The following is a 72,089-nucleotide window of genomic DNA, read 5'->3' as shown; positions in this document are numbered from 1 at the left end:
CTGGTGTTACAACTAAGAGAAATCGTGGCATTGATTTGTGCACCAGCAATTTCTGCTGATCAGATAGGCTATTTAAGGGTCCTTACTGAAGAATACTTGCATTCCAGAAAACAAGCCTTTCCCCATCATCTGCTTAAACTTAAGCATCATTACATGAGCCACGATCCTGAGCTCATCATTCAGTTTTGTCCACTTAGTTGTTTGTGGACTATGAGGTTCGAAAGCAAGCACACATACTTTAAACAGTGCACAAGAAAACTGCGTAACTTCAAGAATGTCTGATCAAGCCTGAGGGATATCATCCTCAGAACTTTGCCAATAATTTCCAAGACGTTCTACAGGCATTGATAGCTATTAAACTCCGGTCTGGAATCTACACAAGACCTGAAATATGTGACTCAAGATGATATTGCTGACCTACTGCCAGCCATTCAAATACGGAAGCTTCTGGAAGCATTTAAGAAAGGTAATAAGAATTTAAATCGTACTGTTCTGCAGTATAGAGTTTCTTCTTAAACAGTAGCTCTGACTGGCCTTTTTAAAGCGTCTTATAAGTACATTAAACATATTTCTAACTTACACTGTTTTACAAGTATATTTGATTATTTCCAGGACTTCATGCGTATTTACCAGTTGTCTTTGTACTAATGGATACTGATAGTTGTAAACAGTTATAGCATGTGACCTGCAAGTTACATATAATTCCAATCACTTAATGTTTTATTTACAGGGCTTTGAGGTCACCAATGTTTTATTTTATTTTATTTTTTATTATAATTAAAAACTTGGCTAATATCATATAGTGCAACTCATATTATTTACAGCCCTTTACAGGTTACAGATATTTCTAGTCACTTAATGTATTATTTACAGGCCTTGGATGTGACCAATTTTTTCTTTTTTTTCTTTATTATTATTTAAAACTTCTCATATGTTAGTTACCTCTGCTTTTCCTATTTCAGAGACAGAGACGGTCACTTTAGACCTGCAAATTCTTCCTTCCCCTACACCAGCAGTCAGCTTGCCTTGCAAGTGGACTCTCAAATCAAGAATCTAGCAGCTCCGAAAACTGTGGTCCATCCTCCCATATAAAAAAACATGGCCAGAGACATTTCAGATTCCTTGGACTGCAATGCCTATGGACATTCGTTCAGCAGTGGCTGATGGCAAGAGATCTTCACCAGTAGCACGGCAACAAATGGTCAGAGTTTTGGCAGATAAGATGAGGAAATATGAGCTAAACCCAACACGCTCACAATGTGTCACAGTCTGCTGAAACATCATCATGTCAGTATCCTCAAAGTTTTGCTGATCTCCGTGACAATAGTCAGGTACTAGGAAATGGTTGTACCTCACTGTTAATTCAAATAAAAAATTTTTTTAATTCAAATTGAAAATCTGAACCACACCACCATCATTCACCAACACCGTTCATCTGGTGATGGACTAAACAGAGGGCCTATTGATACATTTGGCTGCACCATATTTCAGCCTCCCAACAGAGGGACAGATGAAACCATAGAGCAGAAATGTCAGTGGCTGGAGGAGATATACTGTCAAGATGGAATAAATGGGGTTGAAAAAGCAGAAGTTAAGCAACTTATGGAAACAACCTTTTGCCTCCAGCGGCAGCAAATAAACATATTACCAGCACCCACCATCGCTGATTTAAGAAAGCAGTGGCCATAACTTTACACTTGAGCTTGCCATGGAAGAGTGTGGAAGGGCCATTGTGGAGTTCTTCAGCAATAAACCCACCAATACCGATGTCAGGGCAGTCATTTCTCTGCAGTCAGACCTTGAGCTTTCCTTCTGAGTCATCCAACTTCTCATGGCTCACTTCTCTGAGACTCAGGAAGGGCTGATCATTTCTGCAAATGTAAGTTTTTTTTTTTATTATTATTATTATTATTTATTTTCTATTATTGTATTATTGTCCTAACAACTGAAATAGACATGCTCTTTCCTAATTTAAAAATGCATACAAGGCTTTACTGTTAGTAAATTTTGTCTCTATGTCCTCATCATTGTAACTGTGTCTTAGGCATCTTCCACTGCAGTGGACATAGAAAGGACACTTGAACTACCTGCAACTCCTTGACCGATACTCCTTGGTAGGTATAGAACTGTCTGTTTTATTACATAAGCTGTAGTGAATATGTTACATGACTACTAACATTGCTTTTTCTTTGGAATGTTTTAGGTGAAAAACCAGGAAGCTGCATTGATAAATGGATGATCAGTTTTTTGAAATAATCTGTGAGGGCATCCAGCCAAGTTTTCAGTCTGGGCTTGCTGCTGTGTTTTCGACTTACTACAATTTCAATGTGGAGTACCAAGCTGAGGCTGCATGCATGTTGGAATTCATTCAGAGGATAGATGCTTAGATTCAAATATTCACTTCTCTTCACATTCTCGTTATGCAAACTTTTGCCCACACTAATTCTGAATGTACGCATTGGTTTTTCGGCGGTTCATTGGTATAAATCCCGAAAAAGGCACCAAGGCTGGACAAGTCCTGTCAAAGCGGACAGGGAAGGTCGCCCACAAAAAGAAATCAGTCAACTCTCAGGTTAACTAATGGACTTTGAGTGGCACTTTATATAAGTGAACCCACTCATTCACTGACATACCACACACATACCTTACACATACTCTTCACACACGACATAAACATGCTTTTATTTAAATTTTGATTTCAGTAACTTTAGTAAGTAAGTTTACTGTTAATGTAGAAAATAACAGCTTTATGCTGTATTTCCAAAAATAGTAACAAACTGTAAATTTCAACAACAGCAAGACACTGTTAATTTAACAGTAACTTGCTGGCAACTGTGCTGCCATTAATTTACTGTTTTTAACGGGACAATTTTTAACAGTAAACTCTTTCCAAAACAACACACTATAACAAAATTAAATAAAACTAAAATAAATACATAAACCATAAAGACTTCATGGTGTATTACAACAGTGTACTTGTAATATTGTAATATTAATATTACAAAGGGCAGTTTTTAGTCAAAGTCAAAGTTTATGCTTTTGTTACAAGATTTAATTTTTCTTGTAAACTAAAATGTAGTTTTACTGACTAATATTAGATGCCATTTTAGAGTAAATTTGAATATATGAATGACATAAATGAATATATTTGACATGATCAAATACTGAATAAATTAAAGGATATTTTGTTAAAAGATTATGGCTAAAGCACTGCATATCTTAATAATTATCTTCATAATTAGTTATCTTAATAATTCATTATATTAAGTTCTTTATTCTATCTATAGGCCTGCCATAATAATTAAATTCTCAATATATATGGACATGACTGTGACAAATTTTTACTGACCTTAATATTGCCAGTTGTGTTTACATTTTTTTTGCAGAGATTTCCTGTAGAAGAGGAGGGTCAGCTGCTTATTCATTCACATCATCCAGGATGTAGTATCGCGAGAGAATATTAGACTCCTGAGGAGATCTCACAGTGATCATGCACCGAGCATGCGAGCTTTCAGCCAATCAGAACGCAGCATTGATCTCGCGACCGCGCTGAAGAACTGTTTAGTTTCGTTTTCACTCCGTTACAGAGAGATGGTTCACGCTTCGCTTTCCGCCTAATTTCTGTTAGATTTGTGTGCGTCAGTGACGAAAAGAAAGTTTTTAGTCACATTGTATGTTGCTGTTATTGCCTTCTAAGATTGACCAAGGTATTGTTTCATGTGTAAGTTAAGAGATAGGTGGAGGTTTCTGGAAATTTAACATTATAATTAGTTCAGAAGTGTGATTAATCTGTCAGTTGTACAGTTAATGTGTATTTACCCATGGTTATGTAAGTTTATTCAGATTATTAATCTCAAGTTTATTATGTTGTAATATTTATTAATGTATTATTAATGTAATATTATGTTTAGATGCTTAGATTTGTCCATGTTATTATATTTATTCTAGACTCACTTAGTTTATGTATATTTCTCCTTTCTTTGTTCAGACCACACACTTACCAACATGTACACTCTCAGAAAGAAAGGTACAAATCTGTACCTTTTAAGGTACAAGTGGCCATCACTGGGGTGCTACCCTGACGGGTACAATTTTGTACCTCTAGTCATACCTTTATAACATGTTTTGGAAACATAATTTTACCCTAAGGAACTAATGTGTACTTTTAAAGGTACCATTATATTTGACCCTTTTTTCTGACAGTGTATATTAAAGTCATTTAATTGGAGTTCCTGTCTCCATGTCCTCACTGACACTCCATGGCAATGGCCAAGTCTACCTAGCAACCAGTCCACCTTTAATACATTTACCTTTACTGCGGCCAAACTTAAATTGTCAATGTGAGTTTAATGCATAAACCCCAGATGTAATTATTTGTATTAATAAGTCAAGCTTTTGAAAGTATTAGTTTATCCACAGAATAAATAAACAACACTGCCCAAGAAGATGGGATAAATGATTTTTCATCCGAATAATCAAATGTTTGTGCTTGTGAAAGAGGATAAATGCACTTCGGAGATTAAAGAATAAATAATATATAAATAATTGTTCAACTGAATATTAATAAAGCAACCCAATATTATTGTTGAGCTGTTCATATGCATTTCTACTTTGATCCAAGAAAGGTTTAAACTTAGAACAATAAACGTTTCATATTTTTGCTTTAGTCTTGTGCAAACAGTTCACTCTGTTCTCAACTCTTCATGTTTTATGGCAAATATGATCATAAACTATACCCTTTGTACAGCCTTCTCTGGAAGGGATTGTTTTTGCCATTTTAGGTGGAATAATCTGCTGAAGAACCAGTGCTTAGTAACATTTATTTATTTATTTATTTATTTATTTATTTATTTATTTATTTATTTATTCATTCATTCATTCATTCATTCATTCATTCATTCATTCATTCATTCATGCATTTGTTTATTTTTTTCAGTCTCTGGATCAGTGCAAAATGTTCTTTTGGCTGCTCCCTTGGGGTCACCAAAACCGAGGTGAAGTTAGTTTTTGTTTGGATTCTGAACAGATATTCAGCAGCGTGTCACTTAGGGACCATAAACAAACTGAATGACACAAAACTCAGCAGTTTTTTATTAGTAAAAAACAAAAAACAAAATAGTATTTATTTAATTGCTTCCACACCATGTGACCCAGTGACTCCAGAATTGTTTTAGTACAAGAGGTAAATAAAGACCCCCCTATTTTATTGCATTTGAGGGCTTTTGAGGGCTATATTTTATATTATATTGTTATGAAAAAATGTGTTTTTATCAATTTTTAATGGAAAATTTATATTTTTTTGAACAGCCTCCACAACACTAAACCTAGCCAGCATTGGACCTCATAGCCCTTATAAACTGTATATGAATTTCAACCTCCCACTTGGAGGTTAAAAAAGTGTGTAGTTGTGGTGCAGGCACTCCTGCAGTGGGTTAACTAAGGTAATGATGAATCATTTAACTAACCAGCTACCAATCCACTACTAATCAGGCTGTTAATTTTTATTACCCGGGCCACCCAGTCCACAATCATAACAGCGGTTAGCATATCACTAGACTCTAGAAAAAATAAGCATATAAGACAAAAGATATAAAATTGTGAAGGTGTTAATAAAATATAAATGAGATTAAAAAGTTGTTTGTGTTATTTATCTAGTGTTGTAATATAATTGTCATTGGGCTTGGAGTCACTATGTAGCCAGTCGTTTGGAAAATGTAAGTTTAGTGGCTTGTATTTTGACTATAAATTATAATAATTAGTAACAGATGAATAAATAACTTTGTGAGTGGGTTAACTTCATTAAGACTTATTTTTTTGTTTAATTAATGTTTAGAGTTGAGTTAATATTGAGTTAAAGAATGAGTTAATATTCACTGAGTAATGATTCGTGTCAGAAGTTCATACTAATTGTTGTAGGTTGGGAGATCTGCTTCAACTAGGTCATGTGGTATGGAAGCTATTGAAAAAAAAAGTGATTTTGTAACTTATTTACGGTCGCTAAGTGACACACCATTCTTCACCTCAGTGGTGTCGTCCAATCGTGGATCATCCAATCCACGTTTTTGATTTTGACGCAATTTTTACATCGGATGCGACCCTCCCATTTATCTTGGATTGGCACTGAGAGTTAACTCTTTAGTGGCTGTGTTATTTTTTCTGCCTGGGAATCGAGTCCAGACTGTAACACAGTGAGAACACAGGATTCTTGGTTTTAAAGCAAGTATTTTTCAAAAACTTGTCTATTCTCAAGTTCAGTTGTTCTATCTGTTTGATAGAACATTTGGAAGAATGTTAAGATTAGTGCATTGTTAATTGTTAACTGTTAATTATAAATGTTTTTTTTTAAAATAAAAACACTGACAGGCAATTTACTGCTGTTTGCTCTTTAAAAATGTTTTAAAACCTCTACAAGAATAGGCCTATGTTGTTATTATTAATTACTTAATGACCTGTAATTAAAAAAAACACTTATATAAATAATATTTACATAAATATTATATAAATACAGTATTAAAATCAGTTATTAAAGTATTATCCTGTAAAAATACAATGGATTGCTGTAGACAATACCATTCACCACTGTAAAATGATGTGACAAAATAGGACATTGTATTTAGTAATAACCAACTATACTGTAAATGTTGAGTGTGGTAGTAAAATAGAGTAGATACTGTAAACAGTGTGGAAATCTTACACTGTAACTGTCCGGAAAGCCTAGGTGTAATGTCACAACTTGCATTGCCTCCTCAGAACCACCAGAGTGAGTCCTCTCCTGAGTTTTGGCTCACTTCCTGGGTCAAAGTTACTTCCGGTATTACGAACATTTAAACAACGTGCACGCTGGCTTCAGCGCGCAGCATTGCACGGAGGTGCCGCCTCTGGGGCTACCTTACTAAATACTTTGCTGCAGGTGGATCCAGCAGATACACCATTATCTTGTTGAGGAACTGTGGCTGCCCACCCTGCCATGCACCATCCTACTCCGTATTACTGCTGTGGACAATCACCCCATTGGGGAGGGTTACATTATCCACCAGTTCACCCCATTCAATCTCCAGTTTGGATTGTTTCACACTGAGGAAATATTCTTATACGTCATTTCTTCTGCTAACCCTATCATTTTGGGTTTCCCCTGGCTATGGTTACACAACCCACAACTGTCATGATGTAACAAGGAGCTTACTCAATGGTCCCCCTACTGTCTACACCACTGCCTGCAAAACCATCTGTCACGTCCATGTCTTACTACCTCTGTGGAAAGCCACCAGATTACTGCCACATCGTCCGTGGGACTGTTCCATGCCCAATGTCTAACACCATGCCTCCAAAGTGCCAGGTATACCCATATTTTCAGGGATATATTTATCCCTGAAAGCAAGGCAATTGAGGATTACATTTAAAAAGCCCTGGCAGCTAGTTATATCTGACCAACCACCTCCCCTGCCACTGCTGGACTCTTCTTTATCAAAAAAAAGATGGTGGACTTTGCATCAAAAATCGAGGAGTGGACTCAATCATGGTACGCTACCTGTTCCCACTTCCTCTAGTCCCAGCTACCTTGTAACAGCTTCAGGAGGCATAAGTCTTCACCAAGCTTGGCACAATGGTACAATCTCATTCTGTTCATTGCTTGATTCCATTTCATGGTAACCATTCTACCAGGAACTAAAAACAGCAAAGCAGATGCCCTCTCATGGTGCCATGACCCGGTGCACCAACCGTTATCCCCAAAACCTATACTACCTGCTGTTGGGACATTATGGAAGAGTTACAACAGGCCCAACAGTCTGATCCACCACTGCCAGAATGCCCTTCCTACGAGCAATATGTTCATACTAGCCTGCAATCTCAGGTGATTCAGTGGGTCCATACAGCACCCAGTTCAGACCACCCGGGTATTCAGATAACCATATCCCTTCTCCCAAATGCCTTCTGCTGGCCTGCTCTGTCCAAGGAAGTGGAAGCATATGTCAAAGCCTGCCTAGTCTGCACCCAATTCAAAGCTTGCCATCAGCTCCCAGCAGGGCTTCTAGAACCCCTATTCCTCAACTACCCTGGTCACATCTCTCCGTGGACTTTATCACTGAAATCCCCAACTCCTGCAGATATACCACCATTCATGTCTTATACCCTTAAAAAAAAAGCATTACCTACCACCATGGAGACTGTCTGAGCATAGTTCCACCATGTATTCAGTGTTAATGATAGATAGATAGATAGATAGATAGATAGATAGATAGATAGATAGATAGATAGATAGATAGATAGATAGACAGACAGTTAGGCAGATAGATAGATAGATAGATAGATAGATAGATAGATAGATAGATAGATAGACAGACAGTTAGGCAGATAGATAGATAGATAGATAGATAGATAGATAGATAGATAGATAGATAGATAGATAGATAGATAGATAGATAGATACACTATATTGCCAAAAGTATTCGCTCACCTGCCTTGACTCGCATATGAACTTAAGTGACATCCCATTCCTAATCCATAGGGTTCAATATGACGTCGGTCCACCCTTTGCAGCTATAACAGCTTCAACTCTTCTGGGAAGGCTGTCCACAAGGTTTAGGAGTGTGTTTATGGGAATTTTTGACCATTCTTCCAGAAGCACATTTGTGAGGCCACACACTGATGTTGGACGAGAAGGCCTGGCTCTCAGTCTCCGCTCTAATTCATCCCAAAGGTGTTCTATCGGGTTGAGGTCAGGACTCTGTGCAGGCCAGTCAAGTTCATCCACACCAGACTCTGTCATCCATGTCTTTATGGACCTTGCTTTGTGCACTGGTGCACAGTCATGTTGGAAGAGGAAGGGGCCAGCTCCAAACTGTTCCCACAAAGTTGGGAGCATGGAATTGTCCAAAATGTCTTGGTATGCTGAAGCATTCAGAGTTCCTTTCACTGGAACTAAGGGGCCAAGCCCAGCTCCTGAAAAACAACCCCACACCATAATCCCCCCTCCACCAAACTTTACACTTGGCACAATGCAGTCAGACAAGTACCGTTCTCCTGGCAACCGCCAAACCCAGACTCGTCCATCAGATTGCCAGATGGAGAAGCGCGATTGGTCACTCCAGAGAACGCGTCTCCACTGCTCTAGAGTCCAGTGGCGGCGTGCTTTACACCACTGCATCCGACGCTTTGCATTGCACTTGGTGATGTATGGCTTGGATGCAGCTGCTCGGCCATGGAAACCCATTCCATGAAACTCTCTGCGCACTGTTCTTGAGCTAATCTGAAGGCCACATGAAGTTTGGAGGTCTGTAGCGATTGACTCTGCAGAAAGTTGGCGACCTCTTCGCACTATGCGCCTCAGCATCCGCTGACCCCGCTCCGTCAGTTTACGTGGCCTACCACTTCGTGGCTGAGTTGCTGTCGTTCCCAAACACTTCCACGTTCTTATAATACAGCTGACAGTTGACTGTGGAATATTTAGGAGCGAGGAAATTTCACGACTGGATTTGTTGCACAGATGGCATCCTATCACAGTTCCACGCTGGAATTCACTGAGCTCTATGAGAGCGACCCATTCTTTCACAAATGTTTGTAAAAACAGTCTGCATGCCTAGGTGCTTGATTTTATACACCTGTGGCCATGGAAGTGATTGGAACACCTGATTCTGATTATTTGGATGGGTGAGCGAATACTTTTGGCAATATAGTGTAGATACTTTATTCATCCCAAAGGGAAATTCACAGTTTCCAGCAGTATCCACAAACACAGGTAATAGATAAAATAGGAAGGAATTTAACAAAAATACTAAAATACCCAAATTAGGGTACAAAAATAACAAAAATATATCAAATAACAATATATAAAATATTACAAAATATAGCAGAATATAACAATATAAGAAAATATATCAGAAAAATACTAAATACAGAGATTTAGGAATAAATATGGAGAATTAGATGAAAAACAAGTAATGTGCAAGACAAGTGTTTAAGGTTACAGACCGATTCGATGTGCAAAAACTGTTATGTGCAAAAACTGCGTGTTTATGAGTTCTGTGCAAATCTCAGTGTATTGAGAGTTCTGTATAAACTGGAGTGTATTGTGTGTAGTGTGTGGTGTGTGTTTTATTGTACAGTCCAGTACAGAGAGAATGTCTCCCACAGGACATTGTATCAGACAGATGAACACAGTTCACCTCTCAAGTCTGGAGAGCATTCTGCTGCCACTTAGACATCAACATAAGCCTCACCTCAAGTTATCACCATCAATCAAAAAGCCAAATGGAACGGCTCAATCAAGAAATCAGCTGCTATCTCAGAACTTACTGTAATAAAGAACAGCGCAAGTTTCTCCCCTGGGCTGACTATACACAAAATTTTCTCACTCATCCGCAGGATTGACACCCTTTCAATGCCAGCCCCTATTTTCCCCTGGTTTAATGAACCATTGAATGTCCTGGCTGCAAACAATTGGATTGTTCTTTTCATTGCAGACATTCTTGTATACATTTGATCTAAAAATCTGGTTTCACTAGAATTTTCCCAAACAAAAGAATTAATGGTTTGTTGTGCTTTAAAAGGGTGTATTTGCATTATTTTGATATTATATTCTAATTATATCAGTGGCAAAGAGTTGTCTTAAAATGACAATTATTTCTGGAACAATATATCATTCAGCAAAAGTAGTTCTCGTGACAGACCTAATTTGGGAAGTGAAATTATACAAATAGTCATATGCGTGTGATTGGCACCATTAAAACAACTCCCAAGTAGATACTAGTAGTAAACACACACAGTATCTCAGTCCAGCACAACACTCCAAGGTAAGTGAGTCCAATGTTCTGTCCAATGTTTGTAACAATTACAACAAATTCTCTTATTACAAAATATAATAGTACACATTATTATTATTATTATTATTATTATTATTATTATTATTATTATTATTATTATTATTATTAAAATTATCATTATCATTATAATTTGTCAAACAGGTGACACAATACAAGGGGAAAAACATTACCTAATTATATTATCCCTTGGGGGCATTTATTTTGCTGACATAGTTTACACACTGAAGAGATTTTGGAGTACTGTGTTAGGCAGTGTTTCTCATCAAAATATCAATCAGGGAATGGGATCCAGTAATTCCACTCCGACTCGACCTCCTCCCTCACTTGGTGAGTTATTTTTTTGTGACTTTTCACATTCACACCATGAAGCTATTATTACTCTAAGGTATAAAGACTTATACGTGTAACATGAATTTAGTTTTCATTATTATTTCTTGTTATGAGTGATAACCTGCACAGTCCTGTGTAAAACATGTGTTTGAGTCATTTGCATTGTTGATTTAGAAACATTATATGAACCAAAATTCCCATACATGTGAGTGAGTCTCTGAGTGTGGAGTCCTGTGATGGACTTATCAAATCATAGTAATCCATTTAAAAAACATTTTTTGAGTATGTGTATGTCTTTAGACGTGCATGCATATTAAATATACAAATAAAAATAACTAAATAAATATATACTGCTCTAGTATGCTGTAAAGCAAAGATGCCTATAGAAATGTAAAGTTTTAATATAAGAAAAAAAAACACTATACCGAGCAGTAAGCAGAAATAAACTACACAAAAGACAATATTTGGTGCCACACACTTTTCCTTTCCCTGTGTTACAATTCCTCCATGTCCAGGGTTAGGAAGGAGAAGTAACAAAAAATGCCCAAAACAAAACAGTATACATTTAGCAATTAAGCACTTCTTGCAGAAAATGTAATCCTATAATCTGATTGGCAAGAAGGTGATTAATTTTTCTATAACAGCAGCTCGGACAGTAGGTCAGAGGTTTACATTAATGCCCTCATTCTAATAATTATCTTTTCTATTGTAAAAGCTCATTCAGATGGTCTTATATGGTAAATGCAGAGTGAGAAAAAAAAAAAAAAACTTTCAGAACTCTCAGTGATGGTTTTGACACTGTGAGAAATGCCTCGTGAGTTCTGCTTTCTGCCGTTTAGGTAACAAAACCTGCATTTTTGGTTTTAAACGTGAAAAAGCTGGTGACTGAGTGCCAATATAGTAATAGAAACTAATAAAAGAAACTAACTTATTTCATGGATTGTTTCAAGTTTCAGGTGTGTCAAATGCAGAGAAACAACAATCAGTCATAGGACTCAGGTTGAACAGGATCCAGAGAGCTGTATAAATACACTGTATAATATCCTATACGCCAAATATTATGTCAGAATATTCATGTCCAGTGTGTGCTAATAGACATTAGCATGCATAGTGAATAGTGTTAATGGTGTACACTTAGACCTGTACCAGGAGAGGAAAGACAGTAGAGACATGCGAGGCAACAGCACAAGGTGTAACAATAAAAAAATTCATATAAAAAAGAGATGGTGGTAGGCACAGTGTGGCCAGTCAGAGTTACACTGATCATTTCAGTGTGTGCAGAGTAAGAATTCAACACAACCCCAAGTGTTTTATTCATTAAATATTTAATTTCAACTCTCAATTTAATGTCAAGACAATATCTAACCAGGTCTAAAGGAAATTTAGATGAACATACACAAGCTGAAGAAGGCCAGAGGAGAGCATTATCCTCTGGAGATTATTGACATCATGGGGATTGAATTATCAGACGGAGGAATAAAACCTGAAGACATCATTAAGACATTTGAGGGACACATTTTGGATGGCTACACTGTAAGTACATTTATATTCTTGTTATTAACTAATGCAATAATGCTATTGTTAATGATATGTTGTTTCATTTTACGTGGCTAATGTTATTTCTAGCAGGAAAGATCATTAAGTTTGCCACTCCATATCAACCAAAAAAAAAGAAAAAGAATTTTAGCACTACTGGATCATTACCCTGTTGCAACCCTTTCTCTCTCTATGACACACACACACACACACACACATTTAAACTTTGATAACACTGCTTGTAAGCACATGATTTACTGTAAACTGAAAGTGAAAGTATTTTGGACCATCAGAATTTCTACCGTTATCTTTGCTGTGTTAAACTTCTAACCATGAATTTACTCTTTACATGAAACACTGTACATCAGCTGTGCAGTTTGTTTACTCGTTATGTTCAATTAATATTGAGAATTTTAACACCTCAGTCAGAGTTTATTTATGTGATAAAGAATTTAATAATCAGTTAAAAAAAAACCTCCTCACAACTTCACAATATGTTGTTTATTTCAGACATTTCTAATATTACATGTTCTTTAGACTGTTCCATGCTGCAAAAAAACATAAACGTGCAATGCAATAGAAATCTATGTTTCTGATGATTTACTGGCTGATCAGCTAGACTGAAGGTCTGAGTTTGCATGACTGAGACTGACGTGAGACATTCTTTTAATAGTCTTACTTCATCATAACAAAACTTTCCCATTGTTACATGTAGAGTAGTAACTCTGAGTTGTGAAATCTTAAAGAAATCTTATTGTAACTTTAAAGTAGCCTAAACTAATGTTCATAAATGGCATAAAGACAGACTATTGCATTCCACTTAATATTTTAGCAAAGCATACTTGGTTACTTTCTCCATTTAGTAATAGCTGTAATCCTAATATATATTTTTAAATGTTTAATGGAGCACTTTGTGTAACACTAATCTCACTGAGGCATTGAGATCTGAGGCTTTACTCAGCTTTCTCACCAGAGTTAAAGGATTTTTTCTTCAACTTGTCAGCAGCGATGTTCACAATCTGATCAAGTGCCTTGAGAATCAGAAGATCCATGTTATCATCTGGGTCTATCTCCTCATGGTAGTTCTTCACAGGGAAGACGTGATTCATGGGAATCCCCAGCCGATTACTACACTCCTGCATCTGGAAAAAAGAAATAAATAGAAAAATAGAAACGGATGAAAGAAAGGAAAGACAAGTGAAGGCTTTCTATGAAGGTTTCACTCAGTTTCACTTTACAATAACACTTACTTAGAGTAAAAAAATACCCTTAATGAGGATGATTTATGGGACATTTCCTTATATCATGTCCTTATAATTAATTAATTAATTACCTTCTCTTTGATCTTCTTGCTGGTGTAGATCTTCCTTATGTCCTGGTGAACCAGTGGGCATGCTAAATCGGGTCTTGTCACGATGATTACTTGAGGTATTTCTGAATGATACGATAAATATCAGATTTATAATCAATCGATGCAATTTGAGGAAAATTTTCTACAAAATTAATAGTCAATACTGCACTTTTCACTGAGGGCTGTGTTCATAATTTAGTAATAAACAAGATTTAATAGAATTTAGAATAACAGATTTAATAATATTTGTGCACATTATGGCTGAAATTTGGACCTCAGATGTTCATGTTTTGGCTGAAAATCCTTCAAAAACAGTGGAATTGAATGAAGATGATTTTTAGGCATACAGTAACTGTAATAATAAAGTTTAAAGTAAAAGAATAAAGTTATAAATTAACTTAATGTAAGCTGTCAACATACTAACATACCTTTTAACCTTTAACATGTTTACTTTACTGGAGAAGAAACTGAATAATAAATAATGCATTTTGATAATATATTGTTAAATCAAAGTGGCAATTATGCTTCACCACCACCACCATGTTTCTCTGCTTAAGAAGAAGCAAAGATTAATATAAGTTTTGGATTTATGTTGCCAACTCTAAATATATCCTATAGGCATTCAGCCACAATTTGATGGAGCGTAATTATTTACTAGTACACTATTTGGAAAACACACACAAAGTATTTTAAGAGTATATGTATTTCTCTCCATTTAACAAAATGATAGTGTATATCAATTAGTCTTACTCAGTTTTGAAGCTGCCTCACGGATTTTGTTCATCTTATTAAAGACCCCATCTTTCATTAATGATATTTTGTCTGCTGCTACAATGTTGACCAGGCAGCAGGTTTGATCGTCAAGACTTGGGTTGCTTCTGCAGCCAGGATCATTCATAGACTTAGTCGATGTAGGATCAAACTGTACAAAGTGTACAGAAAATAAGAAAATAAATAAATAAATAAATAAATAAATAAATAAATAAATAAATAAATAAATAAATAAATAAATAAATAAATAAGCCTATACATCAGCCAAAAATATACAAAATTTCTGAAATCAGGAACTTGAACAATGGTTCAAAATGCTATTTATGAATATAATTATTTGTTTGTTCTTTCTGGTCAAGTAACATTAACTTTTCTCACATTGAATCCTTCCTGAAGAAAGCCACTTAAGGCTTTGATGATGTTTTCTGAACTTGCACCTTTTTCTTCGTCTTCAAGCCCCATGACATCACTGAATGCAAAAGGCAAATGGGATCCATCCTTTCGTTCAATGTAATATGTTTCGTACTGTAAAACAAGTTCAGATATATAAGAGATCAGCTGTTGCTGGTCACTCATTTATTTGTCCAACGTGTATTCCAAATAAATGTAACATTTATTTATTTGTAAATAATAGTAAGAATATCTCAAATAGATTCAGTAGAAAGTCAGTTCAAAAGGAACAGTAAAAATCTCATTCTTATGTATTTCAATTTGATTTCCCATCCAGCAAAAAAAGAAGAAGAAATAATCAGTGGGCTTAATTCTAAAATACTTACAGTTTTTGTAAAACTCGTTCCACTGGTTGTATTAGTAAGAGCATCACAGGTGATTCGTTTTTGGAAAACATTACTGACTGAGTTTATAAAGCTGGACTTTCCTGCTCCAACATCACCGATAAGCAGAATCCTGACAAACCGAACACTTGGGTGTTTGAGCTTGAAGTCCCTCAGTTTCTGTTCAATCTCACTATTTTTTCTAGAAAACAAAAACAATCACATGTACAGACTGTATAAAATAAACAATAATTCTCACTCAAGGTAATGAGGTTTTTTTTCTATATAATAAAAGAAACTTACCCCCAAGGCATTTTTCTCCATGGTTCATCAAATTCTGAAAAACAGACATCCAAATTCAACATTTACATAAACAGTGCAGTCATACATATGTATTCAGAATTCAGAATATCTACAGTGTTCTGGTTATGCAGCAAACCTAATTTGCTATTTCTGACAGGTTTGATCAATTATAATAAAATAGCCTTTTTCTAGTGTATTTAAAACACAAAACATGAATTTCAATGTAATTGTCAGGAATTGCTGGACTGTTCCCTGCCAGGCCTGAGGAGGGAGCTGGCAGGTGAACCCTAGAAGCCTGCTTTTTTGTGTGTCTTTCGAGTTATGCCTGTCCTATTGTTCTCTCTCCTGATTGTGTCACCTGTAACCAGTTTACCCTAATATCTATAAATAGGGATCCTTCTGTGCATGTCCTTGTCCATGATTGTTTAACTTTTATTTGTTCCGTGGGTCCAGTCCGTCTATGCTCCTGAGTTGATCTGGCTACCTGTTCCATCTTTATTTTCCTTTTTTAACCATGCCATGTCTCGTATCCTGTTAGTCTTCCCATGTCGTGTCTTCATGTGAATAAAAGCAGCACTTTGCTGAATCCTGTGTCTGGGTCTGCATTTAGTCGCGTGTTGGCATGTGCATGTGCACCACGGATGGCCAGGTTCGAGCCCCGCCTAGGGCAAGGATCCCGGCCGTGAGAGTAATATTTTGTGGTTACAGCTACACTAAAAAAGGACTAAGTGGTCAGTAAGATTTAAGAAAAATAATCCATATAGTTTATGTAAAAATATTATATTTTTCAACAAAACATGATTTAATTGCTTATCTTAAATTTAAAGTAGTGTAGTGAGTGAGGTGGGGTTAATGTGATTAATTCATGTATTAATGTAAGCCAATTACTTTCTGAAATCTCAGAAAGATGGTGGCACTGACAGGTTATAGCTACTAAAACATGCATGTTAGAATAGTGCATAGACACTGATCACAACACACTGATCACAATCACAACAATTTCTATGTGAATGACTGAATGGAATTTTTTAATTTGTCTTACCGAGTTTAGGAGGTGGAGGTGAAGGTTGACGAGGAGGTGGTTTAGATTCTTCTCCTCCCATTTCACACAATTAAAATGAATTGTGTTTAAAAATCCTGATGGAAAAAATAAAAAAATAAAATTGAATTAAAATGCATTATTATGAAAAACAAATTAAACAGAAGAGGAGCATATGTTATTTCCTTGTTATGCACAGGTCTATATCTCTTCTTAAATGATAAATCTGAGAGCTCCCATTGTGATATAATTCATTATTGCACTGGAAATGTCAGTTGGAAAAAAATGGCAACTGATTCAGAAAAAAAATCTGCATGGAGAGGCAGAAGCAAGAAAGTGACAGAGAAGCACAGACCCTAAAATAATTCTAATGAGATTAGATTAGATTAGATTAAATTTAACTTTATTGTCATTGTGCAAAGTACATATAAAGAGTAGGGATGCACGATATGAAAATTTAAACCGATACTGATAATCGATCATTAAGTCCTTCTCATGGCCGATACTGATAACCAATAAGTTCATATTTTTATATTAGAATTTTCCTATAATCTGCAGTTTGTGCACCCAGGAGAATAGAAAATCTAAGATGCACTGATGAAACTGATATTTTAGTAGCTCTGGCCTAACTGTAATAGCAAACATCAGTCCTGACTCTTCAGATGTTTTTGTTTTTTGTGTAAGGCACTACAATAAGAACAGAGTGGGTTTAACACAACTCATTAACAACAAATTTATATTCAAGTATTTCATGCATAACAAAGAAATGCATCTATTCAACCTTTTTAGTGCATGAGGATGATGAAGGTATATAGACCTTAAGTCACATGCTCTGTGTTTTAGGCCTAGTGCCAGGGGCGTCGCTAGGAGTGTAGAGGAATTAATGAAATTTTTTAGTTGAGCACTGTTGCCGTTACTGTACATGATTTTGACTGACATCTCTCTCCGCACACACACACACACACACACACACACACCAAAATACTCTCTCTCAATACTCAATACTTTAATTTCCTACACCTATCGGTCTGCGCAGCGCCGCTTACACATCACGTGACTAACCCCCCAGCAGGCACATTGATATCAATTTGATGTCAAATATTAGTCAAGACTTGATCAAGATGCTGTATAACATTATTTTAAATTCAGTTTGGAAGGCAATTTCTTCCAGTGGTAATTGGTTAAAAATAGGAAGTTAATCCTATACTGAAATTGGTTTATTATACATGTAGGCCAAAATGTTTGACGTTCAATTTACATCAAATCAATGTCATGTTTTAGATGTGAAACTTATGTCATATTGACATCACACTGACATCAATAATTCAGCTGTTTAACACTTTTTCTTATAAGGCCTCATCATTTGGCATCTGCTGACTTTCCCGTTAATCTCAGTAATTTAAAAAACAACAACAAAAAATATTTCAGACTGGTTATTATTTTTTTTATTTTTAATGATACCATAATTCTGTGTAATTACAATACTGAAATTACTATATTTTTTGTAATAATGTATTGCCAGTTAATTAATTTACAGTAGGCCTAATTTTTCACAGTGAAAAAACCTTGACATTTCCTGTCTGAATAACAATAACAGGCATCCCTCCAAATTTGAAATTAATCTAATATTTATTTATTTTTATTATTCCCTGAAATCATCCTTTTCACATTGACAAATGCTTTCTCTGCTGTTCACCGCCACACCTGTAGATGGCGCTTTGCAATGGGGGAGGGGTGACGAGATCCAATTGAAGACTCCAGAATCAATCCTAATGAACCCTTCCCTTTCACATTAAGGAGAACGTTTTATCATGTAGGTAAATGTGTTGAGCGCGACAGCAATAAAAAATGTCAGAAAACACAACAATCTTATTATTCAGATAAAAGTCTAACTTTTAATTTTTAATGTTAACACAGTTGATAAAAGTCAGCTAACAAATGTATGTTGTGTCTTTTTGTTTGATTCTAAAACCCCCTGGCATATAGGACCCTTTAGATTATTATTCCATACCCAATATGTACAAAAGCCTTAAATTAAATCATCCTAAAGATAGATCTAAATAAAATCTAAACTGTTAAAGCACTAAGACATTACAGTCTGAACATCATGACTTTCTATTATTCACCTAATGCAGTATTTAAGTTAAAATACAGACATGACTTGGACCAGAACAGACTCCATCATTCGGCTGTTCTGTTTATTGATAAAGGAATTCTCAGCACTAGAAATACTAGTATGATAACTGACCGTTTTGCTCAAGTCTCTGAGATACTCTCTGATGATTCCACCCTCAAAAAAATAGTATAGAAAAGTCACCAAGAGCATCAAGTAGACAAGATACAAGCAGTAAGACAGATGAGAGAATGAGAGATGAGAGAACAATAAGAGAAGAGAAGCTGTAAAAAAAATTAAAAAATGAACAAAGAATAATTCCTACAGTAGTGACAGCAGAAATCAGGAATGAAATAATAGGTGCATGTATAATATAGATTATTGTAAAATAATAGTAATAATAAAGGATCTGCACGGCACAGCTTCACACACACGCAGTAAGAGATAATATTGCATGGCATACCTGTGAGAGAGAAAATGTCATGAATTTAATGAACTCCTTTTTTAGTAGCAAGAAATGATGGGAGGAGTCAGAAAAAAGATTGAATGAAAAGTTACATGCTGTTTGTGTCAATTTGTGTTTATTATTAAACAATATTACATTAAAATGCTCTTACAAAACGTGTTATTCTTGCTTACCCCCTCTCCCTAAGTAGCCCCTGATGTTTCGGGCTCAGCCCCTGATGTTTTCAAATTCTAGATACGCCCCGGCCTAGGGCTAGTATCTACTGCTGCCGCGGCTGCTTGATTTTATTTTAATACAAGCTTCCCTGCGATGACGACCCTGAGAGTGAGATATAAGATTTGTGGTGTTAAAACTTGACGCCTTTTTTCCTCCTCTCAGAATCCTTGCTGAACAAGCGCTGCAAATAGCCATGGCATTGCCCTCCGCTGCCACCGAGAAAAACTTCCAGACCGGTGAAGACATGTTCACAGATGATGAACTAATAAACGCGACACAGGCTGAGAGTCATTACAGGTTACAGCTGCAGTCACGTGCACTCGGAAAGAGGATGGATCTCCGATAAATCATACTTATTGATTGATTTACCAGCAAGCATACTTTATCTGATCTGATTATCGGATTTAATTTATTTATCGGAGCAATAAAAATGACGTCACCCATATCGGCCCGACAAAATATCGTGCATCCCTAAAAAAGTAAATGAAATATAATTAGCATCTAACCAGTGGCATGAATAGTAAGTGGTATAAATTCTAATAAGGGAATATCACTATATTTATGTTTCCCAGTTGCAAAATCATGATAGATGTACAGTATACATATACACATATGCTTATATTTAATACACTTTTGTTCAACATGCAAGAAAATTATTAAAGTGTAGTTAGCATAATAAAGATTGAAATGTTCATGTAAAGATCAGACAATGGTAAAAAAAATAATCACATATACTCACGGTTTATGGTTGCACAGATCTACTGCATCCTTCAGTACTGCCAGTTTTATAGCATCATTTGGAGGCTCCTCCTCTTTTTCTCATCATGCATTCTTAGAAATGGAGGCATTTCATAGAAATGGAAAGTGAAAGTAAGATCAAATCATGTTCAAAAGATAATCCGTGGATGTTTGGTTAAATTATTAACTTAATATTTACACTACCCTAATTTATTATTATAACAATCACATATTAGAACATGTTTGTTGATGTAAAACTGGTTTGTGGCTTGCAGGAAAGCGTATAGAAAATGTAACATCACTTGACCACATTGGCTTGTTCATATATTTTGTTGATTTCGAAGGGGAATTTTGTTCACCGCCTTTGCAGGAAACGTCTGTAATATATTAAATAATTTACTTTATATTGGTTTAATTTTTTAAATAATGCAAAAACATTCACTGATATATGTGCTATACCTAACTCCTCAAATACGTCTGTAAATGTGTATGAAGTTCTAGGTAGATGTAAAATAAAGCAACAGTTTAGTACAGTAGTACTGGATTATTACCCTCTTTCAACCCTTTGTCTCTGTATCACACACACGCACACACACACACACACCCACACCCACACACACACACACAGTCACATAGGGATGTTTGAAGACTTCTAGAAAGAGCATGATTTACAATAAACTGAAAGTGAAAGTATTTTAGAACAACATCAACATTTTGACCATTATAACCAGTAGATGTGTGCAATCATAAACCATGAGTATATATGTTGTGTTGTTTTGTTTTATTTTTTTACTATTGTCTGATCTTTACATGAACATTTTAATCTTTATTATGCTAATTGCACTAACAATTTTCTTGCATGTTAAACAAAAGTTTATTAAATATAGGCATCTGTGTATATGTATACATCTATTATGATTTTGCGACTGGGAAACATATATTCAGTGATATTCCCTTAATAGAGTTTATACCACTAACTAATATGGTAAATGTATTTTATTTGCTTTGTACAATGACAGTAATGTTGAATCTAATCTAATCTAATCTAATTAGAATTAATTCACCACTTTCTTACTTCTGCCTCTCCATGTTTATTTTTTTCTGAAGTTGGTGCCCTTTTTTTTTCAAAGTACACACTGTAAAAGGTAACACTTGTGCTTCCTTAAAATATATCAGTATGCTTTACTTCTAACTCATTATCCTGTTAATTTAACTAACATAATGTGAGTAATGCCCCTTTTTTTTACATCAAACAATTATAATACTAAGTTAATTAAGTAAACTGGACATGAAACTTTGCATTCCCAGAGAGAAAAAGCAAATTGGGGTCTGCACATGTGGAGTAGTGCAGCACGAGTCTCCTCACTGGAACCTTCCACATGGACTTGGAATTTGCAGTCTAGAAGCAAAAACTTTTTTATAGGTAAGTTATTCAACATGAATTAATATTTAATATGATTAGGTTTTATTTCATAATTTTGTTTTTTACAAATACAGGCTAAAGCGTTATAGCATCATCTTAGGGACAAAGTAAAAACTTATGGCGGGCTACAGCTAATGTTAGCGAATATTAACCTTAGCCAGGTAGGCATAAGAAGGTAAAACAGCTTCGCACTTAAGAGTGCCCATATACAGTATCTCACAAAAGTGAGTACACCCCTCACATTTTTGTAAATATTTTATTATATCTTTTCATGTGACAACACTGAAGAAATGCCCCTCTGCTCCAATGTACAGTAGTGAGTGTCCAGCCTGTATAACAGTGTAAATTTGCTGTCCCCTTAAAATAACTCAACACACAGACATTAATGTCTAAACCATTGGCAACAAAAGTGACTACACCCCTAAGTGGAAATGTCCAAATTGGGCCCAATTAGCCATTTACCCTCCCCGGTGTCATGTGACTCGTTAGTGTTACACGGTCTCAGGTGTGAATGGGGAGCAGGTGTGTTAAATTTGGTGTTATCTCTCTCACACCCTCTCATACTGGTCACTGGAAGTTCAACATGGCACCTCATGGCAAAGAACTCTCTGAGGATCTGAAAAAAAGAATTATTGCTCTACATAAAGATGGCCTAGGCTATAAGAAGATTGCCGAGACCCTGAAACTGAGCTGCAGCACGGTGGGAAAGACCATACAGCGGTTTTACAGGACAGGTTCTACTCAGAACAGGCCTCACCATGGTCCACCAAAGAAGTTGAGTGCTCATGCTCAGCGTCATATCCGGAGGTCGTCTTTGGGAAATAGACGTATGAGTGCTGCCAGCATTGCTGCAGAGGTTGAAGGGGTGGGGGTAAGTCTGTCAGTGCTCAGACCATACACCACACACTGCATCAAATTGGTCTGCATGGCTGTCGTCCCAGAAGGAAGTCTCTACTGAAGATGATGCACAAGAAAGCCGGCATACAGTTTGCTGAAGACAAGCAGACTAAGGACATGGATTACTGGAACCATGTCCTGTGGTCCGATGAGACCAAGATAAACTTCTTTGGTTCAGATGGTGTCAAGCATGTATGGTGGCAACCAGGTGAGGAGTACAAAGATAAGTGTGTCTTGCCTACAGTCAAGCATGGTGGTGGGAGTGTCATGGTCTGGGCCTGCATGAGTGCTGCCAGCACTGGGGAGCTACAGTTCATTGAGGGAACCATGAATGCCAACTTGTACTGTGATATACTGAAGCAGAGCATGATCCCCTCCCTTCGGAGACTGGGCCACAGGGCAGTATTCCAACATGATACTGACCCCAAACTCACCTCCAAGACGACCACTGCCTTGCTAAAGAAGTTGAGGGTAAAGGTGATGGACTGGCTAAGCATGTCTCCCGACCCTATTGAGCATCTGTGGGGCATCCTCAAACGGAAAGTGGGGGAGTGCAAGGTCTCTAACATCCACCAGCTCTGTGATGTCATCATGGAGGAGTGGATGAGGACTCCAGTGGCAACCTGTGAAGCGCTGGTGAACTCCATGCCCAAGAGGGTTAAGGCAGTGCTGGAAAATAATGGTGGCCACACAAAATATTGATACTTTGGGCCCAATTTGGACATTTCAAGCGAGCGGAGTAACTCTCTGGGGCAAGGAGTAGAGAGAAAGGAAAAGCAAGCGGAGTAACGCTCTGGAGCAAGGAGTAGAGAGGAAGGGAAAGTGAGCGGAGTAACGCTCTGGAGCAAGGAGTAGAGAGGAAGGGAAAGCGAGCGGAGTAACGCTCTGGAGCAAGGAGTAGAGAGGAAGGGAAAGCGAGCGGAGTAACGCTCTGGAGCAAGGAGTAGAGAGGAAGGGAAAGCGAGCGGAGTAACGCTCTGGAAAGTGCTAGTGATAGGGAGTGGAAAGAAAGGGGGTCAGAGTCTACTCCCGACAGTCCGCATGCAAGACCCTATCTCCGTGAGTCTGCATGCAAGCCTCTACGTCTGAGATCAGACCCCGAAGGAGTGAAGGAGAGGAGATTAAGTAGGGAAGTGCGTGCACAGAAAACAATAAGCAGGTGCAATCAATTACAATAAGGAGTGCGAGTGCGCTGACGAGGGGTGGAGTCCGGCACGCCTGTGACAGAACCCCCCCCCTCCACGGTCCGCTCCTGAGGACCGAAACACAGAAGCGTGCAATGACAGATCAGGGCATCCTGGACAATATGCACAGCTGGGTCCTCAACCCCCATAGGGAGAGGGGGGGTCAGCGGCAGCACCAGACTCTGGAAAGAGAAGGAAAGACAGGTAAGACAAAGTAGAAAGACAATGAACAAGTCTATAAAATGTACATGAGGTTGGGAGGACACTTGGAGGAGCTGGCTAATACAATGTCATCTTCCAATCCCCACTGCATTAGCAAGAGCAGCACCCGGGGGAGGTAGATACTCAGAGCGGAGAAGTCTAAAGTAATCCACCTGCAGGAGTGCTGCAGCTGCTTTTGGAGGGGGAAGTCAGTTTCTGGTCGGCAGTGGCAGTTCTGAGAACCATGTGTCCTTTTGCCTTCCATGAAGAGCGTCCTGCATGCCGCACCTTGGGTAGCCTTCTGTATGAAGGATTCCATTGTGAGGGAGCCTTGCCACAGGGAGCCACCGTAATCTTCTGCTGAGCCAGAGTATGGAGAAGGAGTAACCCCGGAACTGGCAGAGCTCATCCTTTCCGAGCCAGGCAGCACGTGGAGTACCGCGAGGAATGACGCAGCGGCCTGAGATCTGGAGGTCTCCTGTGGTGCAGGAAACACTCTTTGTAGGTTGCGGTCTGATCTTCTGTAATGGGCGGACTGTAGCTGAATGACAGACATGAACAGAAGTAGATAAACCTCCGGAGGGGTACGTTTATTAAGGAATATACAACAAAGGAAGGAGAGGGGAGAGCGGGGTGACGCTCTGGAACAAGGAGTGAAGAGGAAGGGAAGGAAAGGAAGGAAAACGAGCGGAGTAACACTCTGGAACAAGGAGTAGAGAGGAAGGGAAAGCGAGCGGAGTAACGCTCTGGAGCAAGAAGTAGAGAGGAAGGGAAAGAGTAGTGGAGAAACGCTAAGGAAAGTGCTAGTGATAGGGAGCGGAAAGAAAGGGGGTCAGAGTCTACGCCCGAGAGTCCACATGCATGCAAGACCCTACCTCCGTGAGTATGCATGCAAGCCTCTACGTCCAAGATCAGACCCCGAAGGAGTGAAGGAGAGGAGATTAAGTAGGGAAGTGCGTGCACAGAAAACAAGGAGCAGGTGCAATCAATTACAATAAGGAGTGCGAGTGTGCTGACGAGGGGTGGAGTCTGTGACACCTATCAAGTTGAAACAAGGGTACACATACTTATTTTCTCATTCTTGTCATTTAAGTACAGGACATATTGCAAGTTCTTGTTTCTTTTTACTGTTAGGTGCATCAAGCTAAAGCGGTCTAATCCAACAGTCCTGCAAAAAAACTGTTCTTTTTTACCCAAGATGGTGCAGAGGCGTTGATTCAACTGTATGCTTATTTTGGAGGCTGTAATTTCGGCTGCTGTTGTACTGTTAATTTGTCTGCCCAGTTTATATCAGCAAGATATAAAATATAGTTTGATAGCAGTATTTTGAATTTGTGCTATTTCCTGTGAACTAAAATGTTGCTGACTAAAATGTGATGCTATTTCAAACTGAATAAATATGATATGATCAAATCACAGACTAAATGTAAAGGATACTTTCTTCGAGAGACAAATATGACTAAAACAGCGTAAAAATTACAACTGGAACTGGCCTGAGAGCCTAGGTTAAAACTTTTTATTTTTTTTAATCTGCCCTTTAAAAATAAATGCAATTTGTTTACATCTAGTTGTTCAGAGTGCTGTTTGGTTTGTATTTATTCATTCCGCCCTCTTGTGGACAACTGTTGTAAAACTCTGGTGTCACTGGTATTTTCACTGAAATGAAATAATGTCTTAGAATTCAAATTTTATAAACATTTAAGTGAAATATTTGAATTTAGTTCTTCAGCCCTGTTCACAGCTCTGGTCTGCTCTTTGTGTTGGAGGCGAGGGTCAGGCAGCTGCTCCACACACACACACACACACACAGTAAACAGCAACAGGTGCAGATAACATGTTTACTGAAGCTAATATATGGCTAAACAGGTACAGATGACTGCATCATTTGTAATGGTGTCTACTCCCAATGGTGAAGTACAATGGTGAGGTTTATCCTGCCAAAAAAAATCCCTCAAGCTAATAGTGTTGTTTGTTATCCTGATAGCTAAAAGCCACCAGGTACACAAATACAATATTCAATAATAATAAATAAAATGTTTTATGTGTGTAGTTTAAGGAATTTGTACATCTTAAATATGACAGGATACAATAATCCTTTTCTTTAGAAACAATCAAATTTCTAAAGTCTCTAATTATTATTATTATTATTATTATTATTGGGAGAATATACATCAATTAGCAAAAGTAATTCTCACGTGAAAGTGAAACTATACAAATAGTCATATAGGTGTCGTCTGCACAATTATGACAACTCCCAAGCTGATACCACTAATAAAAACACACTCAACACCTCAGTCCAGCACAACATTCCAAGGTAAGTGATTTTAGTCTATTTTTGCTCAATGTTTATAAAAATATATATGATTTTATTTCATTTCCTTCTTACAAAAATGTCAGTACACATTACTTTCCGGTTATAACCCATAATGATTGAACACAGGACTTAGTAGCAGTGTGAGAATTTTGTGAGTGTTTTCCACCACTATCATTATTCTCATCCATCATTAACATCAGTAAGGAAATGGGATTATTTTATTCCACTCCAACTCCAACTGCTCATCCTACTTCTCCAGGTGAGGTATTTTTGCAGAAAGTAGTTTTGAAAATGAAGTACAATAGTGATAGAATTGTAATGTAAACTAAAATGTGTGCACACTCATACTATTGAAAATTCTCATACATATGAGCGAGTCAGTGATCGTGGTGTCCTGTGATGGACTTGTATTGGGCATTCCTGGGATCATAGTGTTCCATTAAAACAAACAAACTAACTTACTACTAGCAATGTTTTTACTTTTACATTTTCTTTTCTCACACCCTGTAAAACAAGACATGGATGTGCAGATTAATCTGTGGTTATAATAAGGCATCCTGAATAAGGCTCTGGATCCACTGCCATTCTAATCAAAATGAAGTGAATGAATTTTGCATATTATTTTCCTTTCCTATCACTTAAATGAAAATCTTAAGGGAAAATTAGAGGTTTCAAAACCTATACAAACAAATTAAAAATATTTTTTGAAAAAAACTTACAGAGTAAGGATATCTGACATTTCTGACATTTATTTATATTCTTGCAATTAGAATTCCAGAAGACTTGGAGACAAGCAGAGTGGAGGTAAGGTTTAATAATGTTGTAAGGCAAAGATGCCTCAAGAATGTGACATTTTACCATTCAAATATAGTATACCAAGCAATAAACAAATAAACAAAACACAGGTAATATTTGATGGAACAGCGATTTGCTTTCATTGTGTTACACTTCTTCCGTGTCCAGGGTTGGGGAGGCACCATTTGAGGTTGTTCCCCAGCAGTTCTCCGACGACCGCGCGAAGATCGCCTTCATCCTCTTGCTACTGTCCGGTGAGGCCAGACGCTGGGCAGAGGCGTTATGGACATCCGAGAGCCCAGTGTTCGCCTCCTTAGCGGATTTCCTGGCCCACTTCAAGGCGGTCTTCGGCGCGAGTGCGTCTGCCCTTTTGGTTCATGACGAGCTGTTTACTCTGCGGCAAGGAAAAGACACCGTCTGCGAGTACACTCTGCGCTTCCGCACGCTGGCGGCATCTAGTGATTGGAATGAGTCGGCGCTACTCGCGGCTTACCGGCGGGGGTTACAGCTCGACATCCGAAGGCAGATGGCTATATATGACGACTCTGCCTGGTCTGCTTATATGACGACTAGAGTCCTTCCTATTGAAGGCGCAGCGTGTGTCCCAACATCTCGCCGAGGTCACCATCGAAGGGAACAACAGGTCCGATCCCTCACCCCAGGAGGAATTCTCCGCTCCAGAGCCCATGCAGACGGACGAGTACCATCTGTCCGTGAGCGAGCGGCAGCACCGGCGCCAGTGTGGACTCTGTCTGTACTGTGGAGAGCCTGATCACTCCATCCAAAACTGCCCAGTCCGTCCACCCCGCCCAGCGGTGAGTACAATCCACCTCAGGTCTATAATAATCAACCTGCGGTATCACAATGCCTCACTAATGCACGGGTCTCAATTTCATGCAGTATCCGTGCTGTTTGATTCCGGCGCATTGGGGAACTTCATCTCCTCTCGTGTCTTGTCCACCTGCCACATACCATGTTTACGAAGCCCGATGCGCTACCGGATTACGACCATTCAGGGGAAACCGCTGGGTTCGCGGGCTGGTGCAATGGATCACCCCAGAAGTGACCCTCCGATTTGGCTGTCTACAGAAGGAGACGCTCTCACTCCTGGTGTTGGAGGATGCCCGGGTGGACATCATCCTGGGGCACCCCTGGTTAGTGCTCCACCAGCCCTACATCAGGTGGAGCACCAGGAGCATCGATCGATGGAGCGACCATTGCTTCCGGTCGTGCCTACGCGTACTCCCCATCCCGAATCCCGTGACCGGCATACTGGGGGCAACCAGTGTAGAAAGTCCTCACCAGAACGCCGAATTGGACATCCCTGCGGAATACAGGAGTTACAGGGATGTATTCAGTAAAAAAGCCGCTACTAACCTGCCCCCACATCAACCCTGGGACTGTGCCATCACCCTTCTGCCCGATGCAAAGATGCCCAAGGGGCGTGTTTGCCTTCTGTCCATCCCGGAGCAAGGGGCTATGGAGGAGTACGTTCAGGAGGTGCTACGTCAAGGTTCTATACGTCCGTCCACCTCCCCCAGTTTCTTTTTTGTGGCAAAAAAAGGATGGAGGCCTCCGGCCGTGTATCGATTACAGAAATCTGAACTCGCAGACAGTAAAGTTCGCTTATCCCCTGCCTCTAGTCCCTGCGGCACTCGAAGAACTCCGTGGAGCTCGTCTTTTCACGAAACTCGATCAGCGGAGCGCCTATAACCTGATCCGCATTCGGCGCGGGGACAAATGGAAGACTGCATTCATTACACCTTCTGGGCACTATGAATACAGAGTCATGCCTTACGGTCTCTCCAACGCACCCGCGGTGTTTCAGAACTTTATGAATGAAGTCTTCCGCGACCTGCTCCACCGGTCCGTGATTGTGTACATAGACGATATCCTCATTTATTCATCCAACCGGTCGGAGCATATTCGTCATGTCAAGCAGGTGCTCAACCATCTCCGCCGTCACCAGCTTTATCTTAAGCTCGAAAAGTGCGAGTTCCACCGACGTATCATCCAGTTCTTGGGCTGTCATCTCCGCAGGGGGCATCGCGATGGATCAGTCCAAAGTGGAAGTGGTGAAGAACTGGCCGCAACCTCACACCATTAAGGACCTTCAATGCTTCCTGGGGTTTGCGAACTTTTACCGTCGTTTCATTGCGAACTTCAGTAAACTGTCATTATTTTACAGTTGGACCTGTCATGATAATTACCTTATCGACACAATATTACTCATTTTTGATGACCTGTGATATTGCCCTTGGTGTATACATTTGGTGCATTTGCTTACGTAAGAATAAATGTCAATAACATTTTAGCCATTTGCACTGTTTCTGTCTTCTAGTCTTAAAATTCTAATTTGAGTTGTGTAGGAAACACTAGGGTCAGTTTTAATTATAACATTCTGTAAAAAATCTAGAAAGAATTGCTAATGTTTCAAATAATAGTCCTATTCAGTAATGTCAGGGATTGAGAGGCTAATACTTTGTGATGAAGAGTGAATAAACTGTATAAAAAAAAAAAAAAAAAGGTAGCTGTGGTCAGAATGTTTACGGTATATTTAAAAGTGAAAAACGGTAAAAAACTGGCAGCTGTGGTTGCCAAAAAAAGTACTTGAGTAAAAGAATTTTTTTTTTTAAACAAGAACACCTAGAACTGGTATAAAAAGCAAATACGCTTTTTATTTTAATGCCACAAACATAGTTGTCACGGGCACGCCAGTCCCAACACTACCTCGCTCACAGTCACCTGAGTTGTAATTAGTTCACCTGCACCTAATTTACCCAGCGCCTATTTAAAGCGCTCACTCGTCAGGGACAATGGCGAGTATTAAGACTGTGATAGTGACAGCCACTAGTCTCTTCTCTTGCCATAGAGCAGTATTTCTGCATGTTTCATCTACTTGCCTTTTTGCCAGCTCCGTTTAGTTTTGCTTACTTCCTTAGTTACATTTTGCCTTCTGCCTACCTGTGTCCGATTAAAGTGGCGCTAAACCTGCTCTCTGCTTCCAGTGTGTGTGTGTACTCTGACAATAGTAAATACATACTTTGGACAACCATACATACTTCTCCTTAAAACAGCTGTAAAACAATGTATTTTATGTTGGCTTCAACTTGCAGAACATTTAAAATGATTACAATCTTTATCAGAAAGAAACACATTCAATAACCTGAACAAGACCACAAACCATTCCACTAACAGAATGTATTAATCATAAACCAAATGCTTGGAAAGCATAAACATACAGCTTTTTTACAATCTAAGATGCACAAAACAAAACTTCCTGTAGGAAAACTTAAGTGTAGAAATTGTTTTATTCCTTTCATATTGTATTAAACCTACTTTCTTCATCAGAAGAGAAATTAAAATTAATCTTAATCAACCTTAATCTTAATCATGAATCGTAACTTTCCTGGATGGCCTATGGGTAAGTAAATCATCAGTTATGTAAATATAAGTAAACTACTCTTTTGACACACTCCAGAAATTCCAAACTAGGAATCCAAGAAAAAAAAGTTTTATGTAGAGATTGTTAAAACATCTAAATATTAATGAACAGGTGACATTTTTTTTAGGTACTCACAATGTTTTGTTGGCTGCTCAAATCATTACTGGTATAGTACAAAACAGTATTCGGGCAAAAAATAGCTTTCTAAGAGCACAGCACTCACATTTAAGTCGTTTTCAACATTAAAGGTTCAAGCATCTTCCAGGGTAAATCCAGATAACTCAAATTTGAAAAGCAATATCACTGCCAACGGAATCTTCAGACATCTGTCAAAAAAGGTTCTGTCCAACCTTAATCTGCTCTCCATTCGTGATCAGCAAGGTCTGCTATGAGTGTAAGGACTTGGGCGTTCACTAGGAGTTGTTTTTTGTTTTTCCTTGATTCAACTTTGGTGCCCTTTTCTGGGTTTATGCCGAAGAAGCACCTGAACAGAGGAAGTTAATGACTGAATGTTGGCCACAAATATAGACTGATTGAAGGGTTAGTTGACCAGAAAATAAATTATGTCATCATTTACTCCCCCTCAAGTTGTTCCAAACCTGTAACAGTTTCCTTCTTCAGTTAAACATAAAAGACATTTGGAAGAATGTGGGTAACCAAACAGTTACTGGAGCCCATTGACTTCCATAGTATGAGCAAAGAAAATACTATGGACTTCAATGGGGACTAGAAAGTGCCTGGTTACTGATATTTTGCAAATTATATTTTGTGTTTAGCAGAAGAAATTCATGGTTTTGGGACAACTTGAGGGTGAGTAAATGACAGAATTTTAATTTTTGGGTGAACTATACCTTTAACCACAACAAAACATTTGAAGAGAGTATTACTGTAAACAAAGTCATTTATTATTTAAATTTTATGGAAATCATCATTGCAACATTCTTGAAAATATATCCTTTGTGATCTGCAGAAGTCAGAATGGATTTAGAATGTCATTTTTTCACCATGTAATCAATGTTCTATTTATAGGTGAACATTTCTGTAACACTTTACAATAAGGTATAATTTGTTAGCTTAAGTTAGCAACTTCAGTGAAAGGGTTAGTACACCCCAAAATGAGAATTTGGAGACTTTCCAAATGCATTTGTGTAAAAATCTAATGATTTGCTCTAATTCAATGCGCCTATGAAGTATGAGTATGAAGTACTTACATGGTATTGGTATTGGTATTTAATATTTTAAATAATACCCAGCCCTGTTGTAACGGTAACCAGACTGGACACAGACTTTATTTTCAAAACCCAAACGGGTATGTTTAATAATGTTCATAAAACGGGTGGAGAAGCAGAAGAAGTGGAGTCCGATACTATGCAGCTTACAGAGAGGTGACTGAAGGGCAGACGGAGAGAATGGATAACAGGAAATACCTCGATCCGGAGAATGGAGGACCAGGTGAATGATAGTAGCAGAGAATCGTGGAGTTTTCAACATGAGTCTTGTACGAGACCAGACAGTGACTGAGTGGAAAGAGTGCACTTAAATAGAGGAGTGGAAGTGATTACGAAACAAGGTGCAGGTGTGCTAGATTAATATTCGGGTGATTGGGTGCGTTGGTTGGTGAGGGAGTCTGGTATACCGGTGACAGAACCCCTCTCTCCACCTCCTGCTCCTGATGGCCAAAGACCCTGATGCCTTGGTGGGCGGCCTCTGCCGCATGGTGCTGGACACTCGGGGTGAGCTGTGTGGTAGGTTAGGGTCCAGAATGTCCTCTCGGTGGACCCATGATCTTTCCTCCAGCCTGTAGTCCTCCCAGTCCACAAGATAACGACCACCATGGTGCCGGGAGTTCAGGATCTCCTTGACAGCATATATGGTGCCATCCTCTAGCACCATCAGGAGAGGGGGATCATCAACCGCACCAGACACTGTGGAAGGAGAAGAGACAGGTGAGACCTATGGTTTGAGTAAAGCTACATGGAAAGTGGGGTGAATTCTGTATTGTGGTGGTAATTTGAGTTCATATGTGACTTGTTTGATCTGTCTTGTGATGAGGAAGGGACCAATGAATCTGGGACTCAGATTCTTGCAGGGGAGGCACAGCTGAATGTCTCTGGTGGAGAGCCAAACCTTTTGTCCTGGATGATATCTGGGAGTGGCGGTTCTCCGAGCATCAGCATGAATCTTCTGCCTTCTTACCTCCTGTTGGAGGTGCTGACCAGTGAGTCACTGATACCTCTGAGGGTTCTCCAGACCAGGGAAACAGAGATGGTTAGTAGCCAAGTATGCACTGGAATGGTGTGAGGTCTGTGGCTGGCTGACAGAGGGAGTTTTGTGCATACTCGTGCAATGTACCAGTGCCAGGAGTTCTGGTGGCTATGACAAAAGGTATGGAGGTAAAGGCCAATTTCCTGAATCTTCCTTTCTGATTGGCCATTAGACTGAGGGTGGTAACCTGAGGTCAGACTGACTGTCACACCTAGAAGAAAGAAGAAAACTTTCCAGACTCTGGAAACAAACTGGGGCCTTCTGTCCAAGACAATGTCTTCAGGTTAACCAAAATTTCTGAAGGCATGTTGGAAAAGTGTCTCTGCAGTCTCCATTGTGGTGGGTAGGCCCTTGAGGGGCACGAGATGGCAGGCTTTGGAAAATCTGTCTACCGCCACCAGGATACAAGTGTTCCACTCAGAGGGTGGTACGTCAGTTATGAAATCTACTCCTAGGTGTGACCAGGGACACCCGAGGAGTGGGTGGTGGAAGCAATTTTCCTGAAGGGAGATGGCGTGATGTCTTGGCCATTGCACACTCCTGGCAGACCCTCACGTACCTTCTGATATCTTGAGCCATTCCTGGCCACCAGAAGTATCCTTGTAGTAGCGAGAGGGTTTGATTGGTTCCAGGGTGACCAGTGCCCAAGGAAGTGTGCATCGAATGAATGAACCGGTGACGTTGGGATTTAGGGACATATGTGCAGTCGGGTGGGCAGCCTGGAGGAGCTGGATCAGAGACACTGGTGGCTGCAATGTCTTCATCCAGGGACCACTGGATAGGGGAGATAAGTAATTTGGGAGGAATGTTCGGTTCAGGCTGTTTGGGAGGTGCCTCTGGAGTGTGGAGACAGATCTTCTTTTGTATTTTTGGTCCCTGGACAGTAAGAGATAGTGAAGTTAAATCTGGTAAAGAAGAGGGCCCATCTGGCCTGCCTGGGGTTAAGCATCTTAGCTTCCCATAAGTATTCTATGTATATTATTATATAATGGTCACTGAGTAGCATGAACAGGTGGCGGGCCCCTTCTAGCCAGTGCCTCCACTCCTCTAGAGCTAGTTTGATGGCTAGTAACTCTGTTTCCAAAATCATAATTTTGTTCGGCAGGGGTCATCTTCCTTGAGAAAAAGGCAAATGGATGGAGATGAGCCTTTGTCTCCTTGATGCTGTGACAACAGTGCACCTACTCCTGTGGTGGATGCATCTACCTCCACTATAAAGGGTTTGTTTGGGTCTGGATGGGTCAGGAGAGGTGCAGATGTGAAAATCTTTTGGAGTTCAGTCATGGCTTTTGTGGCCTCAGGTGTCCAAGACAATGACTTAGGTTTATTCCTGAGCGGATTGGTTAGATGAGCCACAACAGAACTGTAATTTTTTTTAAATCAACGATAAACATTGGAGAAACCAAGGAACCTTTGGAGGTCTTTGATGGTCCAGGGGAAAGGGCAGGTAGAGATGGCTTCCACCTTCCCCTCATCCATGCAGATACCCTTGGGGCTGATGACATAGCCGAGGAACTGAATTGAGGTCTGATGGAATGTACACTTTTCTGCTTTCAGATAAAGCTGGTGTTCATGAAGTTTCTTAAGGACCTTACAAACATGTTGACGATGTTAAGTCTCGCTCTGGAAGTACACCAGGATATCATTGATGTAAACCAGGACAAAGCGATTGAGGTACTCCAGGAACACCTCATTCATGTACCCCTTGAACACTGAGGGGGCATTGACTAGGCCATAGGGCATGACCAGGTACTCGTAGTGGCCGGTTGTGGTCACAAAGGCAGTTTTTCATTCGTTTCCTCTCATATACAAATGAGGTTGTACGTGTTTCTGAGGTCCAGTTTCACGAAGATCCTGGCTCTGTGGAACTGTTCTAGAGCGGCTGGGATGAGAGGAAGGGGGTAACGAGGGCACGGTAGCCTATGCAAGGCCGTAATCTTCCGTCTTTCTTGGCCACAAATAGAAACTGGAAGCTGCCAGGGATGTAGATGGGCTCCTCTATATATTCTTCCATGGTCTTCTGTTCAGGGAGAGAGAGAGGATTGATTTTGCCCATGGGCACTGGTTCATTGGGTAACAGATCGATGGCACAGTCCCATGGTCAGTGAGGAGGTAATTTAGAGGCTCGTTTAGGGCAGAAAACATCACTGAATGGGGCATATTCCGGTGGTATGACTGAAGACTGCTTCTGGATAGGACTTTCAAATTCAAATTTTATTTGTCACATACGAAATCATACACAGTACGACATGTAGTGAAATGCTTTTTATGACTGCCTACAATTGAAGAAAGAATATAAAGTAAAGTGTGTGGACAAGAAAAGAAATGTATAGGGATATAGGTAATAAAAATATATACAGGAAAATAGGAAGAATAAAAACTATCATAGTAGAAATTAAAGACATGATAAATTATGAAAAAAACACCAATAGTTTTGTAAAGCCGATTGTGTATAGGATATACGTACATGTATGTAGATAAAAAAATGTCAAATATAAAAATAAATGTAATGACAATAAATAATACGGTATGTAAAGTGTTGGTGCAGTATGCACACAAAGATGTGCAGTGAGTGTGTTTATTGTGTGAGCAGAGTACTGCAGAGTATACAAGTAGTGCAAATTGTGTGTGCAACAATCAGTTGAGGTAGAATGCAATGTTCATATGTGAGTCCAGAAAGTCCAGGGTCTAGGTGTTCTGGTTGAAGGCCCGAATGGCCTGCAGGAAGAAGCTTCTCCTCATTCTCTCTGTGTTTGCCTTTAAGGAACAGAAACGTTTCCCTGAACGCAACAGAGAAAAGAGTCCATTGTTGGGATGGCTGAGGTCCGTCATTATCTTCCTGGCCTTGGTCCAGCACTGCTTGCTGTATATAGTGTCCAGGTCAGGAAGCTCGGTGCGGATGGTATGCTCGGCTGATCACACCACCCTCTGGAGAGCTTGTTTGCTGTTTCCAAACCAGGCCGTGATAATTCCCATCACGATGCTCTCAATCTTGCAGGTGTAGAATGTCTTTAGCACCTTTGAGGGCAGTTTAAAGTCCTTCAGGCATTTAAGATGATAAAGACGCTGCCGGGCCTTCATCACCAGGGTGTTGACATGACAGGACCATGTCATGTCCTGCATGATGTAAACACCTAGGTACCGGAAACTGTCCACTCTCTCCACTGGGGTCCCATTGATAGTCAGTGGTTGGTAATTCCTCTCCTGCTTGGTGCTGAAGTCCACTATCAGCTCCTTAGTCTTGCTGATATTCAGGAGGAGATTGTTGACCTGGCACCATAATTCCAGGTTTCTAACCTCCTCTAGGTAGGCCGTCTCATCATTGTTGGAGATCAGGCCCACCACCACAGTATTGTCCGCAAACTTAATGATGTTGGTGGAGCTGGAAGTGGCCACACAGTTGTAGGTATACAGAGAGTACAGCAGAGGGCTCAGAACACAGCCCTGGGGGGCTCCAGTGCTGAGGGTGAGTGAGGGTGAGACATGGTTGCCCAACCATACTGCCTGTGGTCTGTCAGGAAGTTGGAGATCCAGCAACACAGAGATGGGCTGAGGCCCAGGATCTCCAACTTAGTGGTGAGTATGGAGGGAATTATGGTGTTAAACTGAAGTCAACAAACAGCATTTTGCCATAATTCCCCCTTCTGCTGTCCAGATGGCTCAGGGCTGCATGATGGAGTTGTGTGATGGCGTCCTCAGTAGATCGGTTGGGACGGTATGCAAACTGTAGCGGGTCCATGGTGTCAGGTAGGAAGTGATGAAGTCTCTGATTAGTCCTTTGAAGCACTCCATCACTACTGAGAAAAGGGCCACTGGCTGGTAGTTGTTCAGGCAAGCGGGCTGGGGTTTCTTGGGGACCGGAACAATGGAGGTAGTCTGTAAAGGGAGCACTGGAATGCTAGGATTAAGTAGTGGTAAGGAGGGGAAGCATCGAATGAAGCAGTCCTTGCCCCATTTCAGGATTTCGACATTCGACCAGGAGATGGTGGGGTCATGTGCAATGAGCCACGGGCGCCCTAACACTATCCCCACTGTAGATCCCTCCAGAACTAGTAAAAGGAGGTTTTCAGTGTGGAGCATGCCAATCTGGAGTTGAAGTGGACCCACACAGTGACAGACTCTTCCTCTGCCAATGGAGTTACCCAAGTTGGTTGCAGAGGCTTGAGGAGATGAAATTGCCAGCTGATCCAGAGTTGAGAAGAGCATGGACTGAAACACAATAAGTGCCAGTAATCAGTTGCACAACAGTGGTAAGAGGACATATTTTATCGTGCGAATAGTTTATGGCACTCACCGTAGGTCAAAGAGGATGGATGGGATATGTTTGGATAACATGTCTCTCTGTAGGGAAATGGTGTGGCTGCATCTCCAGGGTGAGCAAGCATTGTAATATGAACCCATTGCAGTCCTCTGCAGGACTGGCAGAATATTGGAGCACTGAAGAAACGGGGGCGGAAGAGGCAGGTGGTGGAGAAGCAGCGGGATCTGAAGTCGGTTGTAGAATCCTCCGCTTGATTCATACTGTAGGAGGTCTGGCCTTCTGTAACGGTAACCAGGCTTTATTTTCAAAACCCAAATGGGTATGTTTATTGATGTTCATAAAACAGGTGGAGAAGTGGAGACCGGTACTATGCAGCTTACGGAGAGGTGACTGAAGGGCAGATGGAGAGAACGGATAACAAGAAATACCTCGATCTGGAGAATGGAGGACCAGGCGAATGATAGTGGAGAAGGTAGGAGCTGGAACGAGAACATGGAGCAAAGTGAGCATATGGTAGTGAGACTAGTAGCAGAGAATCATGGAGTTTTCGATGTGATTCTTGTACGAGACCAGACAGTTACTGAGTGGAAAGAGTGCATTTAAAGAGAGGAGTGGAAGTGATTATGAAACTGGGTGCAGGTGTGCTAGCTTAATATTCAGGTGATTGGGTGTGTTGGTTGGTGAGGGAGTCTGGTATACCCATGACACCTGTCTACCAGTGTGGTTTTATGGTACCTAAGCTGTGTATTAGGTTTAACCCCAACTAGGAGGAGATTGAATGTGTCTAAAACAAAACAAAAGAAACAAAAAATTAGTAACCAAAAATGTGCCTAAAATGTTTTTAAAACATTGTTCAGTAGAAACACAAGGCAAACATCTTACTGCACTGTCCTTTTTTTTGTAATAGCACTTCATCGATCATCTGCCCCCTGTTTTCCAGCAGGAAGACAAGGATGTAAAAGTTTGATGTAATGGAGATTAAATGACTCCCCATGTAAAGTCCATGATATTTTTAATGAGGGTGGACACATGTGGATTCATAGTTACTGACTTCTTATGGACCACTTTCCCTGTCTTCTTTGATACCATTTTCCCATGGATGGCCTTTGATCCTTTCTCCAGGTTAATACCAAGGAAAAGCCTATGAACAGAAAACCGAAAAAAAAAAAATCACAAAAAGTCATGAACGAGAGTGATGAAAAGTAAAAAAATACAGAAACATAAAGGTTACATAAAGATTACAAGATTTGTAAAAGATTTTGTAGAATGTGTACCTTTGAACAAACTCTAGGGTCCTTGCAGATTCCTCTTGGTATTCTAAGTTAAAAACATAATAGGTTGCTAATACTGCAGCAAGCCCAGAGATGAAGCTTGACTGGCCTTCAGAGATGACCTGAGTTTCTATGCTGATCATCCACCATCCTGTTGTCACCTCATTAACAGTAACTGATATAGAAAACAAAGCCTTGGCACCATAACCTTGAATATCTGTGTGGAGCCAAATGTCTCAACCCCCGTCAGGCTCTCTGGGCCCTCTTCTTCACATGCTTCCACTTCTCCGTCACCTACCGTCCAGGCTCCAAGAACGGCAAAGCCCGTCCCGCCAGATAGAATCCAAGAACTCACAGCCCCAGTCTGACCTCATCCTGCCATCCTCCATCATCCTGGCACCCATACAATGGAACTCGGTGGAAGAAATAATGAGTGCTCATGGGGATGATGCTCCGCCAGCAGCCTGCCCTGCAACCAAGCTTTATGTGCCCATCACTCTCCATCCTAGAGTACTGTAGTGGGTGCCCAGTAGTGGCCATCCAGGTATTTGGCACACCACGGAACTTACCCAGTGCCATTTCTGGTAGCCCTCTCTCAGTTCCGATGTTGTGGATTACGTGAGATCTTGCACTGCTTGCACCCAGTCATGCACCAGCAACCAGCTTCCCGAAGGTCTGCTCGAACCACTACTTATCCCACACCGTCCCTGGTCGCACATCGCAGTAGATTTTCTGACGGATCCCCCAGCCTTGAATGGATTCACCACGATCCTAGTGGTCATCGACCGGTTCTCAAAAGTCTGCAAGCTGGTGGCGCTCAAAGGATTACCCACAGCCATGGAAATGGCGACCACGTTCTTTCACCAGGTATTCTGTCACTACGGACTTCCAGAAGATATTGTGTCGGACAGGGGCTCTCAGTTTACCTCACACGTTTGTCGGGCCTTCTGTTCACAATTGGGCATCAAGGTACCACCCACAATCTAATGGCTAAGCAGAAAGACTGAACCAAGAAATCTGAAGGTTTCTACGCTCCTACTGCAGCCACCAACAACACTGCTGGTGCGAGTTCCTCCCCTGGGCTGAATATGCCCAGAACTCCCTCACCCATTCATCCACGGGGCTCACACCAATCCTACATGACTAGTCCATGTACGTAGATGACTGGTCCAGATGCAGCCAAGAGGTATGGGAGAGGTCTCACATCTGGTTGCAAAGGGCTATTAGAAGGCAGAGAAATATGGCGGATCACTGCCGCCGTCCACACCCCACCTACAGGGTGGAGCAGCAGGTTTGGTTATCCAGTCATAACCAGAAGCTCGAGCTCCCATGTCGCAAGCTGAGCCCACGTTTCATCAGCCCATTTACCATCATCCGGCAGGTCAACCTAGTCTCCTAACGTTTGCAGTTACCACCCACATATCACATCTCTCCCACCATTCACATCTCTCTCCTCAAGCCTGCCTATGATACTCTGTCGAAGACCCCCAGTCAGGGGGGCCCCAGCCTACAGAGTGCAGACCCTCCTGAACTCCCATTGCATCCGACTCTGTTGACATCCTTGACCCCTCCCTGATGGAGGAATTCCACTAGGCACATCTGTCCTGTCCCCCTCCCACGGAGTAAACCACACCATAGACTGTAACATTCCAACACAAATGCCCTCCCTGGAATACTAATTAATCATGTGACACACTGCTTGTTTCCCACAGACAATAAAACCCCACGCACTCATCAGATCCCGGCCTGTTTACTACGACCGATTCTTGCCTTGTCTTTGATAGTGTTTTTCATGTATGACCCTGCCTGTTTCTCTGACTGCTCGCTTCGTTTTGCGCTTTCGATTTTGTTTTCCCGTATCAGTGGTTTTTCCAGTTTTGACTTGCGCTTGTTTTTCTGACTATGATTTTGCCTGTGTGATTATTAATAAATATCTGCATATGGATTAGACTCCTGCAGCCACTGGCTCATCCTTACATGGACTGGCGACAGGGTCATGGATCAGAATACACATCGCAGTTTGTTGTGTATGAGGCTGCATAGCAGCAGACCAGTCATGGTGCCCATGCTGATCCCTGTGCACTGCTGAAATCACCAACAATGGGCACGTGAGCATCAGAACTGGACCACAGAGCAATGGAAGAAGGTGGACTAGTCTGATGAATTATGTTTCCTTTTACATCATGTGGATGGCCAGGTACGTGTGCAAAGGGGTACATGTGCACCGGAACATATGGCACCAGGATGCACTATGGAAAAAAGGCAAGTCGGCAGAGGTAGTGTCATGCTTTGGTCAATGTTCTGCTGGGAAACCTTGTGTCCTGCCATCCATGGGAATGTTACTTTGACACGTACCACCTACCTAAGCATTGTTGCATACCATGTACAGCCTTTTATGGAAACAGTATTTCCTGATGGCTGTGACCTCTTTAAGCAGGATGATGTGCCATGCCACAGGTGGTTATAATGTTATGCCTGATCAGTGTAAATATAACAGTACTATATACTAGTCTGGACAGTTTTATAATGTTATGAAAAAAAATAACTTCTTTTTTCCTCAAGATTTTTTAACTCAAACTTCCTGTTTGATTTTTATAAGATATAAGTTGCCTTTAATTGTCATATTTACATTACAGCACAGTGAAATTTGTTTCTTTATCTCCACTTGTTAGGAATTTGGGGACAGGACTCATGGTCAGTTATGATACAGGGCCCCAGAGCAATCAGGGTCTTGCTCAAGGGCCCAACAGTGTCAGCTTGGCAAGGAAGAAGCTTGAACCACTGAGCCACCACTGCCCAATATACAATTCCCTTTTGATGTTAAATGGATCTTTACTTTTTAATAAAAAACTTTATTGAAGAAAGTTCTCAAACCAGTACATTACAAGCAAAACAATTCCAATCTCTTACAGAGGCATATTGCCAAAATTCAAGCCCTGCCCTGCCCTGCCCTGCCTGATCCTTAGCCCCTCCCTATCTCTGCATACCTATTCTAAATGTGTCATTATCACTTTCCATATTTATACCAGTTGTGTTGTGTTTCTCATCCTCACATTCCTCATCATAGTTGTGTGCCTCTTTTATTCCCAGTATCCTGTTTTTGTATTGCTGTTTTTGAGTTTTCTCTTCAATGTATTTCTGTGTACGTATTTGTCTTTTAAAGTACGTATTTGTCTTCTGTTTGCTATCCTTCATTTGTGTCTGATTCCGCTCTCTGGAGGCACACTGTTTGTGACAGTTTAGAATTACTGGATCATTACGCTGTTGCAACCCTTTCTCTCTCTATGACACACACACAGACACACACACACACATTTAAACTTTGATAACACTGCTTACTGCTCACTGCTTACACAATTTACTGTAAACTGAAAGTATTTTGGACCATCAGAATTTCTACCGTTATCTTTGCTGTGTTAAACTTCTAACCATGAATTTACTCTTTACATGAAACAGTGTACATCAGCTGTGCAGTTTGTTTACTCGTTATGTTCAATTAATATTGAGAATTTTAACACCTCAGTCAGAGTTTATTTATGTGATAAAGAATTTAATAATCAGTTAAAAAAAATCATCCTCACAACTTCACAATATGTTGTTTATTTCAGACATTTCTAATATTACATGTTCTTTAGACTGTTTCGTGCTGCAAGAAAACATAAGTGCAATGCAATAGAAATCTATGTTTCTGATGATTTACTGGCTGATCAGCTAGACTGAAGGTCTGAGTTTGCATGACTGAGACTGACGTGAGACATTCTTTTAATAGTCTTACTTCATCATAAAACTTTCCCATTGTTACATGTAGAGTAGTAACTGAGTAGTGAAATCTTATTGTAACTTTAAAGTAGCCTAAACTAATGTTCATAAATGGCATAAATACAGACTATTGCATTCCACTTAATATTTTAGCAATGCATACTTGGTTACTTTCTCCATTTAGTAATAGCTGTAACCCTAATATATATTTTTAAATGTTTAATGGAGCACTTTGTGTAACACTAATCTCACTGAGGCATTGAGATCTGAGGCTTTACTCAGCTTTCTCACCAGAATTAAAGGATTTTTTGTTCAAGTTGTCAGCAGCGATGTTCACAATCTGATCAAGTGCCTTGAGAATCAGAAGATCCATGTCATCATCTGTGTCTATCTCCTCATGGTAGGTCTTCACAGGGAAGATGTGATTTATAGGAATCCCCAGCCGATGACTACACAATTTCATCTGAAAAAAAGAAAAAAGAAAATAGAAACGGATGAAAAAAGGAAAGGAGAGTGAAGGCTTTCTATGAAAATTTCACTCAGTTTCACTTTACAATAACACTTTTTTAGATTAAAAAAACCCTTAATGAGGATGATTTGTTGGACATGTCCTTATATAATGTCCTTATAACCAAATAATGACCTTCTCTTTGATCTTCTTGCTGGTGTAGATCTTCCTTATGTCGTGGTGAACCAGTGGGCATGCTAAATCTGGTCTTGTCATGATGATTACTTGAGGTATTTCTGAATGATACAATAAATATCAGATTTATAATCAGCTGATGCAATTTGAGGAAAATTGTCTACAAAATTAATAGTCAATACTGCACTTTTCACTGAGGGCTGTGTTCATAATTTAGTAATAAACAAGATTTAATAGAATTTAGAATAACAGATTTAATAATAATTGTGCACATTATGGCTGATATTTGGATCTCAGTGTTACAGGGAAGAAGGGCTCAGCACTAAGTGAGGGGGTGCGCACTGAGCTAGACCCGTTACCCAAATGGATGAAAGCAGATGGAAAATTCGATCAGGGAGCCGGGCAGAATAATGAGCAGAAATAGGCAAACAAAAATACAAACCTAAGAAACTGTCCGAAGCGGGACGCGAACCAAGGAGGTTCAACGCCACACTGGACGTCCCAACGCCACAAGGTGAGGGGGAGAGCCCTGCTTGTCACGGCAAGCTTTGGCTGTTTAAGCAGTTCCCTCACCGAGTAGGGGTCTGGCTTGATAAATAGGAAGTGGCAGTGGGCTGATTCTCAGCCTGCCACACCAGTAAATAACTTTCTATATGTTCTTTAGATTATTAAATATCGCTAGCAACGACTTTAGAGGAGTGCAACTCTAATTACCAAATTGCCTCTCTGCGCCTATTGCCTCCGATACCTGGCACAGATTCTGTGTCCGCACACCGAGTGAGTGAACACCTGAGGCTTATATAACAGCGTGCACAGGTGCCGTGCATCAGCCCTAATTGCCTGTGCTGGGCTGAGCACTATAAAGAGGCACCGCGGATTTGCCTAAGCAGATACTCGCGATGTTACACTCAAATGTTCATGTTTTGGCTGAAGATCCTTCAAAAACAGTGGAATTGAATGAAGATGATTTTTAGGCATACAGTAACTGTAATAATAAAGTTTAAAGTAAAAGAATAAAGTTATAAATTAACTTAATGTAAGCTGTCAACATACTAACATACCTTTTAACCTTTAACATGTTTACTTTACTGGAGAAGAAACTGAATAATAAATAATGCATTTTGATAATATATTGTTAAATCAAAGTGGTAATTATGCTTCACCACCACCACCATGTTTCTCTGCTTAAGAAGAAGCAAAGATTAATATAAGTTTTGGATTTATGTTGCCAACTCTAAATATATCCTATAGGCATTCAGCCACAATTTGATGGAGCGTAATTAGTTAGTGTGATTGCGTCAGAAATCACACTCTTGTTATCGTCACTATTTATTATTATTAGTGTGATTGCGTCAGAAATCACACTCTTGTTATTGTCACTATTTATTATTATTATTTATTATTATTATTATTTATTATTATTATTATTATTATTCTTCCGTTTCCTGGGCACGCTACTAGTCCTAAACGGTAATAGCTAAAATTCTGGTTCCAACTATAAAATGTTCATCATGTGTTTCTTAAGTGTGCTATTACTTCTCATGTTGATAAGTATTGTAGTTTATTTTATATTAATTTTAAATGTGTTCTTCACTTCCTGGTTTCCGCACGGGCATTTAAGGAGAGCGCGCACAGTTCGGCTTTTCTCAGAGATTTTCGGGAGATGTCATAAACAAGCATGTAAAACATTACTAGTCCTAAACGGTAATAGCTAGAAACATGGCTCCAATGCTAAAATGTTCATCTTGTGTTTCTTATGTGTGTAATTACTTTTCATGCTGATAAGTATTGTAGTTTATTTTATATTAATTTGTACATGCATTTTTCACGGACTTCACTTCCTGGTTTCCGTACAGTTCGGTCTTTCTCGGGGATTTTTGGTATGTGCCGTAAACGCATCTGTAGATGTCGTAAACAAGCATGTAAAACATTACCAGTCCTCAACGGTAACAGCTAGAAACATGGTTCCAACACTAAAATGCTGCTTAGGTGTGCTATTACTTTTTATGCTGATAAGTATTATAGTTTTTTTTATATGGATTTGTAAATGTATTTTTCACGGACTTCAGACCACTGGTGTGTGTGTGAGTGTGTGTGAGTGTGTGTGTGAGTGTGTGTGTGAGTGTGTGTGTGTGTGTTTATTTTGTGTTTATTATTCGATAATTTTTTGCAGTAGTTTAAACATGTATAGTTTTTATATATGTAACGGAGGCTTGTGCTAGGTGCCGTGCAGCGAGTTGTATAAAGCAACTTGCTTTTAAGTCGCCTTGCTTTTACTCCCTTTACTCCACTGATCTCAGGAGTGTTATAAGCTGCACTTTAGCTTATTTATTAGCGCGCCCGTGCTTAAATTAATTTTTCAATGCATTTTTACGGACTTCACTTCCTGCACACGCTAGAAACATGGTTCCATCGTTAAAATGTTGCTCATGTGCTTAAGTATGCTAATACTTTTCATGCTGATAAGTATTATAGTTTATTTTATATGCATTTTAAATGCATTACGGACTTCAGACCGCTACTGTGTGTGTGTGTGTGTGTGTGTGACGTCAGCTAGAGTGAGGGAAGAGGTTGGACGCATCGTCTTTAAACTGTTCCCAGTGCAAACACTAGTTCGTTTAAACTTCATATTTCAACTGTAACTTTAGTTTGTGTTTATTATTCGATAATTTTTTGCAATAGTTTGTATAGTTTTTATATATGTAACGGAGGCTCGCGCTAGGTGCCGTGCAGCGAGTTGTATAAAGCATGTTTCATCTTGCTTATAAATCACCTTGCTTTTACTCCCTTTACTCCACTGATCTCAGGAGTGTTATAAGCTGCACTTTAGCTTATTTGTTAGCGCGCCCGTGCTTAAGTGCGCTATTACTTTTCATGCTGATAAGTATTGTAGTTTATTTTATATTAATTTTTCAATGCATTTTTACAGACTTCACTTCCTGCACACGCTAGAAACATGGTTCCAACGCTAAAATGTTGCTCATGTTGTGCTTATGTGTGCTATTACGTTTCATGCTGATAAGTATTATAGTTTATTTTATATGGATTTTTAAATGTATTTTTCATGGACTTCAGACCGCTGCTGTGTGTGAGACATATTTAGCAAGTAAAGTATTACTACCACTGATCTCAAGGATGTTACAAGTGGCAGTTTAGCTTATTTAGTAGAGCGTCCGCCTCCCGTGCTGGAGACCTGGGTTCGAGACCACTTGGAGTTGTATTTTATATATTATTTCAGAAGTTCTGTTTAAGTAACATATCTCTTATATATATGGTTCCAACGATAAAATGTTGCTTAAGTGTGCTATTACTTTTCATGCTGATAAGTATTATAGTTTATTTTATATGGATTTTTAAATGTATTTTTCAAGGACTTCAGACCGCTACCATGTGTGTGACGGCAGCTAGAGTGAGGGAAGAGGTTTTTTTAAGGACGCATCGTCTTTAAACTGGTCCTACAGCTTGAATTCTTACTCTACAGCCACATAAACTACCTTAAACTTTTTAAGCTGTGACTTTAGCTTTTAAATATTATTTGAGCATGTCTTGCAATAGTTTAAGCAACATATTCGCAATCACACTCGCATTTTCTTCTGGAAATGCAGCATTCTAGTTATTTACCCGTACACTATTTGGAAAACACACACATAGTATTTCTCTCCATTTAACAAAATGATAGTGTATATCAATTAGTCTTACTCAGTTTTGAAGCTGCCTCACGGATTTTGTTCATCTTATTAATGACCCCATCTTTCATTAATGATATTTTGTCTGCTGCTACAATGTTGACCAGGCAGCAGGTTTGATCCTCAAGACTTGGGTTGCTTCTGTAGGCAGGATCATTCATAGGCTTAGTCGATGTAGGATCAAACTGTACAAAGTGTACAGAAAATAAGAAAATAAATAAATAAGCCTATACATCAGCCAATAATATACAGAATTTCTGAAATCAGGAACTTGAACAATGGTTCAAAATGCTATTTATGAATATAATTATTTGTTTGTTCTTTCTGGTCAAGTTACATTAACTTTTCTCACATTGAATCCTTCCTGAAGAAAGCCACTTAAGGCTTTGATGATGTTTTCTGAACTTGCGCCTTTTTCTTCGTCTTCAAGCCCCATGACATCACTGAATGCAAAAGGCAAATGGGATCCATCCTTTCGTTCAATGTAATATGTTTCGTACTGTGAAACAAGTTCAGATATATAAGAGATCAGCTGTTGCTGGTCACTCATTTATTTGTCCAATGTGTATTCCAAATAAATGTAACATTTATTTATTTGTAAATAATAGTAAGAATATCTCAAATAGATTCAGTAGAAAGTCAATTCAAAAGGAACAGTAAAAATCTCATTCTTATGTATTTCAATTTGATTTCCCATCCAGCAAAAAAGAAGAAGAAGAAATAATCAGTGGGCTTAATTCTAAAATACTTACAGTTTTTGTAAAACTCGTTCCACTGGTTGTATTAGTAAGAGCATCACAGGTGATTCGTTTTTGGAAAACATTATTGACTGAGTTTATAAAGCTGGACTTTCCTGCTCCTACATTACCGATAAGCAGAATCCTGACAAACCGAACACTTGGGTGTTTGAGCTTGAAGTCCCTCAGTTTCTGTTCAATCTCACTATTTTTACTATAAAACAAAAACAATCACATGCACAGTACACATCTAATTCTCACTCAAGGTAATGAGGTTTTTTTTCTATATAATAAAAGAAACTTACCCCCAAGGTATTCTTCTCCATGGTTGATCAAATTCTGAAAAACAGACATCCAAATTCAACATTTACATAAACAGTGCAGTCATACATATGTATTCAGAATTCAGAATATCTACAGTGTTCTGGTTATGCAGCAAACCTAATTTGCTATTTCTGACAGGTTTGATCAATTATAATAAAATAGTCTTTTTGTAGTGTATTTAAAACACAAAACATGAATTTCAATGTAATATTTTGTGGTTACAGCTACACTAAAAAAGGACTAAGTGGTCAGTAAGATTTAAGAAAAATAATACATATAGTTTATGTAAAAATATTATATTTTTCAACAAAACATGATTTAATTGTTTATCATAAATTTAAAGTAGTGTAGTGAGTGAGGTGGGGTTAATGTGATTAATTCATGTATTAATGTAAGCCAATTACTTTCTGAAATCTCAGAAAGATGGTGGCACTGACAGGTTATAGCTACTAAAACATGCATGTTAGAATAGTGCATAGACACTGATCACAACACACTGATCACAATCACAACAATTTCTATGTGAATGACTGAATGGAATTTTTTAATTTGTCTTACCGAGTTTAGGAGGTGGAGGTGAAGGTTGACGAGGAGGTGGTTTAGATTCTTCTCCTCCCATTTCACACAATTAAAATGAATTGTGTTTAAAAATCCTGATGGAAAAAATAAAAAAATAAAATTGAATTAAAATGCATTATTATGAAAAACAAATTAAACAGAAGAGGAGCATATGTTATTTCCTTGTTATGCACAGGTCTATATCTCTTCTTAAATGATAAATCTGAGAGCTCCCATTGTGATATAATTCATTATTGCACTGGAAATGTCAGTTGGAAAAAAATGGCAACTGATTCAGAAAAAAAATCTGCATGGAGAGGCAGAAGCAAGAAAGTGACAGAGAAGCACAGACCCTAAAATAATTCTAATGAGATTAGATTAGATTAGATTAAATTTAACTTTATTGTCATTGTGCAAAGTACATATAAAGAGTAGGGATGCACGATATGAAAATTTAAACCGATACTGATAATCGATCATTAAGTCCTTCTCATGGCCGATACTGATAACCAATAAGTTCATATTTTTATATTAGAATTTTCCTATAATCTGCAGTTTGTGCACCCAGGAGAATAGAAAATCTAAGATGCACTGATGAAACTGATATTTTAGTAGCTCTGGCCTAACTGTAATAGCAAACATCAGTCCTGACTCTTCAGATGTTTTTGTTTTTTGTGTAAGGCACTACAATAAGAACAGAGTGGGTTTAACACAACTCATTAACAACAAATTTATATTCAAGTATTTCATGCATAACAAAGAAATGCATCTATTCAACCTTTTTAGTGCATGAGGATGATGAAGGTATATAGACCTTAAGTCACATGCTCTGTGTTTTAGGCCTAGTGCCAGGGGCGTCGCTAGGGCTATTCCCGAATTTTGCCCCCGGAGTGTAGAGGAATTAATGAAATTTTTTAGTTGAGCACTGTTGCCGTTACTGTACACGATTTTGACTGACATCTCTCTCCGCACACACACACACACACACACACACACACCAAAATACTCTCTCTCAATACTCAATACTTTAATTTCCTACACCTATCGGTCTGCGCAGCGCCGCTTACACATCACGTGACTAACCCCCCAGCAGGCACATTGATATCAATTTGATGTCAAATATTAGTCAAGACTTGATCAAGATGCTGTATAACATTATTTTAAATTCAGTTTGGAAGGCAATTTCTTCCAGTGGTAATTGGTTAAAAATAGGAAGTTAATCCTATACAGAAATTGGTTTATTATACATGTAGGCCAAAATGTTTGACGTTCAATTTACATCAAATCAATGTCATGTTTTAGATGTGAAACTTATGTCATATTGACATCACACTGACATCAATAATTCAGCTGTTTAACACTTTTTCTTATAAGGCCTCATCATTTGGCATCTGCTGACTTTCCCGTTAATCTCAGTAATTTAAAAAACAACAACAAAAAATATTTCAGACTGGTTATTATTTTTTTTTATTTTTAATGATACCATAATTCTGTGTAATTACAATACTGAAATTACTATATTTTTTGTAATAATGTATTGCCAGTTAATTAATTTACAGTAGGCCTAATTTTTCACAGTGAAAAAACCTTGACATTTCCTGTCTGAATAACAATAACAGGCATCCCTCCAAATTTGAAATTAATCTAATATGTATTTATTTTTATTATTCCCTGAAATCATCCTTTTCACATTGACAAATGCTTTCTCTGCTGTTCACCGCCACACCTGTAGATGGCGCTTTGCAATGGGGGAGGGGTGACGAGATCCAATTGAAGACTCCAGAATCAATCCTAATGAACCCTTCCCTTTCACATTAAGGAGAACGTTTTATCATGTAGGTAAATGTGTTGAGCGCGACAGCAATAAAAAATGTCAGAAAACACAACAATCTTATTATTCAGATAAAAGTCTAACTTCTAATTTTTAATGTTAACACAGTTGATAAAAGTCAGCTAACAAATGTATGTTGTGTCTTTTTGTTTGATTCTAAAAACCCCCTGGCATATAGGACCCTTTAGATTATTATTCCATACCCAATATGTACAAAAGCCTTAAATTAAATCATCCTAAAGATAGATCTAAATAAAATCTAAACTGTTAAAGCACTAAGACATTACAGTCTGAACATCATGACTTTCTATTATTCACCTAATGCAGTATTTAAGTTAAAATACAGACATGACTTGGACCAGAACAGACTCCATCATTCGGCTGTTCTGTTTATTGATAAAGGAATTCTCAGCACTAGAAATACTAGTATGATAACTGACCGTTTTGCTCAAGTCTCTGAGATACTCTCTGATGATTCCACCCTCAAAAAAATAGTATAGAAAAGTCACCAAGAGCATGAAGTAGACAAGATACAAGCAGTAAGACAGATGAGAGAATGAGAGATGAGAGAACAATAAGAGAAGAGAAGCTGTAAAAAAATTTAAAAAATGAACAAAGAATAATTCCTACAGTAGTGACAGCAGAAATCAGGAATGAAATAATAGGTGCATGTATAATATAGATTATTGTAAAATAATAGTAATAATAAAGGATCTGCACGGCACAGCTTCACACACACGCAGTAAGAGATAATATTGCATGGCATACCTGTGAGAGAGAAAATGTCATGAATTTAATGAACTCCTTTTTTAGTAGCAAGAAATGATGGGAGGAGTCAGAAAAAAGATTGAATGAAAAGTTACATACTGTTTGTGTCAATTTGTGTTTATTATTAAACAATATTACATTAAAATGCTCTTACAAAACGTGTTATTCTTGCTTACCCCCTCTCCCTAAGTAGCCCCTGATGTTTCGGGCTCAGCCCCTGATATTTTCAAATTCTAGATAGCGTACTTTATCTGATCTGATTATCGGATTTAATTTATTTATCAGAGCAATAAAAATGACGTCACCCATATCGGCCCGACAAAATATCGTGCATCCCTAAAAAAGTAAATGAAATATAATTAGCATCTAACCAGTGGCATGAATAGTAAGTGGTATAAATTCTAATAAGGGAATATCACTATATTTATGTTTCCCAGTTGCAAAATCATGATAGATGTACAGTATACATATACACATATGCTTATATTTAATACACTTTTGTTCAACATGCAAGAAAATTATTAAAGTGTAGTTAGCATAATAAAGATTGAAATGTTCATGTAAAGATCAGACAATGGTAAAAAAAATAATCACATATACTCACGGTTTATGGTTGCACAGATCTACTGCATCCTTCAGTACTGCCAGTTTTATAGCATCATTTGGAGGCTCCTCCTCTTTTTCTCATCTTGCATTCTTAGAAATGGAGGCATTTCATAGAAATGGAAAGTGAAAGTAAGATCAAATCATGTTCAAAAGATAATCCGTGGATGTTTGGTTAAATTATTAACTTAATATTTACACTACCCTAATTTATTATTATAACAATCACATATTAGAACATGTTTGTTGATGTAAAACTGGTTTGTGGCTTGCAGGAAAGCGTATAGAAAATGTAACATCACTTGACCACATTGGCTTGTTCATATATTTTGTTGATTTCGAAGGGGAATTTTGTTCACCGCCTTTGCAGGAAACGTCTGTAATATATTAAATAATTTACTTTATATTGGTTTAATTTTTTAAATAATGCAAAAACATTCACTGATATATGTGCTATACCTAACTCCTCAAATACGTCTGTAAATGTGTATGAAGTTCTAGGTAGATGTAAAATAAAGCAACAGTTTAGTACAGTAGTACTGGATTATTACCCTCTTTCAACCCTTTGTCTCTGTATCACACACACGCACACACACACACACAGTCACATAGGGATGTTTGAAGACTTCTAGAAAGAGCATGATTTACAATAAACTGAAAGTGAAAGTATTTTAGAACAACATCAACATTTTGACCATTATAACCAGTAGATGTGTGCAATCATAAACCATGAGTATATATGTTGTGTTGTTTTGTTTTATTTTTTTACTATTGTCTGATCTTTACATGAACATTTTAATCTTTATTATGCTAATTGCACTAACAATTTTCTTGCATGTTAAACAAAAGTTTATTAAATATAGGCATCTGTGTATATGTATACATCTATTATGATTTTGCGACTGGGAAACATATATTCAGTGATATTCCCTTAATAGAGTTTATACCACTAACTAATATGGTAAATGTATTTTATTTGCTTTGTACAATGACAGTAATGTTGAATCTAATCTAATCTAATCTAATCTAATCTAATTAGAATTAATTCACCACTTTCTTACTTCTGCCTCTCCATGTTTATTTTTTTCTGAAGTTGGTGCCCTTTTTTTTTCAAAGTACACACTGTAAAAGGTAACACTTGTGCTTCCTTAAAATATATCAGTATGCTTTACTTCTAACTCATTATCCTGTTAATTTAACTAACATAATGTGAGTAATGCCCCCTTTTTTTACATCAAACAATTATAATACTAAGTTAATTAAGTAAACTGGACATGAAACTTTGCATTCCCAGAGAGAAAAAGCAAATTGGGGTCTGCACATGTGGAGTAGTGCAGCACGAGTCTCCTCACTGGAACCTTCCACATGGACTTGGAATTTGCAGTCTAGAAGCAAAAACTTTTTTATAGGTAAGTTATTCAACATGAATTAATATTTAATATGATTAGGTTTTATTTCATAATTTATCTTTAAATTTTGTACAAATACAGGCTAAAGGTTATAGCGTCATCTTAGGGACAAAGTAAAAACTTATGGCGGGCTACAGCTAATGTTAGCGAATATTAACCTTAGCCAGGTAGGCATAAGAAGGTAAAACAGCTTCGCACTTAAGAGTGCCCATATACAGTATCTCACAAAAGTGTGTACACCCCTCACATTTTTGTAAATATTTTATTAGATCTTTTCATGTGACAACACTGAAGAAATGCCCCTCTGCTCCAATGTACAGTAGTGAGTGTCCAGCCTGTATAACAGTGTAAATTTGCTGTCCCCTTAAAATAACTCAACACACAGACATTAATGTCTAAACCATTGGCAACAAAAGTGACTACACCCCTAAGTGGAAATGTCCAAATTGGGCCCAATTAGCCATTTCCCCTCCCCGGTGTCATGTGACTCGTTAGTGTTACTCAGGTGTGAATGGGGAGCAGGTGTGTTAAATTTGGTGTTATCGCTCTCACACCCTCTCATACTGGTCACTGGAAGTTCAACATGGCACCTCATGGCAAAGAACTCTCTGAGGATCTGAAAAAAAAGAATTGTTGCTCTACATAAAGATGGCCTAGGCTATAAGAAGATTGCCGAGACCCTGAAACTGAGCTGCAGCACGGTGGGCAAGACCATACAGCGGTTTTACAGGACAGGTTCCACTCAGAACAGGCCTCACCATGGTCCACCAAAGAAGTTGAGTGCACCTTCTCAGCGTTATATCCGGAGGTCGACTTTGGGAAATAGACGTATGAGTGCTGCCAGAATTGCTGCAGAGGTTGAAGGGGTGGGGGTAAGTCTGTCAGTGCTCAGACCATACGCCACACACCGCATCAAATTGGTCTGCATGGCTGTCGTCCCAGAAGGAAGCCTCTACTGAAGATGCACAAGAAAGCCGGCATACAGTTTGCTGAAGACAAGCAGACTAAGGACATGGATTACTGGAACCATGTCCTGTGGTCTGATGAGACAAAGATAAACTTCTTTGGTTCAGATGGTTTCAAGCATGTGTGGTGGCAACCAGGTGAGGAGTACAAAGACAAGTGTGTCTACAGTCAAGCATAGTGGTGGGAGTGTCATGGTCTGGGCCTGCATAAGTGCTGCCGGCACTGGGGAGCTACAGTTCATTGAGGGAACCATGAATGCCAACATGTACTGTGACATACTGAAGCAGAGCATGATCCCCTCCCTTCAGAGACTGGACCGCAGGGCAGTATTCCAACATGATCCCAAACGTCCCAAAGGAGTGCAAGGTCTCTAACATCCACCAGCTCTCTGATGTCATCATGGAGGAGTGGAAGAGGACTCCAGTGGCAACCTGTGAAGTGCTGGTGAACTCCATGCTCAAGAGGGTTAAGGCAGTGCTGGAAAATAATGGTGGCCACACAAAATATTGATACTTTGGGCCCAACAGTTTAGACATTAATGGCTGTGTGTGGAGTTATTTTGAGTTAAGTCAAGTCGCCTGCAGTCTTATGTGTTTCAACATATAACACATGTTGTTCTTTATTTTCTCAGCATCTACCCTGTGCAGAACTACTCTGAATCCATCACCCAAGATCCAGATACTGACATGCTCATCCTCACAGCACTAAGAGATATTCTAAATTTTGCCAATGACTATGTGGAACGAGAGATGGAAAAGCATAACTAGTCCTGAAAGACATATAAATTAAAGAGGTTCAAAGTGAAACTGTGGACAACCATTAAGTGCATTTTGTATTTTATCATTTAAAATTTCCCCTTAACCTACAAATAATTTTTTAACAAATGATCTTTTAAGATTTATCTTATGATTTTTTATACTTTTTAGCCAATGCTTCCTCATGCAGCCTGTTTATCTGTCCAGCTCTCTCACCTCCTCACCTGTACACACTGCTCAAACAGAATAACTCCAACATAAAGACCTCATGATGCTGTATTACTACTGTCTACTTATTGTAATATTATTATTTCTGGAGATCAGGTTTTCACAAGGGCAGTTTTTACATACTTTTGTTGCATGCTTTATATATAAATTTGCGAATATTTGGTTTCATTTGTGCAATTTCCTGTAAACTAAAATGTTGCTGACTAAAATGTGATGCTATTTTAGAGTACATTTTAACAAAATGAGAAAATATATGATCAAATCAAAGACTAAATGTAAAGGATATTTTCTTAAAAAGACAAATATGATTAAAACTGTGTGAAAAGTTAAGACTGGAACTGGCCTGAGAACCTAGGTAGAAACTTTTTATTTCATTTTTTTTTATCAGCCCTTTAAAAATAAGTGCCCTTTGTTTGCAGTGACCCAGTTGTTCAGAATGCCGTTTGGTTCATATTCATTCATTGCGCCCTCTTGTGGACAACTGATTTAAAACTGGTATTTTCCCTGAAATTAAATGTCTTGAATAAAATTGGAATTTTAGAAACATTTAAGTGAAATCTTTGACTTTAGGTCTTCAGCCCTGTTCTCAGCTCTGGTCTGCTCTGTGAGTTGGAGGTGAAGCTCAGGCAGCTGCTCCACACAGAGTGAACAGAAACAGGTGAAGATTTACACCCTGTCCACACGTAGATGGGTATTTTTTAAAAATGTTGATTTTTCTACTTCGTTTTTTTTTTTTTAATTCTGTCCACACGACCTACGTGTTAAAAAATATCTTTTTCCAAATGAAAAACACATGCCTAACCAATCAGAAGCCTAGACAAAACATCATTACAGGTTGCAGTAGTTTAATAATAATGGCATGTCACGGGAAAACAATGCCCTTGACATGCGAAAATTTTATTGTATAATGTAGAAGTCCGACCTGGTCTCGTCCAAAACCACCATCACCTTCTGCATGGTCTGTGTCGTCAGAGTTTTGTATGTAGCAGCAGTAAGCTTCATATTACATTCCGGCACCTCTGTTCATTAATGCAATGAGCGAGTAACTGCGCGTGTATGTGGACGAAAGGCCAAAACTGAAAAATCTCCATTTTTAAAAATACCCAGCTACGTGTAGACATGGCCTTAGAGTTTACTGAAGCTAATAGATGGTTAAATCTGTGAATACAACGAAGACTAAAGATACCATGAGACTAAAGCGCTATTGGGAGGAAAGAAAGCACACAGACCTTTTGACCTGCATTCTTCAAGTTACCCAATACAAACAATTAAGAACTTAATGGTGGTTAATGACAGCTGATGTCCATTCATCCCTGACTGTTGCAGTGTGTGCGTGGTGTGTGTGTGTGTGTGTGAGAGAGAGAGAGAGAGCAAGAAAAACGAAGAAAAATGCACCCTTAGACGATATATAGAACAATAAATTATCACCCGCAGATTATCAATCATCTCAGACACTTTGCAACAGCAAAACCTAGAAGTCTTCATTATGTTTTTGTTTAAAAAGTTATGTAAAATATTGCTTTCTTTACTGAAGTGTTATTTTGTACAAAAAGGTGTCTAAGACTTGTGAATATCACAAATCTCCTTCTCGTGCTTCTGACCCGAGCAAGAAGTGTGCGCGACTTTGTGTTTCATGATTGAGTTCACAAATTTTCTGTTTTGTTCCTATTCAAAAATTTCCTATTTATACCCTCCTGTGGCCCCTCCTCGTTGTGAAGTGTATGCTCTGTCTGTTTGTGTATGCCGGGTTACTGAGCCCTTTGTTCTGTGTTCTTGTTCACATAGTTTCCCGACCAAAACCTTTTCCTTTTGTGCTTGTGGCCTTGTGTCATTTTGACTGTGTTACTAGTCTAGAGACCCGTGTGTGCTATGTTGAGTATCCAGGCTCTGTTTGTAACCTGCCCTGCCCTTTGCTTAATTTTTTGAATTCGCCCTGTTTTGTTTAAATAAAGATGAGCCCACATTTACTTAAGTCCACGACCTGTCTCTGTCCTTGAGCTCCACAGGAAATTAAACAGTACTTTGCCACTAATCAAGCAAGCATTTCTATCAAAAAATGTTCTTCTTGAATCTGACTCGTCAGAAGGCGTTAATTTCCTATAACAACAGCTCTGACAATGGATTGCAGTTTTATAATAATGTGCTCATTCAAATGCTTTGTTTCCATAGTTCAGATATAACTGTTTCCTGTCAGCATATTCATGCCAAGTGTGTACAAATAGACATTAGAGCTCATAGTGAGTAGAGGTAATGGTGTACAGGTAGACATGCACCATAAGTGGAAAGACATTAGAGCACAGTTTAGTCAGTCTGAGTTACACTGATCATTTCAGTGTGTGCAGAGTAAGAACACAACAATAAAGTGTAGCATTATATTCACTGATAAAACAATGTCTGTCTCCTCTTTATGAAACTCTTTCTGCTGATTCACAGGATAAAAGATCAACTACTGCATAAAATGAAAGAATTCAAACCCAGCACTGAGGTCCTCAGGACTGTGTTGTATGGACCAACTGGAGCTGGGAAATCATCCTTCATCAACTCGGTGCAGAGGGTCCTCTTAGGCCGTAATGCCATGAGCACTCTGGAAAACTCCAGTGCTCATTTACAGGATCAAGCTTCACAAAAAAAGTAAGTAGCAATCATCTGCAAGGTACAGAAATGTACATTCCTATTTATCCTTTATTCCCACATTATTCACTTCATTTATTTGTGTATATATAACACTTTAACAGTGGACATCAAATGTCACAAAGCAGTGGCATGACATTATTATTATATCCATCAGATGTCTCATTTCAGAGGTTTACAGATTTTGCTGAGTAAAGTGCCTAACGTTGAGCAAAATTAAACCAGAGTATCTGCCCATTGCTGTTCCAGTCGAGTTTTGTTCTCTTTATTCCTGAACATACATGAACCTAAAGAAATTCCTACAAAAATAAAAAGTTAAAGACAATATCTAACCAGTTCTAAATGTAATTTAGTTGAAAATACACAAGCTGAAGAAGACCAGAGGTGAGCGTTATCCTCTGGAGATTGTTGACATCATGGGGATTGAATTTACAGAAGGAGGAATAAAAACAGAAGACATCATCCATGCGCTCGAGGGACACATTTTGGATGGGTACATGGTAAATACATTTATATTCTAGTCTTTTGCTAATGCACTAATGAACTTTCCTTAAATAAAGTATGTTATTTCTAGCACTTGATGAAAGATCATTAACTTTGTCACTCCACATCAAACAACACAATATATTCACTGAGTATAACCATAAGAGCTGTTTGTTTTAAAGTCTAAGCAACTAATCATATACTACTACAGTGAAGATAAGGATTTCATAGAGGACTTAAACAACTTTTTTTTGCTATTGATCTACAAATTAAGGTCTTTAAAATGAAATTGTGGTCAACATACTTTAGGTGTATGCATCTCAACACAATTGTAGTTAATTCATAAATAATTAACAAAATAGTTATTGCATTACACAGCCAAGACTCAGCTACTCCTTCACTGAAGCACCTCTCAACCATAGCAGCAGAAGAGGTTTTGCAAATCAACTCCTCCAATCCCACCACCTGCCCACTGGATCCAATCCCTTCCACTATGCTCCAGACCATCTCACCTGACCTCCTGCCCTTCATCACCACAGTCATCAATAGATCCATTAGATCAGGACAGGTACCAACTGCCTTTAAGCAAGCAAGGGTTATCCCTATACTAAAGAAACCTACTTTGGATCCCTCTGACATTAATAATTCCAGACCAGTATCACTCCTCTCCTTTCTTTCAAAAATTCTTGAACGAATTGTTTATAATCAGCTGTCTGACTATCTCTTGCAGAATAACCTCCATGATCCCATCCTGTCTGGCTTCAAAGCAGCACATTCTACAGAGACTGCCTTTTTGGTGGTCACTGAGAAACTACATACTGCTAGATCAGCCAAGCTGTCATCGGTCCTCATCCTCCTTGACCTTTCTGCAGCATTTGACACGGTTAACCACAAGACTCTCTTGTCCACCCTCAGGAGTCTTGGAATTTGTGGAACAGCATGGGAATGGTTTGCTTCCTACCTGGATGGTCGCTCATATCAGGTAACATGGAAGGGATTGACATCTGCCCCACGCAGACTCTCTATTGGTGTCCCACAAGGCTCAGTACTTGGTCCTCTCCTTTTCTCCCTCTACACTCACACTCTTGGCAAAGTGATATCCTCACACGGCTTTTCATACCACTGCTATGCTGATGACACCAAATTTATCTTCTCCTTCCCTCCCTCAGATACCACAGCTTCTGCCCGGATCTCAGTGTGTCTGGCAGACATTTCATCCTGGATGACAGCTCATCAGCTGAAACTTAATCCCAGCAAAACTGAACTGCTGGTCATCCCAGGTGATTCATCCCCAGACAAGGATCTTGCATTATCTCTGAACAACTCAATGATCTCCCCTTCAGCCACTGCTCACAACCTTGGGGTAACCATGGACAATCAACTGTCCTTTTCCTCCCATGTTGCCAATGTGACACGCTCATGTCGGTTTCTTCTGTACAACCTCAGAAGGATCCGACCATTTCTATCCACACAGGCTACTCAAGTACTTGTTCAGTCTCTGGTCATTTCAAGACTGGACTACTGCAACTCTTTACTGGCAGGTCTTCCTCTGAATGCAACTCGTCCACTGCAAATGATCCAAAATGCAGCTGCATGGCTTGTATTCAACCTGCCTAAGTTCTCCCACACCACCCCACTGCTGCATTCCCTCCACTGGCTTCCAGTAGCTGCACGCATCAGATACAAATCACTGATGCTTGCCTACAAAGCCAAGAATGGACCAGCACCATCTTACCTCAAAGATCTTATTACTCCTTGCACGGCTCCTTGCTCCCTCCGATCCACTAGCACTGCCCGACTGGTCCCACTATCTCTCAGGGTAAAAGGTAGGTATTCATCTAGACTCTTCTCTGTTCTGGCACCGAAGTGGTGGAATGAACTTCCCCTAGATGTCCACACAGCAGAGTCTCTGACTGTCTTCAAATGACATCTTAAGACCTACCTCTTCCGGCACTTAAACTAGCTCTTACCTTTCACTGTTTATGGTTTAAAAAAAAAAAAAAATCCAATTTTAGGCAAATGGTATCCTGTCTGTGACCTACTGAACCAGTGTTAATGTTTTCAATGATAGTGACTTAAAGCACTTTTGTATGTCGCTCTGGATAAGAGCGTCTGCCAAATGCCAGAAATGTAAATGTAGTTATTTGCCAACCATTTTAATATTTGTACTGGTCTCTTGGGAAAATGTTTCATTTAGTTTACATAGAAGTGTATTTTGTAGGACTGCAACAACTAATCAACAATATTGATAAAACCTAATAAATCTGGTTGGGTAATACATTCCATTCGTGATTAGTTTTTAAAGACTGCTGTGAATTATACTGGACCACTTAATTCAGACTAATAGCACATTTAATGGAAAAGCATCAGCTTACTTTATTTTATAACTATTATTTTTTTATGATTATTTTACTGTCATGATGATTACCTTATCAACACAATAATACTCATTTTTGATGACTTGTGATATTGCCCTTGGTGTATACATGTGCATTTGCTTACGTAAGAATGAATGTCAACATTTTTGCCATTTCTTTCTTCTAGTCTTAAAATTCTAATTTGAGCTATGTAGGAAACACTAGCATCAGTTTTAATTAAAATGTTCTGTAAAAATCTAGAAAGAATTGCTAACGTTTCAAATAATCCAGTCCTAGTCAGTAATGTCAGGGATTGAGAGGCTTTATGATCTGAAGATGAACAGTGAATAAACTGTGAAAAATAAATAAAAAAAGGTAGCTGTGGTTGCCAGAAATCTACTGTAAAAAATAGTCAGAATGTTCTTCTTTTTATGGTATATTTAAAAGTGAACCGTAAAATTTACGGTAAAAAAAATGGCAGCTGTGGTTGCCAGAAAAAGTACTTGAGTAAAATAAATGTTTTAAATTTTAACAAGAACACCTAGAACTGGTATAAAAAGCAAACACACTTTTTATTTTAATGCTACAAACATAAATACATACTTTAGACAACCATACCTACTCCTGCTTAAAACAGCTGTAAAACAATGTATTTCATGTTGGCTTCAACTTGCAGAACATTTAAAATGATTACAATCTTTTCCAGAAAGAAACACATTCAATAACCTGAAGACCACACACCATTCTATTAACAATGTATTAATCATGAACCAAATGCTTGGAAACCATAAACATACAGCTTTTTTACAATCTAAGATGCACACAACAAAACTTCCTGTAGGAAAACTTAAATTGAAATTGTAATAGAAATTGTTTTATTCCATTCATACTGTATTAAACCTACTGTCTTCATCAGAAGACAAATTAAAATTAATCTTAATCAACCTTAATCATCAATCTTAACTTTCCTAAAATTATATTTTTTTGGTTCTGCTGTACATCCTGGATGGCCTAGGGGTAAGTAAATCATCAGTTATGTAAATAAGTGAACTATTCTTTTAACACACTCTAGAAATTCCTTTTAGTCCAAACTAGGAAATCCAAGAAAAAAAAAGTTATGTAGAGATTGTTAAAACATCTACATATTAAAGAACAGGTGACATTTTATTTTAGGTACTCACAATGTTTTGTTGGCTGCTCAAATCATTACTGGTATAGTACAAAACAGTATTTGGTCAAAAAATAGCTTTCTAAGAGCACAGCACTCGCATTTAAGTTGTTCAACATTAAAGGTTCAAGCATCTTCCAGGGTAAATCCAGATAACTCAAATTTGAAAAGCAATATCACTGCCAACGGAATCTTCAGACATCTGTCAAAAAAGGTTCTGTCCAACCTTAATCTGCTCTCCATTCGTGATCAGCAAGTTCTGCTATGTGTAACAGTGTATGCTGAGCCAGAACACCAGAGGGCACTGTTACCCGCGTATTGACAAGTTGGTACTCATTTCCGGTCTTGCTCGGTTATTTAAACATCTCCCTGTCTAGTGTTCTCTTGCCTGATTATATCTAGATTCTCTAAGTGTATGACCTGTGCCTGTTCTTGTGATTGCCATTCCTGGTTTTGTGGTTTTGGTTTCCGAGTGTGTTTGATTTCCCGGCTTTTGACCCTGTTGGCTATTCCATATCGTTTCCTATAAAGATCTGCAATATGGATTCTACTTTATCCGCGTCCGGCGCATCCTTACAGGATACTTCACCAGCTGAGAATCCAGCGGATCTTCAAGCCACCATCGTCTGTCAGGGACATCTGATCATGTTTTACCAGGATCAAGTGGCCGAGTTAGAAGCAGCCAACACACGGCTACAACAACCTCCCGCCGCGACCACAGCTCCACCGCCCGCCGCACGCAGCGAGTTCCCACGCTTTGCACTTCCCAGAAAGTTCGATAGCGCCACCGATCGCTGCCGGGGTTTCTTGCGTCAATGTGACAATTTTACACGCAACAACCGGAGGTCTACGGCAGCGAGACAATACGATGTACATTCATGCTTTCACTTTTGATGGGCAAAGCGTTGGACTGGGCTTCAGCGGTGTGGGATTCTGACCCATAAGTTAAAACATCAGCTGATTATTTCACTAATCTCATCAAGGAGGTTTTTGAGTATCCAGCGGGAGATAAAGACATTTCTGTACAACTCTTGGAATTACGCCAGGGGAATGAAACCGCCGCCGATTTTGCGATTAAGTTCCGTATGCTAGCTGTGCAGTCAGGGTGGAATGAAACGGCACCGATTGTGGTGTTTCGGGAGGGGCTCAATCGGGAGCTGAAAGCTGAGATGGCCTGCAGAGAGACTGATGTCATGCTGTCATGATACATATCTACAGCCATTCGCCTAGATAATATACGGCGCCAGCATCGCACCCACCCCTCCACAACATGTCATGTCACGGAATCCTATAGACAGAGGGAGGAAGCCGCATAACCGATGCAGCTGGGGAGGTCGCATGTTTCAGAGGCAGAGCGCGAGCGTCGCTACCAACAGCAGCTGTGCTTTTACTGCGGACAATCCGGTCATAGGATCGTTCAGTGTCCAGCTAAACCCACTTCATCCCAGGTAGGGGTCGAGAAACAGGCCTTCACAAGTTTCACTGCCCCTGTGTTTCTTGAATAATGACTATCGATTTCTCTTCACAGCGCTGATTGATTCTGGATCTGCTGTAAACCTGATTGACTGACTGCAACCTGGTACAAAAGCTCGGTCTGGCTACTACCCCATGTGTCCCACTGCTAAGAGTTACAGCCTTCAACGATCAACCCATTAGGAAAGGACTCCTCACTCGCCACACATCCCTCATCGAAGTGCAGGTTGGACTATTTCATAGAGAAAAACAGCTTTGTCATCATTTCTTCAAACCCCGTTGTCCTAGGCCTTCCTTGGCTCCAATTGCATGACCCTGTAATCTCATGGAAGGAAGGGGATCTTAGAAAATGGTCCACCTATTGCACCAAGAACTTTTTTTCAATCAGTTAACCCGTCCGTGTTATTCCACCTCCATTGAAAGCCCAGAAATCTCGCTCCAAGTCTCCCTCCCCAAGGAATACCAAGACTTTTTGGAAGTATTCAGTAAAGAGAAGGCCTCCAAGCTACCCAAACATCAACCCTGGGATTGCGCTATCGATCTCCTCCCAAACACCACACCACAGAAGAGCCGCATTTACCCCTTGTCACTTGAAGCAAGGCATGGAGGAGTATATAGAAGAAGCCTTAGCAGCTGGATACATCCGCCCATCGACCTCACCCATACCCACTGTCCCTGGTGCCTGCGGCCCTCGAACAGCTACAACGTGCAAGAATTTTCACCAAGCTTATTCGGATAAAGGAGGGTGACGAATGGAAGACTGCGTTCCACACAACACACGGACATTACAAATACCTGGTCATGCCTTATGGACTCACAAATGCTCCCGACGTTTCCCAGTCACTAATAAATGAGGTATTTTCGGGATATGCTGAATCACTTTGTCATCACATACATTGACGATATACTCATTTACTCCACCAACCTCGAACAGCACATCTCCCATGTCCGCGCTGTCCTCCAACGCCTCTCTAATCACAGACTCTTTGTCAAACTTGAAAAATGTGAATTCCATCACACCTCCATTGCATTCCTGGGATACATAATCTCACCTGAGGGAGTAGAAATGGACCAAAGTAAAGTGTCAGCCATTATGTCTTGGCCTGAACCCACCTCCATCAAGAGCCTGTAATTGACTTTGCCAATTTCTATCGTAGATTCATCAGAAATTACAGTATCATTGCTAGCCCATTAACTTTGTTGTTGAAGAATAAGCCCAAGAAATTACAGTGGACTGACCAGGCCAGGACGGCGTTTCAGAAACTAAAAGGAGCTTCTCTTCTGCCCCTATACTCTGCCTCCCTAATCCCAAACTGCCTTTTGTTGTAGAAGTGGATGCATCGAATTGTTGGATAGGGGCCGTTCTCTCCCGACGTCAGCCAAAATCTAACAAACTTCATCCCTGTGCTTTCTTCTCCCATAAGCTAACGCCGGCTGAAAGAAATTATGATGTTGGGAACCAGGAGCTACTGTCTATCAAAGCTGCCCTGGAGGAATGGAGACACTGGCTAGAGGGAGCCTGCCATCCGTTCCTGGTGCTCACCGACCACAGAAACCTGGCTTATCTAACAGTTGTTATTTTAAAGACACAAAGGTCAGGTGTTCTGGAATAGTTCTTGCAAGAACAGTATTGTCAAGTGCATTTGCAAAACCCATCAAGCACCATGATGAAACTGGCTCACATGAAGACCATCCCAGTAAAGCAAGACCAAAACTGACCTCTGCTGCAGAGGAGAAGTTCATTTAGAGTTACCAGCCTCAGAAATCACCAATTAACAGCACCTCAGATTAGAGGCGTTATGAAGGCTTTACAGAGCATCAGTAGCAGACATATCTCAATATCAACTGTTCAAATGACATTGTGTATTTCGGCCGCCTTCAGCATTGTTTTACAATGTAGAAAGAAATAAACATCAGGAAAGACCATGGAATTAGGTGTGTCCAAACTTTTGACTAGTAGTGGACAATTATTTTGCTTTCCCCATGACTCAGAATCCAGAACCGTCAGTGCAGCACTGGATGAAAGATGCAAGGGTCTGTCAGGAGTCCAGAAACTCATTGACCTTTTATACACACACTAATTACAAGCAAACAGATCACAGGTGAGGATGGTTACCTTTAATAGCCATTCAAACCCATTTGTGTCAACTTGTGTGCATGTTATCAGGCCAAAATCACCAGGGTATGTAAACTCACCAGGGTCATTTGGGTAGTTTCTGTTGTCATTATGATTTAAAAAGAGTAAACAGAGTTGATAATAAATGGCTTCAACACTAACCATGAGTCAAAGAAAAGTTTTTGTTTTATCATTTATATTCTCTGAAAAATGGCCAAGAAATCATAAATTCTGCCAGGGTATGTATAACTTATAACTTGTAACTTATAAGCACAACTGTGTATGTATGTATGTATGTATGTATGTATGTATGTATGTATGTATGTATGTATGTATGTATGTATCCCTCCACCCAACTTTACACTTGGCACAATGCAGTCAGACAAGTACCATTCTCCTGGCAACCGCCAAACCCAGACTCGTCCATCAGATTGCCAGATGGAGAAGCGCGATTCGTCACTCCAGAGAACGCGTCTCCACTGCTCTAGAGTCCAGTGGCGGCGTGCTTTACACCACTGCATCCGACGCTTTGCATTGCACTTGATGTATGGCTTGGATGCAGCTGCTCGGTCATGGAAACCCACTCCATGAAGCTCTCTGCACACTGTTCTTGAGCTAATCTGAAGGCCACATGAAGTTTGGAGGTCTGTAGTGATTGACTCTGCAGAAAGTTGGCGACCTCTTCGCACTATGCGCCTCAGCATCCGCTGACCCCGCTCCGTCAGTTTACGTGGCCTACCACTTCGTGGCTGAGTTGCTGTCGTTCCCAAACACTTCCATGTTTTTATAATACAGCTGACAGTTGACTGTGGAATATTTAGGAGTAAGGAAATTTCACGACTGGATTTGTTGCACAGGTGGCATCCTATCACAGTTCCACGCTGGAATTCACTGAGCTCCTGAGAGCGACCCATTCTTTCACAAATGTTTGTAAAAACAGTCTGCATGCCTAGGTGCTTGATTTTATACACCTGTGGCCATGGAAGTGATTGGAACACCTGATTCTGATTATTTGGATGGGTGAGCGAATACTTTTGGCAATATAGTGTGTGTGTGTGTGTGTTTATATATGTATATATAATATATATATAATCATCAGATAATTCTGTAACAGTTATCATAATGCAAACATATCATGATCAAGCATAACATTATGTTTGCTGATAGGTGAAGTGAATAACAATGATTATCTCCTCTTCATGGCACTGTGGCAAAATGGACAAACATAAGGATTTGAGCAAGCTAAACGACTGGATCAGAGCATCTCCAAAACTGCAGCTCTCGTGGTGTTTTCCTGGTCTGCAGTGGTCAGTATCTATCAAAAGTGGTCCAAGGAATGAACAGTGGTGCAGCGAGGCAGAATCTAGGTAGTGTCGCGTGGGCAAAGAAGCGATTGGGAAGCATCTTCTTGAATTTCCATCCAGGGATTCGGTAGGGAGGGGAGGAAGATAGAGAGAGAGAGAGAGAGAGAGAGAGACACGCTGTTACTTTCATCAGAGACAGAATAGATTACCTTCCCAAGTGAGCCTCGCCCAACAGACTACTCTCTGTAGACACAGGCCTCTGCTGGTCTGCTTAACTGCAGCCTCCATGCTGTTTCTCCACCTGAGTGCTTGGTCTCTGCTCCCTGAGCATGGTGTTGTCCCTTCATAACCCGGCCAGTTGGTGGGCAAAGAGCAATATTCTGCTGTTTATGGGGGTGGTGTGGGGTCCGACCCAAAACATGGCTGATTAATTAATTAATTTCAACAGATAAAATCTTAATTTAAGACTACCATAGATATCTAAAGATGCATGTTGACAGAATGACAGACAATAAAGCTCAGGCATTATAACTTGATAGATGAATAATTTCACCAATGTGAGAGGCCATAGAAGACAATGGATTGGGGGTAAGTTTCTTAGATTCTATTAAAGTTAATTATATTAGAATAATTTAGTATTTTGTACAAGATTTACTTTAAAACTAATCTCTTAGGTTATAGAGGGATTACAAGATGGCACCGGTGAGGCCGGCTGCCGTCATGGCTGCTCTGACCTCTTTTTGCTTGTTTTGTGGTGTTTTGTGATCTCTGGTGGTGCGATCAGCTGAGTGCATCATCTGTACCAAGCTCCCTGACCTGCACTCAATCTACAAGAAGCGGTGCTGGACCAAGGTCAGCCACCCCAACAATGGACTGTTCTTTCTCTTTCGGTCAGGAAAGCGCTTCCACTCCCTGAAGGCCAACACAGAGAGACTAAGGAAAAGCTTCTTCCTGCAGGCTATATGGACTCTCAACCAGAACTCCACTGAAAAAATGATTCATTGAATTTACTCAATTTTTTTAAGTTAAGTGGTTGCAATCAATTTATTTTAGCTACATTTAAATAAATAAATTAAGTTCACTGACTTTGAACTAAATTTATTTATTTAAATGTAGCTAAAATAAATTGTTTACAACCACTTAAAAAAATGAGTAAATTCAATGAATCATTTTTTTCAGTGTAGGACTTAACTGATTGGACTTGCTATGTTTTCTTCACGCATGTTTTGGAACTCACCAAAACCAAACACTTGAACATTTGCACATTGCATAGGACTATTCCACATATTTTATACAGTTTATACAGTTTATTTATACAGTTCTACTTTTTACATTTATATATATTTTTACATATCTATTCTTTATTTTATTGTAAAATAAATTTTATATTTTATATCTTATATTTTATTTTTCCAATTGTCATTTTGCCTTCTTATCTCCTTTTTCTTTTCAAGATCACAAACAGTCAGGTAAGCATTTTGCTGCGTATCATACTGTGTTTTGTTATGTATGTGACAAATAAAATTTGAATTTACTTTATTCATTAAATAATGAAATATATAATTAAGTAATTTACTAATTATGATGGTCACACAAAGTGAAAATTCTGTCCCAAAAATCTTTAGTTCTGTATAGGAATAATTTGTTTATGCTTATGGGAAAGGAAAGGAATTACAAATGCCACATTGCAACATATTGGTGTTAGAGATAAAAAAAAAATTGCAGTGTAGTTCTACAGACAAACCAACTGCCTAGCAACAACCCAGCAGCCACCTAGTATGGTATAGTAAACCCTAGCAACTACATACTTTAGCAACCACCTAGCAACCAATGGAGCTATTATAGCAACTATCTAGCAACAGCTTAGCAACTGCTGGAATAACACAACAACCAGATAGTAACACCATAGAAACTACTTGACATACTATAGAAATCACCTAGCAGAACCCTAGCAACCACCTGGAATAACAGCAACACACTGTAGCAGAATTAAAGTTTAGGTCAAAAGTTACCTACACAGAGGCTGAAGAAACTTTTTGAACTACTCACCTTTCATGTTCCCGTGTTGTCAATTAGAGTATATTGCATAATCGACTAATTCTTATTTCTATTAATGAATATTTAAGCAATTGTTAAGATATATTTATTCAACTTTCATTTATTTTATCAGATTTAAGGTGAGTCAAAATTCACCCACGCTATAGTGCTGTATAGTACTTTTCATTGCTTAATTTAAATCAAACTCTTGGTGTCACTCATCACTCACCCATTCTAGATTGTCAGGAGTTGTCAGTGAGGGGTACAGTGAGACCCAAATGTAGAACGCTAGGCAAGACTCTGGTGAATAGCTTTAATGAGAAGAGGTGGGGTTCAAAGAATCAGCAGTGCACAGTAACAGTAAAGTCACGAGAGCAAAGTAATGGGGTGTGCAGGATGACCATGTTTATCAACAGTGGGCACAGTTTACATTTCAAAGTCTTTGGTCAAAGGTGCAGAGTAACAACCACTAATCCAGTATATAGCAGAGTAGACACCGAGTAATCTAAAAAGCTCAAACAAAATGGCAGGATGACTTACAGGGCACAAGGAAAACTGAAAAGACCATCTGGCAAAGACACACTGCTAGAAGCATGCTTATATAGTGCTACACAGTACAAAATGGCGGCCGATCTGGAAGTACATCACAAAACCAGAAGTTACAGGAGATATTGAGACAGTTCAATGGGTATTTCAATGTGTTCTGTTTTCTCACCTGTCCCTTGTTTTTTTTGCCTTGTCAATGTTCATCCTGCTGTCTTGCTGTAAGTAGTCATGTTTTTTTGAGGTTATTTAAGTTTCCACTTCATATTTATGGTTTATTTCTGTTATGTTTAATGTATTTGGGTTAGTTTTGTTTTGTTAAATAAAAGCAGTGCACATAGTGGATCCCTGTGTTTGGGTATGATCTGCTACTGTGGGGATCGAGCTTACAGTGGAGATCTGGGTATGATCCCTGTCATTGGTGGTGTCCGCCCCGTTCGTTACATAGGTATTCATAGTATTATATACAAATAAATAAATGTTACATTTATTTGGAATACACTTTAAACAAATGGATGATTCACCAGCAGCAAAAACTAACACAGTTGGGACACAATAGGGAAAACTACAACATCTCTTTTGAGCTTGTTTTCAGTACTGAATTTATTACATTGAAGGAAAGAACGGATCCCATTTGCCTTTTGCTTTCAATGATGCCATGGTCTTGAAGATGAAGAATCTGGTGCCATCATCAGACATCATCAGAGCCTTAAGTGGCTTACTTCAGGAAGGATTCAGAGCGAGAAAAGTTAATGTAACTTGAACAGAATGAACAAACAATTAATTATATGAATAAATAGCATTTGGAACCATTGTTCAAGTTGCTGATTTCACAAATGTTGTATATTTTTGGATGATCTATAGGCTTAAATATTTATTTATTTATTTTCTGTTCACTTGCAGTTTAATCCTATATCATCTAAGTCTATGAAGCTTCCTGGCTACAGAAACAAGCCAAGTCTTGAGGATCAAACCTACTGCCTGGTTAATGATATATCAGCAGACATAATGTCAATAATAAAAGATTCAGTCATTAATAAGATGAACAAAATCCATGAGGCAGCTACAAAACTGAGTAACACTACAATCCTCTTTAATGAAAGTAAAATTACAGACTGATAAAAAACTTTGTGTGCTATGTTTTCCACATACTGTACAAGAAATAATTATGCTCCATCAAAATAAGGCTGAATTTCTATAGGATATATTTATTTAGTTGCCAAAATAAATCCAAAACCTATATCAGTATTTAGACTGGGACTTTAGCTTTGCACCTTTTTTAAGCAGAGAAACATGGTGGTGGTGGTGAAGCATAATTATCACTTCTAATTAACAATATAGTATCAGCATGTATTATTCTTTATTCAGTGTCTTCTCCTGTAGAATAAACATGTAAAAGGTTTAAAGAAGCACTTTGTTGGTATGCTTACATAACTCATAACGACATTACTATTATTCATAACTTTAGTCATTAAAAATAAATAAATTTAGATTTTAAGATAAGTAAATTCTCAGAAACATTGCAAAACAAATCTTTTTACTGGCTTTAATAAAGATTAATTCTCATAGTTACTGTATGTATAAAAATCATCTTCACATTCGATTCCACTGCATTCCATTTTTAAAGCGTTTATTGTTATTAAATCCTTGTCAAGTGAACTTTGAATACAACTCTCAGTGCAAGTTGCTCTCAGTTGCGTTACTGACTATAAATTGTTTAGAGATTCATTGTAAATCTGATTTTTATTGTATCACACAGACATGCATCCAGTAATCATCATGACAAAACCAGATTTAGCATGCACACTGGTTCACCAGGACATAAGGAAGATCTACACCAGCATGAAGATAAAAGGGAAGCTAATTATTTGGTTATGAGGACATGATATCAGAACATGTCCCACAAATCATGCACATTTGCTCATTTGATCTTTCCTGTTTTTGCTTTTCTTTTTTTGTTTGTTTTCAGATGCAGGAGTGTAGTAATCGGCTGGGGATTCCTATGAATCACATCTTCCCTGTGAAGAACTACCATGAGGAGATACAGATGATGACATGAATCTTCTGATTCTCAAGGCACTTGATCAGATTGTGAACATTGCTGCTGACAAGTTGAAGGAACAATCCTTTAAATCTGGTGAGAAACCTGAGTAAAGTCTCAGATCTTAATGCCTCAGTGAGATTAATGTTACACAAAGTGCTCCATTAAACATTTAAAAAATATATTTGGAATACAGCTATTACTAAATGAAGAAAAGTACAGAGTATGCATTGCTAAAATATTAAGTGTAATGTGATAGTAGTTAATACACCTTGGATTTATCACTGGGAAAGTTTTATGATAATGTAAGACTATTACCAGAATGAATCACCTGTCAGTCTCAGTCATGCAAGCTCAGTCCTCAGACCTTCAGTTTAGCTGATCAGCCACGGAATAATCAGAAACACAGATACCTATTGCATTGCATTTTTTTATATCTTATATATATAATATTAGATATGTCTGATTTTTTTTTTAACCTGGTTAAAAATGTCTTAATTATATAAATAAACTATGCCTGAGGTTTTATTTTTAAAAGTCTCTACAACACAAGTACTGAACAAACTGTACAGCTGACGTGAAGGAGTAAAAAGTTTCATGTAAAGAGTAAATTCAGTTTAACAGAGCACAGATAACGGTTGAAATGCTGATGATCTAAAATTCCTTTCACTTTCAGTTTACAGTAAAATGTGTGTGAGAGAGAGAAAGAGAGAGAGAGAGAGAGAGAGAGACAGAGAGAAAGGGTTGCAACAGGGTGATGATCCAGCAGTACTAAACTCTTGCTCTATTTAACATCTACCTAAAACTTAAATATGTCCAAGCCAATGTGGTCAACATATGGTCAAGTGATGTTGCATTTTCTATACCTGTAGCTCATACTGCAAGCCACAACCCAGTTTTACATTAACACACATGTACTAATATGTTATTGTTATAATAAAAATGAGAGTTAAATATTAAGTTAATAATTTAACCAAACATCCACTGACTAAACTTTAAATACCACTTGAATTTATTTTCACTTTCCATTTCCATGAAATGCCTCCATTTGTAAGAATACAGAAAGAGAAAATAGCGCAGGAGGAGGAGCCTACAACTGATACTATAAAACTGGCAGTACTGAAGGATGCAGTAGATCTGTGCAACCATAAACCGTG

The 72,089-nt window shown here is 39.0% G+C and overlaps 2 protein-coding genes across 8 annotated transcripts; both read right to left on the bottom strand.

The window, feature by feature from the left end:
• Positions 1 to 13,168: 13,168 nt before the first annotated feature.
• On the bottom strand, positions 13,169 to 20,508 carry LOC131346521 (interferon-induced protein 44-like). 5 transcript variants are annotated; one of them, XM_058379985.1, is made up of 9 exons: positions 20,458 to 20,508; positions 19,676 to 19,820; positions 16,927 to 17,021; positions 15,885 to 15,918; positions 15,585 to 15,783; positions 15,187 to 15,333; positions 14,788 to 14,959; positions 14,020 to 14,120; positions 13,169 to 13,828 (listed from the first exon to the last, which is right to left on the bottom strand). In XM_058379985.1, exons 3-9 carry the CDS (start codon positions 16,985 to 16,987, stop codon positions 13,640 to 13,642), a joined length of 903 nt encoding a protein of 300 aa, XP_058235968.1. In that variant the 5' UTR covers positions 16,988 to 17,021; positions 19,676 to 19,820; positions 20,458 to 20,508; the 3' UTR covers positions 13,169 to 13,639. The 5 variants fall into 5 exon arrangements, with proteins under 5 accessions (XP_058235968.1, XP_058235969.1, XP_058235971.1 ...); XM_058379986.1 differs by lacking the exon at positions 20,458 to 20,508 and adding an exon at positions 19,500 to 19,535 and having other exon boundaries at positions 19,676 to 20,396; XM_058379988.1 differs by lacking the exon at positions 19,676 to 19,820 and having other exon boundaries at positions 20,458 to 20,484.
• A 16,035-nt stretch (positions 20,509 to 36,543) lies between these two features.
• Positions 36,544 to 51,442, bottom strand: LOC131346483 (interferon-induced protein 44-like). Of its 3 annotated transcripts, none has more exons than XM_058379927.1 (9): positions 51,423 to 51,442; positions 48,220 to 48,314; positions 47,643 to 47,676; positions 47,353 to 47,551; positions 46,953 to 47,099; positions 46,614 to 46,785; positions 42,915 to 43,015; positions 37,275 to 42,734; positions 36,544 to 37,189 (listed from the first exon to the last, which is right to left on the bottom strand). In XM_058379927.1, the coding sequence occupies exons 2-8, from the start codon at positions 48,278 to 48,280 to the stop codon at positions 42,546 to 42,548; spliced, it is 903 nt and encodes a 300-aa protein (XP_058235910.1). In that variant the 5' UTR covers positions 48,281 to 48,314; positions 51,423 to 51,442; the 3' UTR covers positions 36,544 to 37,189; positions 37,275 to 42,545. The 3 variants fall into 3 exon arrangements, with proteins under 3 accessions (XP_058235910.1, XP_058235911.1, XP_058235912.1); XM_058379928.1 differs by lacking the exon at positions 51,423 to 51,442 and adding an exon at positions 50,995 to 51,395; XM_058379929.1 differs by lacking the exon at positions 51,423 to 51,442 and adding an exon at positions 50,491 to 50,756.
• Positions 51,443 to 72,089: the final 20,647 nt, after the last annotated feature.

Source organism: Hemibagrus wyckioides, linkage group LG26, assembly GCF_019097595.1.
Source record: "Hemibagrus wyckioides isolate EC202008001 linkage group LG26, SWU_Hwy_1.0, whole genome shotgun sequence".
NCBI classification, from domain to species: Eukaryota; Metazoa; Chordata; class Actinopteri; order Siluriformes; family Bagridae; genus Hemibagrus; species Hemibagrus wyckioides.
This window is presented reverse-complemented; position numbering and strand designations above follow the sequence as displayed.

Coding starts and splice junctions, on each gene's coding strand:
- LOC131346521 (XM_058379985.1), bottom strand. CDS start 16,987: ATGGGAGGAGAAGAATCTAAACCACCTCCTCGTCAACCTTCACCTCCA. Junction 15,784..15,884: donor TGGAGAAAAATGCCTTGGGG/GTAAGTTTCTTT, acceptor TTTGTTTTCTAG/AAAAAATAGTGAGATTGAAC. Junction 15,334..15,584: donor GAACGAGTTTTACAAAAACT/GTAAGTATTTTA, acceptor CTTGTTTTACAG/TACGAAACATATTACATTGA.
- LOC131346483 (XM_058379927.1), bottom strand. CDS start 48,280: ATGGGAGGAGAAGAATCTAAACCACCTCCTCGTCAACCTTCACCTCCA. Junction 46,786..46,952: donor TTCTTCAGGAAGGATTCAAT/GTGAGAAAAGTT, acceptor CACTTTGTACAG/TTTGATCCTACATCGACTAA. Junction 42,735..42,914: donor GCAAGAAGATCAAAGAGAAG/GTCATTATTTGG, acceptor TCTTTTTTTCAG/ATGAAATTGTGTAGTCATCG.